The sequence below is a fragment of the Aegilops tauschii genome, chromosome 7 (assembly GCF_002575655.3).
Source record: "Aegilops tauschii subsp. strangulata cultivar AL8/78 chromosome 7, Aet v6.0, whole genome shotgun sequence".
Lineage (NCBI taxonomy): Eukaryota > Viridiplantae > Streptophyta > Magnoliopsida > Poales > Poaceae > Aegilops > Aegilops tauschii.
In genome coordinates, this window is record NC_053041.3 from 11,780,967 (window position 1) to 11,852,435 (window position 71,469).

At 44.2% G+C, this 71,469-nt stretch overlaps 3 protein-coding genes across 3 annotated transcripts in view; 1 reads left to right on the forward strand and 2 right to left on the reverse strand.

Moving 5' to 3' along the window:
• The first annotated feature begins 5,559 nt into the window (after positions 1-5,559).
• On the forward strand, positions 5,560-28,166 carry LOC109764664 (callose synthase 10). Its single transcript, XM_020323459.3, has 51 exons — positions 5,560-5,982; positions 6,760-6,857; positions 6,976-7,130; positions 7,659-7,782; positions 7,873-7,983; positions 8,083-8,202; positions 8,665-8,754; positions 9,604-9,701; positions 9,789-9,906; positions 10,659-10,787; positions 11,225-11,301; positions 11,391-11,469; positions 12,808-12,900; positions 12,999-13,101; positions 13,242-13,365; positions 13,482-13,671; positions 13,762-13,814; positions 14,313-14,373; positions 14,480-14,561; positions 14,727-14,776; positions 14,868-14,954; positions 15,030-15,106; positions 15,207-15,231; positions 15,703-15,800; positions 15,877-15,958; positions 16,055-16,215; positions 16,320-16,440; positions 16,599-16,696; positions 16,791-16,881; positions 17,118-17,278; positions 17,357-17,466; positions 18,520-18,651; positions 18,817-18,885; positions 18,984-19,161; positions 20,248-20,365; positions 21,042-21,161; positions 21,786-21,901; positions 21,992-22,072; positions 22,202-22,314; positions 22,685-22,737; positions 23,067-23,243; positions 23,861-23,908; positions 24,002-24,160; positions 24,247-24,360; positions 24,432-24,520; positions 25,970-26,128; positions 26,427-26,529; positions 26,637-26,756; positions 27,229-27,279; positions 27,377-27,559; positions 27,661-28,166. Exons 1-51 carry the CDS (start codon positions 5,718-5,720, stop codon positions 27,895-27,897), a joined length of 5,751 nt encoding a protein of 1,916 aa, XP_020179048.1. The 5' UTR covers positions 5,560-5,717; the 3' UTR covers positions 27,898-28,166.
• A 4,819-nt stretch (positions 28,167-32,985) lies between these two features.
• Positions 32,986-35,831, reverse strand: LOC109764667 (transcription factor MYB53). The gene is made up of 3 exons (XM_020323460.4): positions 35,473-35,831; positions 34,647-35,402; positions 32,986-34,402 (listed from the first exon to the last, which is right to left on the reverse strand). The coding sequence occupies exons 1-3, from the start codon at positions 35,736-35,738 to the stop codon at positions 34,369-34,371; spliced, it is 1,056 nt and encodes a 351-aa protein (XP_020179049.1). The 5' UTR covers positions 35,739-35,831; the 3' UTR covers positions 32,986-34,368.
• A 34,028-nt stretch (positions 35,832-69,859) lies between these two features.
• Positions 69,860-71,469, reverse strand: part of LOC109764671 (transcription factor MYB92) — a 3,081-nt gene continuing 1,471 nt past the window's right edge. The window contains exon 3 of the mRNA XM_020323465.4: positions 69,860-71,248. Coding sequence (XP_020179054.1) covers positions 71,215-71,248 — 34 coding nt within the window. The 3' untranslated portion in view covers positions 69,860-71,214. The remainder of the gene's footprint in view (positions 71,249-71,469) is intronic.

Below are 71,469 nucleotides of genomic sequence, written 5' to 3' on the forward strand. Positions count from 1 at the left end.
CTTCTTCTCAACTTATCTAGCCTTCTTTTCTGCTTTGTCATGCCTTCTTCTAGCAGCCTCTTCTGCTTTCTTCAACTCTGGTTCTATCCTTGCCCCTAGTATAGCTTGCTTCCTGTCTTCAAGTTCCTTCTCTCTTTGCTACTTCATGGCCAACATCTTCTTAGCTAGCTCTCCCTGCCTAATTGTGTTAGTGCTTGTTTGGGCCTGGTTCAACATTGCCTATGCATTTGTTAAGAATGTTGATTCTAGGATTGGTGTCTGCTGAAGCACTCTAGGCAATGGCCTCTGTACATACACATGTCAAGTGTCAACAAATGGAAAGTAACCATGTCACTAAAGCATGACTGAAACAGAGCAAGTAATGCAACAAGTACAATATGTTTAAAGAGTACTCATGTTTAAATTACCTGCTAAAGCTTCTGATCCACCATAAGATCTTCAACTACTGTACTAGTCTCCGCACTTGTTTTGGCCTGCTGCTCATCAAACAAAAAACTTGTTAGAGTCTACTGCTCCATAAGATCTTCTAGAGGTTGTGTAGAACAAAAGACAGTTACCTGGGCTTGTTCTGGAGGTGGCTGTTGCTCCATAGTAGCTTGTGAAGCTTCCAAATTGTCATCAGATTGGGGTGGAGGAGCTTGTGCATTGGGAGGTGGTAGACCAACTTTCATATATTTGCATCCCTTGATGTTGTGGTCAGGCTCACCACAGTAACTGCAGTGCATGATGACACCATGCCTTAACATCCTCCTGCCTCCATTACTACAAATAATCTCTTCTGGTCCCTTCCTTCTGCTTTTGCAAGGCCTTCCAACATGCTTCTGGTAGTCTGGTGGATTAATTTTAGGCCCATTCATCTTCTCCCACTCAGTGATGTCCTTGCAAGGGTAGATGATGTTGCTATAAGCCTTCTTGAACATGGACACTGAATAGCATTGATCCACTAAGGTTAGTGGATCTACTCTCTCATTCCTACAACATGCTATAACATGTATGCAAGTCACTCCACTTTTTTGCCATCTCATACAGCTACAGGACTTGGTGTGCCAGTCTACTATGTAATTTGTTCCTCTATCCCCCACTTGAAACACTCCATCTCCTGATTCATACACATAACACCTGTTGGCCAACTCTGTTAGCTTGTCAACAAGTTTCTTAATCTTAGGGCACATTACTCCTTGCATCTTATCACCCTCACAATGCTTAGTGTAGTGCCTTGCAGTCCACTATTGCTTGATCCTCTCAAACATTGAAAGAATTGGCAATTCTCTTGCCTCCAAGATATATCTGCACAAGCATTGCATGTTATGTTAACAACAGTGATAGGAAAGCATTGCATCTTATGTTAAAAAGAGTGAGAGGAAAGCATTGGAACTTACTTGTTGAACACCGCACACAAATTGTTGAGCAGAATGTCACACTTAGGTATGTCAATGGTTAGCTTACGACCAAGACATCCTACAGCGCATATGAGTGCATTCAGGATTTCTAAAACCGAGGAATGCTTAATAGTGAAAGACTGGACCAAAATTGTGAATGATCGCAGAGAAGTACTAGGGGGCAGCAAAAAGAAGCGCAGCCCACGATTAGGATACATGTTCATCTGCATGCTCCAATATGATGAATCGGGAATTCTACACATGTTCTATGCTATTTTACCTGAGAGAGAGCAGCAGGAGTGATTAGCTAGTTCATGCTCTTAATTAGTACTTGTCCTCTCATGTCTTCGTCCTGAACTCTTTCAACCAGTTGTATGCACCCTCATTTAGCACCTTCATCTCAACCATGTACTGCTCATACTTAATAACTGTTGTGCTCCTACCTATCTTCCACAATTGGTTCTTCAAAGCATCACCTTTGTACAGCTGTTGGAAATTCTTCCACATATGCCTGACACAGAACCTATGTTCTGACTCAGGGAATACTTCAGTGACAACATTTATCAGGCCCTACAAAACAATATAGACCAATACAGAAAGTGTTTAGCAAATGTACTCAAGTACACAAATTTAATTAGACCATCAGGCAATGTGGTTGCATATACCTTCTGCTTGTCAGACATTACTGTCCATGCGGATGTGTTGATATACCAAGATCCCTCTTCAGCCTCTCAAGAAACCAAACCCAGTTAGGCTTTTCCTCCACTTCCACAACACCTATTGCTATGGGGAATATGCAATTATTTGGATCTATTCCTATTGCAACTCTCAAGGTACTTCCTGGCTAGAAAAGGTGCTGTGAAAGCCTTGATTTACCATTTTTTGCAGCAACTATGTTCTTCAACATATTTCTTCACCATGAAACATTTTGTCCTGCTGTCATAAGAAGCCCACAAATACCAGGTACAATCATCATCGCAGACTGCTTTGACTCTCTTTCTGTCATTCACTGGTAACTTGACATCAACTCTGTTCTTGCAGCTCTATTCCTTAATTGCTTTCCTAAGCAAATCAACATTTTCAAACACTTGTCCAACATGAAATTTTGGACAAGTCAAATCCTCCTTTCTAAAAGCTCTAAATTTGGTTTGTATTTCATCATCTGAATTAGGTGCCCAAAGATCTTCACCTTCAGATTCATAATCTGACATGTTTTCTTCCTTTCCTTCCCCTACAACTCCTTTACCTTTTGCAATAGCTGCTATTTTCTGCTTCACCTTCTCCTTCCTCTGAACTGGTTCATCGTCATCCACATTGTCAGCATAAAGGTCATCATCTCCATCACTGATTTCAAAGTCACTATCTACCATGTCACCAGGATCAAAGTCACTGTCATCTGAGTCACTATCTGTTCCTACATTGCCTTCAAAACATCTCTTCTTTGCTCTGGTGCTCCTCAATTGATGTGCTTCTGCATCTTCCTCTACTGCATGTTGCTCTGATTCTCTTGTTGCTTTACTTGCTCTGCATCTTCATGTGGCTCTGCTTCTCCTTCTTGCCCTACATGCTTTGCATCTTCATGTTGCTCTATATCTTCATATTGCCCTGCTTGTCCTTGTTGCTCTGCATTCTCCTCTGCTCCTTCACCAAATGTGCACTACCTTCTTACAAACATGAATGGATTGCCATCTTCTTCCCTGTCTAGCACATTATTTGGATAGACAACTTGAATTGGTATAGGGCAGTCTTCTTCTGAATTTCCAGGCTTGCCACTCTGAGGATTAGTACCATCTTTTGAAGGGCTAAACACTGGTGGAAGTTGAGCCCTTGGAAATTGGACCACATCATCAACAACCTTCTTAGTAATCAAGGTGTCATCATGATCAAGATAAATACTGAAGAAATGATGCCCAATAGACAGAAATTTCATCATTTGACCAATATCTTCCTCAGAACTGATAAGTCTCAAAGAATTCCTAGTAATGTCAAGTATTGGGATTTGATAATATGCCTTCAACGTGTCTACCATCTCCCAGTCAATCTCTTCTTCTAGATGTTCCACCATTATGGGAGACCAGGTGAGCTTATCCAAACTGTCATACCAAACTTGATGTCCATCAACATAAGCCCTATTGCTTCCTTCACCCATGAAAAAACCACCATGATGAAACTGCACTGAGAACTTCTCACTTCTTGCTCCTGCAACAACAAAGCATAATTCATCAAATCAAAATTGATCAAAGAATGACCTTTTTGAACAGGACAACACAAAGCACTAGAAACCCCCAATTTTCTCCATAAACCAGAGCTCCAAACCTAAGCCTATTCCAACAAAGGTGCACATACAGGTACATAAAAACATCATTTCATGTGGAATCGATGAAAATTTGACCCGCTCGACAAGAACCTAAAACCCTATCAGAAACCCCTAAGGCTTTGTTCGGTTACACCCCCCACAGGAGGATTGGAGGGGGTTTTGACTTGTAGGGGATTAAATCCCCTTCAATCCCTACCAAACCCCCTTCAAATCCCTCTCAACCGAACACAGCCTAATTGGGTTCGAAAAACCCTAAACCTAAATCGCCATACACGTGACAAATACTACCACATATCATAGGCAACCACAATGCCAGCCCTATCGAACAAGAATGGAAGAGAAAGAAGAAGATTTACGACAGGAATCAGAACTTACGGTAAACGGGGGCAGGGGCACCGTCGGGGCGACGAACATGAGACATGGCGGCGGCGCCTCCTCTTCACCACCGCGAGAAGAAACTCCTCCGCGCCCGGTGCTCCGACCACGGCGCTGAAACACGGCGCACCACGCCACCGATCGCCTCCGTCCCCTTCTCCGCCGGTTTGATCGGCTCGAATAGGGGAGGTGGAGAGGTGGAGAGGGGGAGAGACGTGGGAGGGCTTCGGGTATCTTTCCGACAGGGGAGGTTGTTGCAAATATGCCATCGGGTCGCTCCTCCTTGCGACACCTGGCGCGCGGACTGGGAGCCGAACGGTCAACAGGTGGCGTACGAGCGGTCTACGACCGTATTTTTACTGTTCACCGTACACAGTGACCGTATTGCGTGAGTTCTTGTGTACAGTGACCAAAGTGACCGCGCGACGCAAGTTGAGGTACCGCTGATGAATTTTACTCTATTTAGAATTAAAATCCTATTCCCGTTATCTCCATATACATATACACGGATGGAGGCTGTTTTGTGAACGCGTCGAGAATTTGTTGAAATTGGCACGAACTGTACTCTTCCCCGACCCGACGCGGTAGCCCGGTCGAGAAAGGCAGCGACACGTGAGAGCCAAAAGCCCAGACCGCGCCGCACCGGTCGGTCGGGTCGCACGTTACCGCGTCCCCGAGACCCCCCGACTGGCCAAGGCCGAACCCTTCTCCCCGGATCTACCACTTCCACCTCCACCCCCACCCCCACCCCCCACCTCGCTCTCTTTTGAAACCCGTCTCGTCTCCCCCAACCCCCAGAAACCAAAACCACCACCACCACCAAAGTAGGCAGCCAGCTCAGATCGCCCGCCGACTGCAGTAGCCGGTGGGGCGTCGGGGCGCGCGGAGATGGCGTCGTCCATGAGTTCAAATCGGAGTTACGGTTTAAAAGATATGAATGATTTTAAAAAGCATTTGTTTGACTTAAATATGATCCGCGGATGAATTATCTAAAATATGGGGGGGTTTGAAAAATGTAAAATAACGGTTCGGGTGTGACTTAAATCCGAACGGCGGGTTGAATTCTCTGAAACAGATGGACTTTTCTGAAAAATGCCATGACGGACGAAAGAAACCTAATTTGCTTTATTATTATATTAGGAAAGAAAAAGAAAAAGATATATAAGACGGGACGAAAGCCTGCTGCTTGGTTCGGTCGCCACGTGCGTGTGGTTTGTGAACGCGTCGCAGGCCCGTTGATAATTCGCGCTGAATAGCCAGCCCTCGGGTCCGACGCGGTCGCCCGGTCGAGAAAGGAAGCGAAGGACAGCGCCGGGCAGCGACACGTGAGAGGGACCGCCCGGAACCGGAACGGAACCTCCCTCCTAAGCCAAAGCCCACCGCGCCGCACCGGTCGGTCGGGTCGCCCCCGCGTCGCACGTTACCGCGTCCCTCCCCGACTGGCCAAAGCCCCGAACCCTTCTCCCCTCCCCGGATCTACCACCACCGCTTCCACCCCCACCTCGCTCGCTTTTGAAACCCGTCTCCTCTCCCCCAACCCCCCCGAAACCAAAACCACCACCACCACAGTAGGCAGCCAGCTCAGATCGCCCGCCGCGGCCGCCGATTTCTCGCCGCGGACTGGTGGGGCGGCGGGGGCCGCGGAGATGGCGTCGTCCATGAGGCGGCGGCCGAGCCGGGGGGGCGGGGGCCCGGGGGCAGCGGCGGAGAACTGGGAGCGGCTGGTGCGGGCGGCGCTCAAGCGGGACCGGGCGGGCGGCGCGGGGGCCTCGGCCGCCGCCGCGCACGCGGGCGCGGGGGCCGGGCTCGCCTCCGCCGTGCCGCCCTCGCTCGGCCGCACCACCAACATCGAGCAGATCCTGCAGGCCGCCGACGACATCGAGGACGACGACCCCAACGTCGCGCGGATCCGTAAGCGCCCCCTCCCCTTCCCCTCCCCTCCCGCTAGCCTGCTTCGCTTGCTGCTTGTCACCGCGAGTGAGCCCGTTACCCTGTGGTTGCTTGCGGGGTTTACTGAGTAGCGTGTGGCCCGCGGATGTGGGGGAAATGCCAGTCGGTAATTGGGCGCCCACGCAGCGGGGCTCAGGGTTTCGTGTGCGCTCCTCTGCTGCTGCTCTAGGCCGCTTTGGATGCTTGCCGCCTCACCTCGACCTGAGACAGGAATAGGATTGCCTGTTTGGGCTGAATTGGGGGCGAATTTTGCTGTATAGCTCAGGTGCTGCTGGCTTCAGATTGTCCGACTCTGTGGCCAAATCATGGTCCCGTTGGAGGTTCCAAAGGGTTCTAATCTAATAGCGTGAATTGGCGCATAATGTTCCATCTAGGATTTCGTAGTGACTTGAAGAAAGCTCTGACAACTTTATTTACTCTGAATGCAACTCCAACCCTTGGTCTGGCTGAAATGCTCGTGCACAGCTTGCGGGCCTGAAAAATCTCTGGGTAATTCATTGTCCACGCCGTGGGGTTTAGGGTTCTGTGTGCTCTCAGTCTCTTATGCTTGCCACTGACCTGGGGTTAGGTCCAGAAGACACAGTTGAACATGTAACTTGTTAGCCCCCATTTCTACGCCCTTACTCCGTTGAATGATCACAAGGAGAAGAACATGGGTGTGGCGGCGTACTTATGCACCCTTGCATTAGTTTATAATCTGAATGTCTTCTCTAATCTTCCATTATTGTCGCCCTACAGTTTGTGAACAAGCATACAGCATGGCTCAAAATCTGGATCCAAGCAGCGATGGGAGAGGCGTTCTACAGTTCAAAACCGGTTTAGCATCCGTGATCAAGGTATGCTAGTGCTCACTGTGTTGCACGACCAATCACCCCTATTGTGGTTCAATCTTTCCTCCAGTTAAGATTCTACTTTGGTGCCTAACTTCTTATTGTGTGCCGTGGTATTCTGCAGCAAAAGCTTGCTAAGAAGGACGGGGGTTCAATTGACCGTCAGAATGACATCGAGGTGCTGTGGAATTTCTATTTGGAGTACAAGAAGCGTCGTCGAGTTGATGACATGCAACGGGAGCAGGAGATAATGAGGGAATCAGGAACTTTTAGCACCGAGTATGTCTTTCTCTCTGGTTATAATTGTGGTATTATTTGCTTCATAAAACACCAGGGTCGTCTCATTTCCTGTGACTTGAGTTTTGGCCAGCATATCCTGCATGTTGTGTCACCTTGAGATACTCGCTGAAACACTCTGCTCAAAACAACCAGCAAGTAAAGCTTGTGTATCTTGGTTAACTAATGTTAAATCTTGTATTTAGTTTTACATTTGCTCATTGCTTTGCTGCTCCTGTGCTGCATGTTTTTAGCTATCAATTAGTTGATATTGATACGCCGGAGTTGGATTTTGTTGTATTTATATGCCCTACTCATGTTTGTCCATGCATCTTTGATCTCTGGTCTGGAAGTGTCTGTTATACACTAAGTGCTAAGTTGACCTTCTTTCTTAAGGTCTCTGAGCACAATTGTTTGCTGAAGTACTACATTATCAAATCCCTGTTGCACTTGATGATGCTATGGTGGCAACTCATCTTATGTACTATACGACATTGCTCATGAGTTTTCCATTTTTTACGCTATGACCAGGATGGGAGCTAGGGCTATGGAAATGAAAAAGATCTATGCTACTTTGAGGGCTCTGCTTGATGTTTTAGAAATTCTTGTTGGACAAGCACCGAGTGATAGGCTTGGTAGACAGATTCTAGAGGAGGTAATTGCTAAATGTACTAATCCATTATTTTAAAGCATGGTTTGCTTGACATTTATGCTTTATTGAACTGGTACTCATTGGCCCTTTCAGATAAAGAAAATAAAAAGATCCGATGCAGCTCTGAGAGGCGAACTTATGCCTTACAATATTATACCCCTTGATGCATCATCAGTGGGAAATGTTGTTGGTTTTTTCCCTGAGGTATCCATGTTTTCTGTTTTTGTTACAATATTATCTTCTCATACCTTGCCAGATATTAGTCTCTTTGGTTGTCTTGACTATCTCTTACAACCCTATTAGGTCAGGGCTGCAATAGCCGCAATTCAAAACTGTGAGGATCTGCCACGCTTTCCTTATGACACACCACAGCTGAGACAGAAAGATATTTTTGACCTTCTGCAGTACGTATTTGGCTTCCAGGTAACCTTTCTCTGCCATATTTTCATGGTTTGGGTCATATTATATTAGATCCTCCTCTATTAAGTGAAAAAGTAGATACGTGTATAGTTTTTTTGGTGTGCTTAGTTCGATGATCTTATGTTCTTTGGCTTAGTTATCCATCAAGCAACAATGTGGCAAGTTATTTCTTTATTTTTTGCTCCCGCTCCAGTCTTATCTACTTAGGATTCATGCTATTCTGTATTGTAGAACTGAGCACTAGCCCAGTTGGTGGGAGCACAGTGGTGTCTCCTTGCCGACCTGGGTTTTTGACCCCTGTGGGGCGGATTAGTTCTTGTTCATTTATTTTGCGGGACTAATAAACTAGTATCTCTTTATCTTCTTTATAATGTATGGGGGTTGCTAGTACCCTTGGTTTCATTACTATTATCTATTCTACCTGCGTCGTGTATCTAATGCGGTCAAATTTTGTTCATGTTTCAGGATGATAATGTTCGGAATCAGCGTGAAAATGTTGCACTTACCTTAGCCAATGCCCAGTCCCGTCTGAGCTTGCCTAATGATACAGAACCGGTTAGTTCTCCCCCTCTTATCTGGATACGTCTGAACAAAAGAACATTTAGGCATATGGGTGTGGAGTTAAGTTAGATCCTTATTCCTACTGATTATAATACTTCATTTGTTACTAATTATATGTTGTCTTGGGCATTCACACGGTCTTCAATGTAGGATAGAACATTTGAGCGCACAGTAATAAAGTTTTTAAACCACACATTTCAGGAACTGACTGTATCTTGGTTGGTTGGTCTTGCAAGAGTGCAAGCCTCCAGCCACCTTGGTTTAAAACCCTTAGCTTGACTGTCCAGATAGCCTATGCTGATCTATTTCACTTCATTCGCCTTGTTTTCTACTTGTACGTTTATGCAAAAGTAATGTGTTTACAGCAAGATCACTCTTGAGATTGTCGCCACCCTTAGCTTTACTGTCCAAATAGTCTATGCTCGTCTATGTCATTTCACTCGCCTTGTTGTGGACTTACAAGCAAGATTTCTTTATAGAATATACATCGGATTTTGTGTGTGTGTGTGTGGATGCTAATCTATCTATGCCAAATTAGAAGCCTATTCGCCTATTTACCTTGGTCGTCTTCTACGATTGCCCCAGGGAATGATGGTTTTGTCTAAATAAACTGAAACTTTTAAGGATTGAAAGAAGTATAACTAGCTGTTTATTAGCAATGCCTAGGCTTGCTGCTGTTGTTCCATCTATTATCAATAAATTTGAGGCACCTGGCAAATATGAAATACCTGACCTCTTTTATTATTCTTTCTGGTGGCCATTTGTCAGTAAGTTTTAGCTGTGCATATTAATAATTTCTTAGCTAAACTCACTATAAAATAAACATGGACACAACTCTTGTAGAAAATCGATGAGAAGGCTGTTACAGAAGTTTTCTGCAAAGTTCTGGACAACTACATAAAATGGTGTAGGTTCTTGGGCAAGCGTGTTGCATGGACCAGGTATGTTAACTGCTTTTGAACAGCTTTCTTTTTGCATGCTATTAGCTCATCGACGCTTACCTGTTATATCACTTACTTTTTTGGTAGCCTTGAAGCAGTAAACAAGAACAGAAAAATCATATTGGTTGCTCTCTACTTTCTAATTTGGGGCGAAGCTGCAAATGTTCGCTTTCTTCCAGAATGCCTATGCTACATTTTCCACAACGTGAGTCTTTTCGTGTCACCCGTTAATTTGTTTTCAAGGGATGCCATGTGAAACACTAGAAGTCGCTAAATCAGTCGAGGATAGGCTCTTCCGTTTTGTAGATAGTCTAGTCAGTTTGTGGCAATGACCAAAATCGTTAATTGCAGCAGCCATTTGACAGCTAGTTATCTTAGCTTCTTGACAACCTCGTAATTTGGGTCTAACTTTGACCACCAATTTGACCAACAAAATATATGTTATATGCCACAATAAATATAGCATTGAAAACTTCTTTCACAAACGAATCCAATGTCATACTTTTTGTGCCATATAACATATTTTATGGGTCAAGCCGATGGTCAAAGTTAGACCCAAATTACGAGGTGGCCTTGTATAGATGAAAGGGAGTAGTAGTAAACAGAATGATCTGTGCATCTGTCCCTGATGGTGTATCTACCTTTTTGCTGCACTGACTTGTTTCAAGGAACTCTAATGTATCATGAAAACAATTGTTATGCTATGACACTCACAGCAGTTTGCTTTATGCCAAAAAAGATCGCGAAGTAGCTTTTTTTTGTAGATCTTCACTTTGTACTAGAAAAGTAGACCCTGTATTTGATGATTCAATGGAACAAAATACTATGTCCTTGAGAAATCAAATTCTGATTGATGGCAAACTTAAGATTGGTTCCTTGTCGTGTTTGAATATGTTCTTAGTTCCTCTGTAGTTCTTTTGTACAATGTGTTACTGATCCTTTTTGGCATGTCTTCAGATGGCAAAGGAACTTGATGGGATTCTTGATTCATCTGAAGCTGAGCCTGCAAAGAGCTGTGTCACCAATGATGGTTCAACCTCATATCTAGAGAAAATAATTACTCCTATATATCTAACAATGTCTGCGGTAGGTTCATCATGGAAGTTCTAGCTTGGTTTACAATTTTGTCCAACTGTTACATCAATTAGATCAGAATCGTTATTGCTTTCCTACTTGTGGATCTGGCTTTCTTTGGATTGATATGGATCTTTTTTTTTTTTGCGACTGAATATGGATCTTTCTTGAATTCAAAATAAAGTCCTATATTCTGCCGCTACAGTGTTGCGCTTCAATATTTTAGCATTACTTCCTTGATTTTGTTGAAAACTTGAAATTGTTCGCTCCATCTCTTAGTTGGCTATGTGTGAGAGACCATGTAGGTTTCGTTGTTCTGATTTATTTTTACTTAGAATCGTAAATTCTTTTTCCAGTGTAAGCTTTTAGCTATTTACATAGGAATTGACTTGCTGTCTTTTTATCCTTTCTGCTGTATTTAGGTTTAATGCATTTTATATCTTCCACAGGAGGCTAACAATAACAATGATGGGAAAGCAGCACATTCTGCATGGCGGAATTATGATGATTTCAATGAATATTTCTGGTCCATTCTCTAAATCATTGCCTTTGTGCTGTTTCCCTTTTACCCTTCGTTTACTGTCTCTCTTACTCTGTTTTGTTTCATATGTGTAGGTCACGCTCATGCTTTGAGCTGAGTTGGCCACCTGCCGAGAATTCCAAATTTTTGCGCAAACCTGCTAAGAGGAAGCGTGTAAGTTGATCATGAATATATTTTTTAAAGACAGTAGTAGTTTGATGGTACGTGTGGTGCAAACAGCTAAACACTGTTGAGAAACCTAGTCCGCAGAATAAAATTGTTTAGTTTCTCCTTTTCTTGTACCTAGCCCTTATCTGTTGTCCTCACTGTATGTTATGGGCAGGGGCTCCAGTACGGTAGTAAATTGGATTGCTTGTTGTCTACTAGTTTGTTTCAGTTTTGATCTGTTTGTTTGATTAGGAAGTTATCCTCAAGAGTTTGAGTTCAAATCAGCGAAGTAGGACTAGGTTTGTTTTTATTGGGCGTTAAACATAAGAGTTTGGACTTCTAGGTAACAAGGAGAGCCTGCCTTATAAAACCCTACAACTGTTGTAACTTCTGACATCAAGCAAGGAGAATAGTTCTCATCAAAAGTCATCTTCCTCATTATTACCCCATTTGTACGGACTCCCTATTCTAAGTCGCACTGTCCATCCACCTTCGTATTCGTAGGATTTTGGGAGTCTTCCACATTATTTAACTACCTGCAATCTCCTTTAAGTTACATGAGGTTTACCATCCTATCATTTTTAGTTTCTAGTCAGCATTCTTGTTGCATTATTTCAATGTTGGTTGCAGACCTTGGTCTCATTTCAGTTCACAGTGTAAACAACTTGGTTCACACTCGATTTTTGACTATGAAATACAATTCTTACTTCTCCCTCCATCTGGAAATACTTGTCAGAGAAATGGATGTATCTTAGACATATTTTAGTTCTAGATACATCCATTTTTATCCACTTCTGCGACAAGTAATTCCGGATGGAAGGAGTATTAAGAGCGATATTTAAGAAACTATATCGAGCTGCATGATTTTTTTTGTAAGTAGTTGCTGTTTTACTCCACCTTAGAACTTGGCAATAGATTGTAAAATAAATAAATTACATTTAATACTAAAGCCAGCTACCTCTGGATACTATTGTGAATTTGTGATTATCCTTTTTATTGGTGTTTTAGAGTATCTGCAAAGAGGAATGAAAACAGAGACAGAATTTATGATGTTATGCTTACATTTCTTATGCAGAACTACCATTATCTTTGAATCATTAAATTTTGTAAAAATGTATTACAAAAGTGTGGAGTCTTTTAAGCAAACATTGGCTGTTCGTCATCACTTTATTTATTTTTGATATGAAATATTTGGCAGTACTAGTGATTAAGGGGGCTAAGGGGTGTTCTTTGACTTGAATGAAATAAATCCATTTTCTATGAAATATTCATGCGTACCCTGTTTTACATAATAATTATTTTTTCTTTACCTATGCGCCTTCTTATTAAAAAGTTCCATTGCAGACGGGAAAGACCAACTTTGTTGAGCATCGAACTTTTCTGCACCTGTACCGCAGTTTTCATCGGTTGTGGATTTTCCTCATATTAATGTTTCAGGTCAGCTGTTTGATACTATTGTAATTAATTATGTGAATGAATATATCAATAATTTATGTGCTAAAGATGCCTTCTCTCTTCTCTCAATGGTGCTGCAGTGCTTAACTATTATAGCCTTTCACCATGGGAAGATAAACATTAGTACTATTAAAGTAGTACTTAGCGCTGGGCCAGCCTTTTTCATACTGAACTTCATTGAGTGTACGCTCTCTAATTTGTTCTTCTTGATCTCACTTTTCCTATAATGGTTTTGCACATGTTACTTATACATTTTAAGAAAGTGTTACCTGGACCAGGATCTTTAACATTCTCCATTTGCATGTGCCTCTTATCTTTTGTAGGCTGCTTGGATGTGCTACTCATGTTTGGTGCATATAAAACTGCCAGAGGTTTTGCCATCTCACGATTAGTAATCCGATTCCTTTGGTTGGCTGCAATTTCAACATTTGTGACCTATCTTTATGTGTGAGTATTTGATTATATGTTGTTCTTAGATTTTACCTCTCTCAGTGTGCATTAAGTTGCCTATTCACTTTGAGCACTAAGTTACCTATTCACTTTGAATGTTGAATATTGAACAGGAAAGTCTTGGATGAGAAAAATGCAAGAAACAATGATTCAACTTATTTCCGGATTTATGTTCTTGTTCTGGGTGGTTATGCTGCGGTTAGGCTTGTGTTCGCATCGTTGGCCAAGATCCCAGCTTGCCACAGGCTGTCCAATTACTCTGACCGTTCACAGTTTTTCCAGTTTTTCAAGTGGATATACCAAGTATGCATGTTTTCACTCTACGTCGTGTTTTGGGAACATATCTTCATTATGAAATTACGTATTCATCTTCTTTCCCTTTTTCGTACCTAGGAACGATACTATATTGGACGGGGACTCTATGAGAGTATAGGCAACTATGCCAGGTTCTTTTCTTCTCATATTTAGGAGTTTTGAACATTGTAATCTGAGGCACCCTTAGTTTTTGTACTTCTTTATTGACATATCACCAAGATACTAATGTTCAGTTGTGTTAAAATTTTGTGGGATGTTATTTGCGAGACATGCTACCTATTCTTCTGGTCAGGCCAATCACGTTTCCTGCCGAACTTTAGTTATGATATCTGTAGTGCTGCTTGCGGTATTTTACTGTCAGATATGTGTATGCACTTAATATAAAGTGCAGGGAGCCAGTTATTAGGAAATAGCAAAAGACAGACATATGTGATGATGTAATCACTACCTGACATTAGGAGTTGTTAGCATCAGTCTGAGACATTTCTCTAGTTTCTTTACTAGTACTTGCCAGTTGGTCATGTTTAGTTATTAATTCACCAGCATTCTAACTGGTCTTCAGCCTTCACTACTTGAGTGCTTGTATGGTCGTGGTGTGTTATTTACCTTTGACAAATTTTCTGATGCAGATACGTGATCTTTTGGTTGGTCATATTTGCATGCAAATTTCCTTTTGCTTATTATCTCCAGGTGGGTATAACTATTTCTTTCAGAACTCAGATGCTTACTGATATTTTCTGTGTGGCCAGAACTTCAAAAGTTACTCTGCTTTTCATCATGTCATTCCCTTTTGCAGATTCGCCCTTTAGTTGTACCAACCAATATAATCGTCCAACTCCATGATTTGCAGTATTCTTGGCATGATTTTGTATCAAAGGGTTAGTAAATTTGTACATATCGCACTAGTAGCGTTGTTTCATTTACTCCACATTTTTTTTGAGGTAATAATTTGCTCAACATCTTTATTAAGGAGAAAACGATTATCTTCTTTTTTACTTAAGTACACTAACAATGACACTACCATGCTGATGACGCTTTTATAGGAAATAGAAATGCTTTGACCATTCTCAGCCTATGGGCGCCCGTCGTAGCTGTAAGTTTCATGTGTTGACCTTCAAATTCTTGGAGAGAAAAGAAGTGAACTTTCAAAATGATGCACTGCTTCACTATATTTGTATATTCAGATATACCTGATGGACATACACATTTGGTACACTCTTCTATCTGCTCTTGTTGGTGGCGTTATGGGTGCTAGAGGTCGCCTTGGGGAGGTACTATCGACCACATATGCATTTGTTGTGATCTGTAAACTGGATATCACTCTTACATGTGCCAATTTAATGCAGATTCGTTCAATTGAAATGCTTCATAAACGTTTTGAGAGCTTTCCAGAAGCTTTTGCAAAAACCCTTTCCCCGCAAAGGTCCTTAATCCTATTCTTTAAAATTGTGTCATTTGAGCAGCTATCTAGTTTAATTTGATTTATTTTCCAATTTTCATAATGTTTTCATTTGATGTTGTAGGATATCTAGCAGGCCAGTTCCTCAGGTAAACAAATGCCTGTTTATCACATCCTGTGTTTGTAACTTCCTTTAGATGCTTGTGCCACAGTACATCTCAAGATCTCAAGATGTCTACCGCCGCACCCCCTGGCACACACACATCTAGTTTCTTAAACTAAGTGTTCGCGATTAGTTTTATGCAAACAAGTTATGTTCAACTCAATTTAGCCAAGCATGTCACTCTATTTAAACTTGTTGTTTCTCAAACTACCAAGTCCACTTTCAACTTGTAAAACTGGCTTTCCTGTATTCTTATTTCATCCTTGTTATATTGCCTCTCTATCTGGCCAATATCCTAGACCCTGATGAAGTGATGTTGGCTGGACATATTATTATTTTTAATGGCTTCTTTTTATTTATCTTAAAAAATCAAGTTAGCTGATTCCAGTTTCATTTTTCAAAATCTCGACAAGTTAAATACCTGAAAGTACTGACCTTTAATCACGCTCAACACTAGGATTCAGAAGCAGCTACTAAGATGTATGCCTCGATATTCTCCCCGTTTTGGAATGAGATTATCAAGAGCTTGCGTGAAGAGGACTACATCAGTAACAGGTACATTGAACACTATATATGTTTACCATTCTATAAAAACCATTTGCTTCAATACCATCAATAAATTTTGTTTCAGGGAGATGGATCTGCTTATGATGCCAAGTAACTGTGGAACTTTAAGACTCGTACAATGGCCATTGTTTCTTCTTACTAGTAAGGTATCCTAATTGAAACCAACTATATCCAACTTCTGTTGCAAGAATTGATCTTTATCTGTGAATTGGGGTGTCATGACTCTGTTGCTTTATTTGTAGATCATGTTGGCGAATGACTATGCATCTGACTGCAAAGACTCCCAGAAGGAATTATGGCACAGAATATCAAAAGATGAATACATGGCCTATGCGGTCAAGGAATGCTACTATAGTGCAGAAAGAATTCTTAAGTCTATAGTTGATGGTGAAGGGAAGCTCTGGTATGATTCCGTACTAAAAGATGAAGTACCTTACTCACCATCATTAGATGGTTTTCCTAAATTATCTCTTCACTTTTCTCTGCTTTGTCCTGATACATGTACAGGGTTGATCGCCTTTTCCAATATCTCAATGAAAGCATAGGACGAGATTCACTTTTGGTTACTATAAATCTGAAGAAGTTGCAGTTGGTCCAGTCACGTCTTACTGGTTTGACAGGACTTCTGGTGAGATTGTGCTTTCGTTGATGCCTCGCATAGTTTTCTTTGATGAACATTTAATGGAGCAGTATACGTGTTAGTAATTTTTTAACTGTTTCCTATTTCATGTATGTTTCTTAAATATATCATGAAGGCGTTTTAAATGACAATACAATATGTATTAGATACGCGACGAGACTGCTGATCGTAAAGCTGGTGTTACAAAAGCTCTCCGTGAGCTCTATGAGGTTGTTACCCACGAGTTTCTTGCACCAAATCTGAGGTATGCTATGAGAACAATCACTGTTTTGATTGGTGAAAGATATCAGTTACACAGTTCTACTTTATTTCCTACAAATGTTTTTTTCTTGCTGCAGGGAAGAATTTGACACCTGGCAATTACTGTTAAGAGCTAGGAATGATGGGCGTCTATTCTCTAACATTTTGTGGCCAAATGATCTGGAAATGGTACTTCTACTTCATCTGCACAACTATTTGAAAATTTCTTACTGGAAAGAGTTCTTGTCGTACCATCTCTTGTGGTGCTACCAATGTATGCTATTGCCACTCAAAATGTTAAGAAAAAATCCATTTTTTTTTGGGTTTTTCGTGACTTTCTGTGTTGCTTCGCTGGTACCATAGCAGCATCCCTATAGGGCATGGCATTCTCTCATTGCTTACACCGGGTCTATTTGTGCTTGTAGAAAGAACAAGTTAAGCGTTTACACTTACTTCTGACTGTCAAAGACTCTGCTGCAAACATTCCAAAAAATTTAGAAGCTCAGAGAAGACTACAATTTTTCACCAACTCTTTGTTCATGGACATGCCGGAAGCAAAGCCCGTCTCTGAGATGATCCCATTCTGGTACTATGAATGCTTATGAACTTCATGCTTATCTAAAGGAATATGATCCTTTTGACACATACTTTTCTTGTGCAACAGTGTATTTACCCCATACTACAGTGAGACTGTACTTTATAGCATGTCTGAGCTGTGTGTTGACAATGAAGATGGCATTTCTATACTTTTCTATCTTCAAAAAATCTTTCCAGGTAATATTACGATGCTTTCTCTTGCAAATTATTACTTCTTGATGATATTTTATTTCTCAAGGCTTGGTTTATGTAGATGTTGTTCTGGCTGTTTTGCCAGGGAAAATATGTATAGATAGGGAGGTGCACTCACCCCTTTGAGTGGGATTGCTGCAATTTGTATATTCCATGAAGCCTCTGGAAACAAAAATTCTGATTTTGCCAAAATCGACACAACACAATGCGACTATTATGAGTTATAAAATTTCAAATCCAAACGCGATTGACAATCGAGAAACAGGACAAATGGTAGATGCATCTTGTGTCAATGCTGCCATTTTTTATCGAATGTTTCGTTTACTGTTTGGACGTACTCCAAGCCTGGTTCATCTGTTCCACCTAAATGACAGAGTGCATACAAGTCGTTGCCGCACTGATATCATATTTTGAACTCTTTCGTAGTTACCAAAACTGGTGCCGAAGTTGTGTTTGTAGACATCAAAATTTTAAACCAATACTCTTTCCTCCCATCCTGAGTTTTTTCTTTTCGTCCATAGTTTATTAAACAACTTCACAGGTTGAGGTTTTTCATTTCTCGTGGTAGCATTCCCCTTTTTATGTTGTACTTTGGGCTATAAAGTATTTGGAGTTTTTACACATGTTGTATGGCAGAGGAAAGTGTTCTGCAGAATAAGTCATGTAGAGTAGAACATTGTAAATGCAACTTCAATTAATTATCACAAAATTCCTACATGTCAGCATGTGTTGCAGAGGAAAGTGTTCGGCAGAATAACTCATGTAGAGTTGAGCATTGTAAATACAGCTTCAATTAATTATCACAAAATTCCTACATGTCAACATGTGTTGCTTATTAGCGAAACATTTCTGTTGGATCACAGTTCACCACAAAGGAAGAAGATGTTCCTTGTACCAGAATACTGATTAAGTTGTTTGTTTTATACCAGAAATGTAATTAGTATCTCATTTGTTTTTTTGCAATCAGAATGTCGTTTTATACAAAACATGCCTTAATTTTCTTTAAGTGTGTGGCCTGGATTTTTATTTGGTTTGTAGATGAGTGGGCCAACTTCTTAGAACGAATTGGTCGTGGAGAATCATCAGAAGAGGATTTTAAGGAAAGTCCAAGTGACACCTTAGAACTGCGGTTTTGGGTGTCATACCGTGGCCAAACTTTGGCAAGGACAGGTGAATTTTCTTTTATCTCTGTTTACTAAATGCTCATGTATAGCGGAATGTATGCAACTAATACATGTTCCATACTCAAATGGTCCATAAGCTTCAATCTGATGCCAAGTACATATTTTTTCCTTTTATTTGATATATTCCTTGACTTTGTATTTGCTGGAGCAGTGAGGGGTATGATGTACTACAGACGAGCGTTGATGTTGCAGAGTTACCTGGAGAAGCGATATCTTGGAGGTGTGTTTATAGTTCTCTGTTGTAGAAAATGAAATAACATAGTTTATTTTTCTCATTTGTTTTCTGAGAGATTTTCATCATTTTGTTTGTTCCACCAGGCATTGAAGATGGGTATTCTGCACTTGAATATATTGACACTCAAGGGTATCAGTTATCTCCTGATGCACGGGCCCAGGCAGATCTAAAATTTACATACGTTGTTTCATGTCAAATATATGGACAGCAGAAGCAAAGGAAGGCTCCAGAGGCTGCGGATATTGCTCTTTTATTGCAGAGGTTAATTTGCTTGACTTTTATTTCCTTTGTAAGATCTATTCTAGATTACTAGGACAATGGCATGCTTTGCAACTCACTTCATTGTAAATAGTCCACCTTATTTCCGTCAAAAATTATAATTATACCCAAACTAATTTAGTAAAGAGTAAACCCCACTTCGAACCACATATTTCTCACACTGACATTTTGAACAGATTTAATGTTAAGCATTTTTACAGTACATAGGCACTTCTGCCAGAGTGGTGGGAGCACTGGTTAATTCTGGCCTTTTTTCCTTTTCTTTGGGCTTGTTGAGCTGTGCCCTCAGCAGAACCTGTTGTACTTCTCGTCTGTGTGCGTGTGGTGTGTTTTTTGTTGGACTTGCTTTTTGTGTTGGATACTGTTGTCTGGTTGTGGTGCTTTATCTTTAAAGCGGGGCGAAAGCCTTTTTCGGTAATTCTGGCCTTCCATTAATAATAGAATAAATTAGTCATTTTCTAGCTAAGAAGGGGTAATAGACTTTTGTTCCTAATCTATTTTTTCCAAGGCAACACTAGACATGTCTTTAGAAAGCTGCATCATTCTTGATGTCCATGTCAACCAGTGAAAAATAATAGTGTGCTATAGAGTTCTCAGAAATGTCTCGCTAATAGCACGCTAATAGCGTATTTTAAGGGTCATGCTATTTTTTCATTGAATTGTCAACAGATGCATGCCAACTCACTGTCTAGTCAGCTGACAGGTAGGCCAAACCAACCAGGATCAGAAGTGGATGTTAAGTCTGGTACAAATATGGATTTCGGTGCTTAAAATCTGGTTCAATACAAAAATAGCAATCTTCTAATTGTCATGATGCAACACTTGTGTGATTCAAAGTGGGATGCACTCTATAATTATCTAAAAAATATAGAGGATATGAAAAGATTAAAAGAAGTCCTTAATTTCTTGTCTTTTGGCTCATCAGTTGATTTTTTGTCTGTTAGATGAGGTCATTCTTGCTGTAGTTTTCATTATCTTAAGTTAATATGTTTCTGATTTTGGTTTCTGCTATATAATTTTTAAACCTTACATTGCATAATCCTGATTAACTTTTGTTATAACTTGTAGAAATGAGGCCCTTCGGGTTGCTTTCATACATGAAGAGGATGGTGTATCGAGTGATGGGCAAGCTATAAAAGAGTATCATTCCAAGCTCGTGAAGGCTGATATTCACGGAAAAGATCAAGTAAGCACAGTACTGCAGTTCTGTATAATTTTGATTAATGATTTGCTCCATTTTTCTTGCGTCCTTGAAATCAACAATAATCCTGTAACACTCCACTTTTCACATTATAAGATCTGTAGTACGTGGAAAATAGTTTGTTCTGTATTAGCAGCAATTGAGCTATCTCAGTTATTATTAACTGTTTTCTGACTCCAAAAGCAACAATAGGTGAAGAAACTGATGGTCATGTTCCATCCTTTTCCTTCTCCGTGTAACCGACAAACCATGTGTAGTACCTGAGAGCCTTATTCCCCGCTTTCCTTTAGTTCACATGTTTTTGTTAGTCTCGTAATATCACCTTCTCGAATAAAACTGATAATACTGTTCTCTCATGTTACATATTGAGTAAGAGAATATGAAATTATTGCTCTTATCATCATTTCTCAGTTTTCTGCTACGGCACCACCTCTTCTATTGATGCCCCCTTATCATTTGCTGATCTACCAAACTAACTCCACTTCTGGAAGATATCACAAATGCTGTTGTAGCCTTAGCTCTGGTAGTATGGAATTTTATTAACCAAAAAACAGAAGAAAGTTTTGGTTCTTGCCAGCCATAATGTATCTTGGAATTTTACCAACATTAATATTAACTGACCTCTTATGCTTCATCTTTTTTCATACTGTTGTATAAATAGGAAATATACTCCATTAAACTGCCTGGGAACCCCAAGCTTGGTGAGGGGAAACCTGAAAACCAAAATCATGCTATAATTTTTACTCGTGGAGATGCAATACAGACGATCGATATGAATCAGGTATACTTTTCTTCTTCAATAGTAACAACAGCCCTTAAATATTTAATCATTAACCTTATCATTTGTCAATTCCTCATGAAGTATCACTAGTTTAGATTCTTGCGTGTATTTTGTTGGATTGAATTTAGATCCCAGTAAAAATCTACTCATAGAACATATTGTCTGTTTCTAGTTTGTCCATTCCATTTTTAAGAATATTTTAAATCCTGGATGCTAATCTATGCATGATTCTGATAGTGTCGCATCCTGCACCGTTCTTGGTAGAATTTGCCATACAGATGGATGTTCCATTGCTTTCAATTTGCTTGCATTTTTCTTGAATAGAAAGGAGTTCATTATGTACAAGGGCGTAAGGGGAATTTATACAACAAAATACGAAGTCGCGCTAGATACTTCCCTTAGAAAACGAGATGAGGAGGGACTAGGTGTTCATTCAAAAAGAAATAGGCACCCAAATTCAAGTAGATGACTTGAGCTTGGGTGGTGGGGGTGTATAACTCCCACAAACTGTGCTAGGCTTAGTTTCAGATGCTTCTCTTTTCTCATATGCATGGTATACATTAGATGTGTTATGATGCCCCCGTGTACCCCAAATAGCCCTGATGGATACAAGTTCTCACGTAGGATAACTACTTGGAGGAGGCAATGAAAGTGAGGAATTTACTTGAAGAATTTCGTGGTAACCATGGAATACGTTATCCCACAATTCTTGGTGTGCGGGAGCATGTGTTTACGGGAAGGTTATTCTTCGACTACTCAGTTATTTTACCAACTATTGACATGTTTTGTATCTTTTCTGTATCAACCTGTTCTATTTTATTTTGCTACAGTGTGTCTTCGCTGGCATCATTTATGTCTAAACAGGAAACCAGTTTCGTTACTTTGGGGCAACGTGTTCTTGCTTACCTCAAGTGAGTAAATGTACCGTGGCCTGTAGGGAATATCCGTGCACATTCTTACTAATTTTCTCTTTCTACCAATGAACCTGACAATAGTTTCATTTCGGCACAACTTAATTGCATTCTGTTGTCCTTGTGTAGGGTTCGAATGCACTACGGGCATCCTGATGTCTTTGATCGGATATTTCATATAACCAGGGGTGGTATTAGCAAGGCATCCCGGGTGATCAATATAAGTGAAGATATATACGCTGGTTGGTACTTTACGTTATCTACAGTTATGTTACATCATGAATGTGACATGGTGGGCTGCAGTGCTTGCCAGCTCATGGCTATTTAGGTTGCACCGGGACCTTTTCCTTGTTGGACCTCCCCACACCCCACCCAGTATTTTTCGAGGTTTCAAGTCTTGAGATAACTAGTCATTCTGAAGTTATTTACCATGTTATATTTTTTAAGAAGCTAAAATGCCTGATGTCACCATCTCTGTTAATTGTCTCACAATAGATAGGTTGGTAGGTGACGTGTCGATAACTAAATATTAGTTTAAGATCACAAGCGTTGTGCATACCTAGATATTACTTTATTCTTGAAAGCTTGACTTTAAGTGTTAACAATTTGCAGGATTCAATTCAACTCTGCGCCAGGGTAATATCACACACCATGAATATATCCAGGTTATCTATTCTGTTCACTTGTATACATAGTCTGCAGCATGGATACATTTAGGTGTACATGGTATGACATGTGTGGAAAGTTCTGTTGACAGATGTAATTATGTGCATTAAGCGAAACATGAGTGAGTAAATGACACTGCAGCACACACATCAGTTTCTATTCTTTCTGTGCACACAAGCTAACATGTAACATGCTTTACAATTCAGTGCTGATATGTCTACATTTTGCTTACTGAGTGCACATGCCATTATTTGTATATTGCCCATAAAATGTAATAATGATATGCTTCTTTTCCCCAAAATGCAATAAAATCTTTGCTTCTTTCTAGGTTGGAAAAGGACGTGATGTTGGTTTAAACCAGATTGCCCTGTTTGAGGGGAAAGTTGCTGGAGGTAACGGCGAGCAAGTTCTGAGTCGAGACGTGTACCGCTTGGGGCAGCTGTTTGACTTCTTTAGGATGCTAACCTTCTTTTACACCACTGTTGGTTATTATGTCTGCACAATGGTATCCCTCTCTCCCCCCTTCATAATAAGTTTACTGTATTGTTGTTGATTGGTTGTGCCTGGATAATAATCTCAACCAACTCATTTGAATAGATGCATCCAAGTAAGTTATTTATTGTGTGTTGTTGCTACGTGAGCTTTGATATGCATAGTGCCATTAGTTGATCATATATCATGAATTGGTTTTGGTTGCATTACATTATCCTGAAACCGCCCATATCTGCTTGAGGCTATAAAGATGGTTATAGATACCAGAATGTCATAAAAATAAATGCATCCTTGTCGGCTATTCCCAACTTAGGGTTTATACAAACTTCTAATTCAACTTCTTTAAGATTGATATGCTAAGTCCTTCACCAAAAACCTAGATCGTGTTGATTGACTTATGGGTATGGTTTATTGGTTGCTACTTAAACATCGTGTCTTGCTGCTACTAGGTTCTCAATTTCAATCATTTGATAGCTTAAGGCATGCCTATAGAAAAGACTGCAACGGTGAACCTGATATAAGCATTTTCTTGAGAATTGGATAATTTGTATATGTTTCTTGACTGGCTGCATATATGATTTCGGTCACATGCATATATGTAATAGTTTCTTTGTTTACGTGTGTTTGCAGATGACTGTTCTAACTGTGTATATCTTCTTGTATGGGAGGGTGTATCTGGTAAGTATTATGATCCCTATTTTGTTATGCTTCTTTTTGCTGAATGTTGCTTCTGTGCTGTATTAAACCCTAAATTACATTTGAAACTTTTAGGCACTCTCTGGACTCGACCATTCGATATCTCGTCAAGCTAGGTTTCTGGGGAACACTGCCCTTGATGCTGCTCTGAACGCTCAATTTTTGGTTCAGATTGGAGTTTTTACAGCCGTACCAATGATAATGGGTTTCATTTTGGAATTAGGGCTAATGAAGGTGGCGCCCTTTGTTTCTTTAGAAACCTACTTTTACAGGGTCACCCGTGATCATGTATTCATGTTATAATTCTTAATCCTGTGCAGGCTATTTTCAGTTTTATCACAATGCAACTGCAGTTCTGCTCAGTATTTTTCACCTTTTCACTTGGAACTAGAACACATTATTTTGGGAGAACTATCCTTCATGGTGGTGCAAAGGTAGATATGATGTGTTCCTTTTTACCAATATTATTTGTTTGAACTCTGCTGATCCATGATCCTCTATGCAGTATCGTGCTACTGGAAGAGGTTTTGTTGTTCGCCACATAAAGTTTGCTGACAATTATAGGCTCTATTCTCGAAGCCACTTTGTGAAAGCGTAAGTTGCTACTTTCAAGCAATAAAGTGAATCGTCACAACAAGTTCATCTGCATGAGTAATGGACACAAATCCATCTATACCAAACAGAAGAGCACACAGCTGTAGTGTTGCCATATTCCTTTTGTACTCCCTCCGTCCGAAAATACTTGTCATCAAAATGGATAAAAATGAATGTATCTAGAACTAATATACATCTAGATACATCCCCTTTTATTCATTTTGATGACAAGTATTTCCGGACGGAGGGAGTAGTATTCAAGGTTTTCGAGTCGTTCTGAGGTTGAGACCCATAGACTAAGCGTGAGTGCGTGACTAATCGACACTAGTCGACACTGAAGTTGCGACTCATAGACTAGTCGACACTGAAGTGTAGTTCGGCCTTGGAGTTGAAACTCATAGACTAGTCTATAGACTAGCCTGAACTAGTCCTTGGACTCATAATCCATGGTAGTATTGTGATAATACGGTTTCCCCATCCAATTGCAATTATCAGACATAATTTTTGCATTGTATAACCTGATTGTTGACATTGGTCATTGGCGATCAATCTGTAACTCCTCTTGAAGGCAAAATTGGTTAGCATTTGCTGCAAAACGCCTTAAAATAAGTAATCTGTTGACGGGCTCTGCAAAATTGTGCTGGAAATTACTGGAGTAGTTAAATTTTCTTGTTTAGAAAATTAGGAGTTAAAAGCGAAGAAATCCTATTTGCCTTTGGAAATTAACCGAGCCCAACTGTTATTGCTCAATCCTATGTTCTCTTGTTCCTCTCCAAGTACAAATAAAACTGCTCACAACCCCTCCCTTCTAAATTTCGAAATATTAACAATAATTGTTCTAGTATGCTGCACCAAGTGGCACCAATTGTGCAGTTTTCATTGGCAAATACTGTTGTTTCATGATTTGCTTCAGCAAACGCCAACCAATTGTAATAATGTCTTAAAGAGTCAGTTCTGCCCCAGAAATCTAATTCGCCTCTTGGGAGTATATGCTCCTCTGTTAAAAATGTTCTTTACAAATGCCAATTTTTTTGGAAAAAATTAGATGTGTTCATTGTCACACCCAAATGCTACCTACAAAATTTTAGGGGCATAGCTTAAGCATTTTGACCTGTGCAAAATAAAATAAAATAACAAGACGAACGCCACATGTTACACCTACTCTTGTTTTTTCACCGACGACGCACTGCTATCCCGTTTCGCATAAAATTTGTCAAGCACGCTTGTTACACTAACATGAATATCTATAAAAAGAAAATCAGATTTTTTTTAAAATTATTTACTATTTTTTAATTCACTGTTCATCCAGGAGCATATGCTCCCCAGAGCCAAAACACCATCCCCCCATGCAGGGATCTGACTCAACACAACACATTGAATCTTCAATTCCAGCTATAGTGTTCTTGCTAGCATTACTTGGTGATCAATCTGATGGCTGTATTATTGCAGGCTTGAGGTTGCTCTCCTGCTTATTGTCTACATTGCGTATGGCTACACGAAGGGCGGGTCATCGTCATTTATTCTGTTGACTATCAGTAGTTGGATCATGGTTATATCCTGGCTTTTTGCTCCATACATTTTCAACCCTTCTGGTTTCGAGTGGCAAAAGTATGTTCACCAATCCTACCTTTTCCCTTTAGATTTGTTGTCATTCAAGCAGGATGACCACTGATAGGGAAACTGAGCTTGTTTACTTTTTTTTCCCTTTGTAGAAAATAGAATAGTCACTACTGTGATCAAGCATATAGAAGTATAGGATAATTGTATATGTACGCTTTTATACTACCTGCTCACTTGTCATTCTAGTCCTAGAAATATAAATATAAGATGCATTTGGCTATTGCACGTTGCATTGATATAATTGGTTTTTGGATGCACCTTTACTGATTTGCATTTTGAATGTCAGAACTGTTGAGGACTTTGATGACTGGACAAATTGGTTATTTTATAAAGGTGGAGTTGGTGTAAAGGGCGAAAATAGTTGGGAATCTTGGTGGGAGGAGGAGCAGGTCAGTAACAATGACGTTGTGTGTGAAAATCTATTTGTTTAAGCCCTGTGCTTCTTGCTCTTTTGACTTATACATGTTCTTGTTACTTCTGTAATCTGTTCATACAGGCTCATATCCAGACCTTTAGGGGACGAATCCTTGAGACTATCCTGAGCCTCAGATTTCTCCTGTTCCAGTATGGCATTGTGTACAAGCTTAAAATTACTGCACATAATACATCTCTGGCAGTAAGTGAAGAGCTCTCTCCTTTAGTAGTTCTGTCCAGTACAAATTTTCACTTGCTTCGTTAGCTGACTCTTTGGATGCTTCTTTACACCAAATATAATATTTTCATATAGTTCAATTACCTCGTATGTATTCCTTTTTCATCTCTTCATGTTGGCCACTTATCCATTCTTATGTTTACATTGGTTGCATAACCGTAACCGAGCAGTAGTGTGTTAGGTCTGCCTTCTGCCATGAGCATAAAAATGTGGTTGGGTACAAACTGGTTTTAAAATTTACCAGTTTACTTCATAGTTTTTACTCTATAGTTTTGTTTTCATGTGCAAGTTGAATAAAAAAAATCTTGAAGTTGAGTACATGTATTTTCATCTTCAAATAAAGCAAGAGATAATAGTATAACAGGTTCATGATGTTCCTACCAAGTCTGCCAGTTCTATTCTGTGATAAATCTAAATGCCTTCTGTTACTGGTCAGATGTATGGCTTCTCGTGGATTGTACTTCTTGTTATGGTCCTCCTGTTCAAGGTTTGTTATATTATTCATGATTTTTCATCTATTTTGTATTCTGCATTATAACATTATTCATGAGTTATGACAAATCTATTTTGTTATTGTGCTTCAGCTTTTCACCGCAACTCCAAGGAAGTCAACTGCCTTGCCGATATTTATTCGGTTTCTACAGGGCCTCCTTGCAATTGGCATCATTGCAGCAATTGCATGCCTTATTGGATTTACAGACTTTACAATTGCTGATTTATTTGCAAGTGCACTAGCTTTCTTAGCAACTGGATGGTGTATCTTATGTGTAAGTACACTGGTCTTCCTTTTTCAATTTCTACATTTCCTGTAGTTTCTGCCTTTGTGCATTTTGCCACATGCCTCATAACCTGTTGCTTCTCGTGGCAGCTGGCCATCACATGGAAGCGTGTGGTGAAGACTCTGGGGCTGTGGGACTCCGTCCGCGAGATCTCCCGGATGTACGACGCTGGGATGGGCGCCGTTATCTTTGCGCCCATCGTGTTCTTCTCGTGGTTCCCCTTTGTGTCCACATTCCAGTCGCGCATCCTGTTCAACCAGGCCTTCAGCCGTGGTCTGGAGATCTCCCTCATCCTGGCGGGGAACAAGGCGAACCAGGAGTCATGAGAAGCCTCATCCATCCGCTGGGTGTTTTTGTTGTACATTTCTGGACTTGATTAGGGACATGCTAGGTTGAAACAACATATGTACATAACGCCCCTGAGTATTTGGATGCTAATCGCTCGCTTGTGGACAATGAGCTAATGCTGGCTTAGACGTGTGAATATTCATTTGACTCGCGCTTGTAGTTTTGAGTTGCTGGATGTAATTTGGATCCTCTGGTGATTTGTGTCGCCTGGTAGCAGTAATCACAGTTTGAGTAAACTAGTGGCTAACTCTTGAGTTTGACACTGTTTCTGTTAGATTTCATTCTGTTACATTTTTACATTGCCCATCTCTCTTATTTCTGTTAGATTCTGCTGACATGCAGTTGAACATGGGGTGACCTGTCTGGATACCATCTTGTGTCAATATGGCCTGGCTTCCTTGGGGAATGAGTGCTGACAACATTCCCTGTATATCCTTGGTGCTTGAATTACATACAACCCATATGCCTCCTGTTGCGTTGGCCACTTGATCAGTTGCGTGGTCCACTACTGTGGCTCACAGTTCAGGACCACCTGGTGCTTGGCTAGCTTGTTGCTTTCACAAGGTCAGTGGCTGCTATCCATGGTTATTTAGCTTGCTCTAGTCTTAATTAACGTATAATTCTCTTACACCTGTATAAATATGCAGTACTCATGAATGAGAACGTATGCCAGAAGAACTATTACCTCTTGTCTTAGATTTATCTAGATATATGGATGTATTTAGACACATTTTACATCCGTATTTAGACAAATCTAAAACAAGCTTTTTTGGGACGGAGGGAGTATTAAATAATTGCTGTCTCCGTGTATATCTACAGTTCTACACCAGGTGTTGATGGTATGCCGACCACAAGATACATACATGTGTATCTGCCTAATCAGAAACGTGGCTTGACCATGACGAGCTACTGCGTGTGTTGATCGACATTGACAAGGCATTCTTGTGTCATCGTCATGCCTTATGGTTCACCACCCAAAAGGTGAACATCCTAGCACAACTTGTCCTTAATTCAGCACTACATATGTATGTAGTACTCACTACACTGGCAGGCTTGCAAAGTTAACATGAACCAACTGGTCCTACTCCCCACTCCTAAGCATGCTGTTAAGAGTAGCTGAATATATCATTGTAAGACAGGAACTGCATAACCAAACAGAAGCTACTAACATTTATAGACAGGCTGATGCATATTTTATTTCTATTTTTCTTTCTGGTGTCCAGTTTCATACATTGTACATCCATGTCATACCACAGAGTTCACCTCCACATCACCCAAAGAAAAAATATGTAAACAGTTGCTGCAAAGTTTTGCATACTGATGGTTCTCTGCAAGCAAACGCTTGCCGGCAAGATAAGCAACGCAGAGTTTTATCAAGTCAACATGCACACCAAGCATGCACGACTTGACAATCCTGGACACATCATTCAACTGTTTCGACCGATCAGATCGACCGCGTTTGTTTGTCCCTGTATGCAGCCGGTCGATCCTACTCTCTGTTTGGTAAAATTTCTGCTGAATCATGTCACCTTTTGATCGGAGGCGTAAAAAGAAAAGGTTTGGCAAATGTGCATGCATGGTCTAACTAACAAACTAGGGGTCGTAACTTAGAACTGACTGGCCGTTTTACCACGTGAAGGACTAGAACACCTTTTTGATCGATCAAGATGATGATGATGATGATCTGTGCTGAGTGGTCGATGATGATGACTGTTTGATCGTTATCTGTTGTTACTGTTCAATTACCGGAACCGTGCTTTCTATCACATGAGGAACTATAGCACTTTCCCTTTTCTTTGCATAAGACCTTTCCTTTTACTACAATGAGTGCTAATTTAGTTTACGGCGACGCTGTTATGGCTGTATTTGTAATGCCTGATGATTTTTCCCATTATTCGTCGACAAAAGATTATGTGATGAAGTTGTATTTGCTTTGGTGGTTCTTCTGTAAGAACAGGCACTGTAGTAAGGAGAGCTAGGTGCCTGCATGGTTCTGTGCTTTCCATAGATGATGAGTTGGTTAATTAAGTTGGTGCTTAAAGTTTTATGTGTTCTTTTCATGCCCCTAGTGCAAGTTTTTCTTGTTACAAAGCAGATCAACTATATGTCTTTTCCACAAAAACTGTCTGTCAAGCATATAAAATTATGAATTTGATGTGTCGACCAATAGATGGCATTTTCAAAGAGTGACATTTGCCCCCCTTTAATTTTTTCTCGACGGATGATGCAAGGAGATTGAGAGTGAGATCTAGCCAGAGGGCTTTAGGTTGGAACAGAGCATTATTCCCGCATCCATCGCAAGGTAGGTATGTGGTTGTTCCTTTATAGGTCCATGGTTTACCTACTAAGTATCTTGCCATCCCTTGTGGGGCAAGGCTTTGTTTCCGCTTTGTTATCCCCCCGAGCACTCATTCATGGGTATTATTATACTACATTTAACTGCTCAACAATTTAAGATGCAATATTTTATGATGTATGCAGTAAAATTAATATTTTTTTCCTAGTTTAACCTGTGGGAAAGAAAATGGTGTGACCATCGAGAGGTGAGTTTCCTGGAAGACGACGAGTGACCATTTTTCTTGCTAGATTTGCATACAAGTACATGTTTATTCTGACAGAGAGACAAACCGGAGACAACTTCATAGAACTTGGGGCTTTGTAATTGTGATATATTCCTCGGTGAAATGATTGGTCTGCCACTTGGTAAGCAGACCGTACGCTCAATTAGCTGGTCTTCGAAGTACTTGAGATTGTGATGATTATCAAACAGGACAAACCGATTATCTACTTACCCACGTTTTCTTACTGATGATCTGACTGACAGCAGCACCAAAAAGTGACTCTAGACAAGGCACTGACCTGATCATAGCAGCGAGCAGGTCAAAGCAGTACATCCACATGGGTAATCACCTTCATTGGTTACTGCCACCACTGCTGATTAACTTACACAGCTGACCAAACGGGCAAATGCTGCTTAATTACTACTCCCTCCCTAACATAATATAAAACAATTTTTGACACAGCCATGGACACTAAAAAACGTCTTATAAAAAGTTACAGAGGGAGTACGTACTAGATAGTCCATCAGGAAATACAATTTTCATAATTGCCTATATTGACGGCCAATGTGTCGCTATCTAAGACGACATATGTACCTTTGGGGAACAAGTAAACTTTGCCTCTTCCTCTGAATTACTGCCATCCATATGCTTGTCAGTTTGTCCGAGACAAGAAGTTAACCACAGAATCCGCAATGACCAATGCAATCCATATATTACATTTGGGAACTTTGAGACCATAGAGCAACTAGTCTCACTTAGACAGTTTTATTTTTTTATTTTTGAGCAACTAGTCTCACTTAGATAGTTTTTGTTTTTGAGCAACTAGTCTCACTTAGATAGTTAACTGGTCAAAATCAAAACCTTGTCTGGTTGGTCAGCCCATGTCAAGGAACAGTGCTTTCCTGATGAGTAGGAATTGATTAGGTCCCTCCTTTCCACACCTCTCAAAAGCTGCACAGTTTCAGGGGTCTTATGCGTTTTAAACTGATTATTTAATGTTTCATTAGTTTTGTTCAGCAAAAAGTCTCAGTTTGACATGCATTGGTGCCTGGTCAGACTCAAAATGCCAAGTTGACCACCATGCGCTGCAGCCATCATACGGGTTCTGTATGGTTCTTTTTTCATGGGTTAGGTAAATCTTTGTGCATGTCACCGTACACTTGTGGACAGCATTGCATAGGTGGCCAACTGGCCATGCTAGGGCTGTTGCCAAGAGTTCTTGGGATTCAGGTCTCCTGGCACACATCAATCTTTTCAGGTGGAAGCAGATTTAGCTTAATTCTAGTTAATTTAGTTTGTGGTGAAGCATAAACTATTTGATTCTGACTTTGCTCTCTGCCTACATTCTGGTTTAGCTGAGGCATAAAGTTTAGGAGAATCTGGAAATAATGAGCATTTATATAGTATTAAGCAGTGATTGATATGCAATGCCGCCCAAATCTGATCATGCCTAATAAATCTTGACAGCAAATTAATTTTTTCTTGTATAATGAAGGTCTTTCTAGAGCCAAGCTGAGGTGTTCCATCTCTTCTCTCTCCTTCCTCTCATGCAATTAGTTCGTTGGCTAGTTCAATTAATTAGTGGGTAAGGGGTAGATACATACATACGTATGAAATGGAAGAAATGAAAGCCACCGTGGACTTGGTGTTGAACGAATTATCCGTAGTCCATTTGTCATCTGCCATGAACGCATGCATGGTCATGTCGAAATCTCACCCGACCAGAAAGCGAGATTTAGGTCACGTATGCATGCACATACATAATTCTTACACTTGGAAGTTTCTCGGAAGGTCATTAATTCTGAGGATGGTATGCATACATGTGCTTGGAAACTAATTTTTTTAAGCAACTTGGAAACAATCTGACAGTGAGGAGATAAACTGCCCATCAACTTATTATCATATATAAGCTAACGATAATATTGGTTTTACGTTTATCGGCGTGGCCCCGGCCTTCACTTTCCTTGAAAGAGAAATTAAAACTTCCCAAACTGTTCATGGGAAAAAGGGATAGACATTGCAAGAAAACGGGTTTAAGTACTCTAACAGCTCTAACCACTGTGTCAAATCGGAAAAGCCCGCGAGCTTTTCGAGGATAAAGCGAGCTTAGCTGCTAATCAAAAGGGATGCCATATGCTAATTAAGCTAGGTTGTGAGCATAGAGGACGGACCAGTCAGAGCAGTGCATATACGCAGGTGCAAGCAGAGGCGGGTCAATGGCTTGTGGCGCCCGGAAATGAGCCCTCTACCTACTGTCTAACCAATTCTGTGACTTATATGGTCCATGACCAAGAGAAAAAAGTATTCATATATACACATAGAAAATCATATTGTGAGGCTGCAGGCATCCATCAGGGTCACACCAAGTAGCTGCGGTTTTAACTAAAAGTGCACTCAAGCAGCTAGCTGCCGATGATGGATATTTTTTGCATCCACTGCCCCATCACAAAAGGAATCTAACTAAGCTAGCTAATTAGACAGGAACGTCCACACATGAACAAGACATGTCAGAAACTGCCCCGAGGACACGCACCGGTGATCGACATGGATGTTTAGTTAGTTCTTCCTTTGCTTTAATTGATTGATTTGTGCGTCGAAACTACTGCCTTGCAAATCGAAATGAATTGATTGCTTAGCGTTGATATATATTGGTAATGGATTAGTTAAGCTCGATCAGTTAGAATACCATAAGTCCTAGCTAGTATCAAGTTGAATCTGGTTAACCATGGATTATCTAGATAGATTGATGAAGATAGTGTTTTCTTTTGCCTTGATTTTCGTGCTGGGTCGTCAGTGATAGTGTGGAGAAATTCTAGAAGATTAATAAGGTAACTTTCTCCACATTGACAAGCTAAAGCTTGAGCGCTACCCGTCCTTGTCCAACCCCAACTAACTCATTTGATACTATTATACCGTTTGCATGCTATCATATATATGCATGCATGTCCCCTGCTGGTTAATTTCAGTAGTACAAGTGATGTGTGTCTGCTAGTCAATTCTCCTCCAACAAGTAACCTCGTTGTGACTGAGAAGACCCCACACACAGAGGAATTGATCAAAGGTAGCTATATATATTTTTTGAGAAAACATTCTAAATTTTCTTGAAGTTATATATTATGCATGCAGTTGTCTTTCTTAGTTAGAACGTATATATGGTTTAATTAAAACGTGAAAGCAAACTTATCTTCTACTATATATGTACCGTACCCTAATGCGAAATGGAAGGCCCACAGTGTAGACTATGTCTTCTCTAATTAGATAATTAAAATACAGTAGTCCATATGATGCAAATTTGACTATCAACCATATGTAGCCATACAATTATTGTCGCAAAGTACATATGGGAGATTGATCACAGTGAAGACTAATGTTGGACTCACAAGACCAACATCGTGGGATTAAAATATAATCACAATCCAATCAAATGACGACCTGAGTTTAGCTTCTTCACGCAAGAGAAAGTTCAAACAAATCAACTAAACCCTCCGTCATTATGCAATACTCAAGAAATAATGACGATGAGTATATAGTCACACTTACACACACATACTTTGCTGTCTGGAAAAACGAAGGTGCTTTCCATTTATGTCACAATCTAGTTATTACATATATTCCCCACCTCATAAAAAAAAGGAAAAACAAAGAAACTAATTAAACAAAAATGAACATTAATTGCTGTGAGTGTGTACATATATATGTATGTCCTTCTGTTCTTTTTTGTACATGACTAAAAGTGTGGACTAAACCACCTTGTTCCCCTATCAACAAACAAACTTGACATCTTCGGTATTGATCAACCGAAAAGTGCGTCAAATCCAACAATTAATAGTCTCAATCTTCTTCCTTATTATTTTTGGCATTCTTGATCATATCTCTTCTATCTACCCATCACAACTCACTTGAGTTCAGCCATGACATTTGCCTGCATAAAAATAAATAAGAGAATAATCATGTCAGCTATAAGTATTGTGTCAATTAATCTCCTGGTAAAATGACCTAGCTAGTTGAACTATATAAATTAAATTAGGATTAAGGAAAAAGCACAGAGAATATTTAAGAAATGTATGAGTCAGAATTATTTGGGTGGATGGAAAAGAGACATGCATGCATGGGTGTTTTTTCTTTCTTTTTGATAGAAAGTTGATGGAACGGGAGCAGGTACTCACTCTAGCAAATCCTTCCAGCTACCGTCCGTGTTGAGGTCATCCATCAGGTTCAGGCTCTCCAGCCCGTCGAACGGGCTCGACGCCGGCGTCTGCTCGCACGACACACCGCCGCCGCCATTGTTGTTGCACTCCTGGTCGTTGGCCACCATTGGGCGCGGTGGCGCCACCGCGTCCACGGTCACGTTGCTCCCGCTCGCCCCGCCGTGGCCCCCAAGCTCCGTCGAGCTCAGCCCGTCGCCGGCGCCGAAGCTGTCGAACATGCCGCTGATGTTGTGCATGCCGCTCGCCGGCGCGGAGTTGGTCAGCGCCGGTAGGTTATTCATGCCGTCCCACTGGCACTGTTGTAGCAGCATGCTCTGGTCAACGCCGTGCTGCCCACCGTTATTCATGCCGCTCTGCCCACCGTTGCTGGCGGCGAGGAGTGCCATGAGGTTGTCCATGCCAGGTGCTGGCGCGGGCACCGCGGCGGTGGTGAGCGCACGCACGAGCCCCTGAAGCAGCTGGAACTTGGCGGCGTCGGCCTGCAGCCTGAGCGCGTTCATGTCCCAGGCGCCGGTGGCCGAGCCGGCGCCGCCGAAGCTACCGGCTGCCGCGAGGAGGCCCGGGAGCCCGGCGAGCAGGCTGAGGTCGGTGCGCGGGCGGTGCGTGACGGGGTCGATGCCCATGCCGAGCAGCTTCTTGCGCAGGTGCGTGTTCCAGTAGTTCTTGATCTCGTTGTCCGTCCTCCCCGGCAGCTTCGTAGCAATCGACGACCACCTGAACCAATCCATCAGTCACCGGCGCCGGAGTCGGAGAAGAAGACACAAACAATAGACACGTGGCTTACTTGTTGCCGAGGAGGGAGTGGAGGTGGATGATGAGCTTCTCCTCGTCGTCGGTGAAGCGTCCGCGCTTGATGTCGGGGCGGAGGTAGTTGGTCCAGCGGAGGCGGCAGCTCTTGCCGCAGCGGTTGAGGCCGGCGAGCTTGGGCAGGCGGCGCCAGCTGCCGTGCCCCTTCTCCTGGATGTAGTCCACCAGCAGCTTGTCCTCCTCGGGCGTCCACGGGCCCTTCTTCACGCCGGCCTCCCCGTCGCAGCACGGCGACCGCCCCATCGCGACTAGATAGTAGCTAGCTAGCTTCTTCTCTTTCTTTGACTGTGAGGCTAGTAGCTTGCCGGAGAGAGGTGTAGCTAGCAATGGCCGGCGGAGGAGTTGGGTTTTTGAGGTTTCGTTGGGGTGGATAGGAGGGGGTTTTATAGGGAAGGGTTTAGAGGGAGAGGGAGAGGGGCCCGGAGGGAGGTGGAGGATGATGCGTGCATGGCGGCATGGAATGCTAAAAGGTAGTGTTTGTGTGCGGGAGACGCAGCCTCCTCTCTCTCACCTCTCTCTACCCTCTCTGTTTCTCACTCTCGTTCTCTCTCTAGCGACCTCTCAGTTTCTCTCTCTAGGCACCTCTGTGTTTCTCTCTCTAAATCTCTCTCTCTCTCTCCGTCTGTCCCTCTCTGACTTTTTTGGCTATGGACAGAATCAGTTTGCTTAAGCAGGTACGTTGTTTAGTTAGATAGATGCTGGCGTACGTGTGTGCTGTCTTGTTGCCTTTTGTAGTTTTCCCTACGTGCGTATACTTATTACTGCATGAGCAAGTGGATGGATCAAGTATACGTATTGCGTATATGTATGCATGCATGCGTGATATGCATGCGTGCGTGGAAATTCAAGAGACACTATACGTTATGCTCTAAATGAATATCTTGATGTCGAATATTCCGTATCAATCAAATCTAAGCAAGCTACATCCGTTTTTTTTAACATGTTCACATGCCAAGGAGTTGAGTGGCGGGACGAATACAAGCGGAGGAAGAAGGAGCGAGGAAGAAAGTAGAAGGAAAACATATGGAGGAACAAGGAGGGGGTGGGCGGGCGGGCGGGGTAGAGGATTATCGCGAGATGTAGAGCGTCGAGGCAAAAGGGCATTGACGACAACAATGGGGCAGGTATAAGTGCAGGAAGAAGATTGACGATGACCATGGCTCTAGGCCCATAGTGCAGCTAGCCGACGCGCGCGATATAGTGGCATTCACGGATCTATAGAGCCCTGTGTTTGTTTGTGTGCGTGCGCGAGCATGTACGGGGCGAAGTTTAATTCTTCCTCGCATGATTTAGAGAAAAGTCCGGTTACAAGAGATCACGGTACAGGTGACAGCCTCCCTCCGTGGTGTTTTGATGTAACCTTTTCTTTTACGAAAGATCTTTATAGTCCGTGCGTGTGTTTGAGTTTCTTCGCTCTAGTGTAAGTTTTCTCATTAACGAATTAAAGCCGGGTCGTTTCAAAAGAAAAAAACAACATGTACTAACATGCATGTTAATTTCTTGTGTAAGAAAGCAAAACATATCGGTTTTTGCAAGTACGATATTGATATGAAACGACAGATGATCACCATCATCATGAATATATCCACTGTACACACCATAGACACATAGAAGTACCGAATATATTTGAAACGACAGGTGCACTGTTTAAAAAAAGGAGGCCTTGTGTGTGGGCGGCACGTGTGCAGGAGGCAGAGGGGAGTTAGGTCCGGATGACCTGACACGTGTGGACTTTGGGCTCCAAACAAGGAGCAACCAAGAAGGAACTACCTGCCTGTTCCCCTCCCTTGGTTTCCCCTCGTGTCACGTAAACCAATTTGGTGCAGCACCTCATCAGCCGCCGCCTCATCATAGGCCTCTTAGGGTGGCCTGGTGGGCCCGTCTTAGCTACCTCTACAAGCAGTGGGACCCACCTTGCAGCCACCTAGCTTGCTGGATGGATGCATGCTGTCTGATGACTGTCAATGGCCCAGCTGGCCTAAGCTTGCCCGGTGATCGATGAGCAGCTAATTAGGTAGTTTACTGGGATTAATTAATTAGAAGAACATTCTAGTGGTATGTACATGTGTATGTGAATGGTTGACTTGGGAAATGGATTTGGTGATTTGGTTCATTAGTTTAGCTTCGCATGGATGATGGTGTGTTGAGTGGACAGTCTAGTGAGCGGTCACATATGTGTCCACAAGGCCAACACATAGAAGAAAGGCTTTTCTGTTAAAATTAGCTCAGATGTTGTTGATCCATTCTTTAATGATAAAACTCAATTTCTACATATAATTGATTTGGCTATAAGAAAGTAGGAAGCCAAATGCATACGTGAATTGTTTTTAATATGAAAGAATAATGGCTCATGTTGCCATTTGGCATGCAATGCCGAAGAAAAGTGAGCATTCACCAACATATTCCAGTCCTTACTTGGAGTGTGTGGATTTTATGAGACAACATGTTTGTGCCTAATTTGTGCTTCTTAGACCTAATTTTCCCCGCTTTTGTTTTAATTTCTGATTATAAAAGAAGCATGTCACAACACAGCTTCAATGACTCCAAACTAAGCCTAAATTTGCATGGGTAAGAGCATCTCCAGCACATCCCCATAACTTAATTCCCCATATTTGAGATATTAAACTTTTGTCGATCTAGCCCATCCTTCAAAACTTAACCCCCCACTCCCCAAATTTTCTTTTGCTGATTCTTTTTCAAATGCTTGCTTACAAACTTCATCTAAACATACATTTCATAACATATTAGTTCGAAACTTGATCCAAGATACATATCAATTTCAATGTTGGACAATAAGAATTGTTGTTACTGATCTAGGGTACATACTACGAATAACATATTAGTGCAGGGCTAAGCTATCACTTCTAATTGTTGAGACCGTCGTGGCTAGTTAGGGCTAGGCATGTTGAACATTTGAAGATGCGTGAAGAGTTGATTGCGCGGTAAATATTTTCTACGGAGGTTGGCTATCTCCTTCGACGAGAAAAGGCCGAGGTGGTTTGCAGCACTTCGGAGGCAGCCAGGCAGCCGAAGGCCAGCTGCATGATGGCACTGCTTGGGAAGCTTCATTGGAATATAGTTTCAACCTTGGTGACCGAAAACGAAGTGCAGCTTGGACATGACCGAGGTGCAACCAAGCTTGAAGACCGGTTTAGGGGCTACTGATGGTGTCTTTGCCAGGGGTCTCTCACCATGTCGTTTCCCGGCCTTGTGGGCCGGCTGCGGACCCCTACGTTGGTTGCGTCCTGTGCCAGCTGGGCAGCCCATGAAGATTATATGGAAGACCCCGTAGGATTTGTTGTAGAAGGCAACGATACTGGGATGTGGAGGACTCCTCCACCGACGTAACCGAATAGTATATGTAACCCAGGACCCCTGTATGCAATATAAGACGGGGCCAGGGTCGTCGATAACATACACACAATCCCTTGGTATTCACCCGTACTTTGTTACGCACCCCTATCGTAATATACGAGCAGGAGTAGGGTAATACCTCAATCGTGAGGGCCCAAACCTGGGTAAATCCTTGCATCGTGTTACCATCCAACCTAATCGCCTAGCTGGGATACCGTATCGATGGATCCGGAATCGTATCCGACATTCCGTGCAAAGGCGTTCCCTCATTTCCCAAGGCGTCGCGATTTAGTTCCTGTTTGGTACTCTTGGTCGCTTCGTATTAGGTGTGTCGATTCCTGTTATGTTGCTCGACTTTGAGTTGGTGGCGCGCACCGGGGAGGGGGGGGGGGGGGGGGGGGGGCAGGGGAGTCTGTTTTGAAAGTCGCCGCTTGCACACATTCACAAACATATTTCGGAGCCTTCCTCTTTACGCACCAATTTTCTGAGAACATTGTAGTTTACATTCTATACACAGTAAGAAAAAAAAAAGCAATCTATGGATGCTCAATGGCTTACAATATTCGACTTAGAGATTTCAATTTTTCAAGTAGTAGTGTGTTGTCATGAGTAGAAGTTGCTTCGATGTGTCGATCTTGGAGTTGATATGCCTTGATCCCACCATGCGTGCGTGCATCTTTTTGGCCCACACGTTCACCCACCCATGCATGCATGACACAACTGAACTTTTTAGACATAATTGCCTAGCTAATCCCACTCACTTATTAAATTACTCAGTATGGATCCCTGTCAAAGGTTGATTAGACAGTACCTGGACACAACACATTTTACAATTGTCAAGTGCATGTCGCTGAATTATCAAAACCATACGTGCATGCCAATGTACAGTGGGGTCCATTATAACTTGCTGAAACTCTTAGTTAATCTCCTGTGTTGAGCCAAGGTGTACTACTTGTGGGCACTAATCAAAGCCATTTGATGAAAGCAATTGTGCAACTAATTGCAATTAATGATCTTGTGGTCCTATGATTGTAGAAAAGGTGTATCTATGTTGTGGGCACTGGCAAAAATACAGAAGCAGAAAAGGAATCTATGTTGACATGTAGGTCATGTGCACATCAGAACACTGTGGATCACTGTGTAATGCAAGACACCCTTATGTGCAAGCAATGAAGAGAGTATGAAGGGCAGGGCATTGATTGCATGAAAGTGTGGTTTCTGCAATCAAGTGGCCCCCTCTTTGACAGGTATATATGCTTAATTATGGTTAGTTAATTGATTAACCAGATGTAACTAAATGGTTAATTCTGTCTACAGGAGAATTACAGAATTACATTGAGTGTCTTCTGCTGGTTTAGTTGCAGTGCATGAAGGATGCTTAATTTATCCAAGTCGTCTACTGAAGAAGCTAGTAGAATAAATTATATAATAATGAGGGTGCAATGCAATTCAAGCAGTTGGTTAAACTTTTACCAAACATGCAACCACCTTGATCTCTCACATCACACGGAGCAGAGACGTTCCTGTAAAATTGGGCTCTTTGATGTTTGAACTGTGATATAATAGCTATCACACCTTGCTCATTGGAAGCTTCCTGTCAACCCTTGATTGCTACTGTCATCACTGACAAATGTTGGCACACAAATCCAATATGTATATGTTTCCCCCAAAAAGTTGAGTAGTTAGTTCCATGGGTTGTCCATTCAGACATATATAGTTGAACACTCTTGTCGTGTCTGTCAGGTCATTTATTCTCTTTTTCTTTCTTAATGCAGTAGTGCACAGATATTTAATTTGCAGGTTCAATAAATAGTTAATATTTAATTTGCAGGTTCAATAAATAGTTAATATTTAATTTGTAGGTTTATTAAATAAGGAAAGTCAAAGATAAAAAGCAAAAAAAATAAAACACTCTGATAAGGCACGACATGTGTTTTTATAACCCTAAACTGCAAGAAAGACAGGAGAACAGAATTAACAAGATACATCTCTGTCTATTTTTCTCGAGCAGGCACCTAAATGTGCACCATTTTACAGCTTAATTTCACTCCTACAAATTAGTAGCATGTTTAGAGTCTAATTAACACTAACACTGACATAGATAGATACATAGATGCCTTCGCCATCACCAGCCACCCAATATGGTTAACCAAATCGGTTATGGTGGGTGGATCAACAGCCACACGCACGCTCTTATGTAGAAGCTTCAGGTTGATCTTATTGCAGCCTGCAGGTTTCAGTCAGTATGAATCAGCCATGCATATTTAAATCACAATGCGCTCTACATTCGATGCCCTCATGACACAACCAGTATCAGAGGGCTTGCTAAACTAGTTTCTATTCAGCAAACTAGCTTATTGGTCAATTCCCTTCAGCAAACCCGGTTTCAAGAATTGCTTTCTCTGGTTTAAACGAACCCAGTAATTAATACTCCCTCAGTCTGGAATTACTTGTCGCGGAAATGGATGTATCTAGACGTAATTTAGTTCTAGATAAATTCATTTTTATCCATTCGTGCGACAAGTAATTTGAGACGGAGGGTGTATGATCCAGTCTATTCCTAAAAAAAAATCTGGTCCGGTGCAATCACTGAACTGAACTTGTGGAACTGGTAAGAATTTCGCACTCTGGTGTCCGATGAAGAGGAAAACCACTATGTCCCTATTGGTTATTGGCATTATATGCTCATGTGAGCAACTGAATATTACACAACATATGTCAGTGTGTTCAATAATGTGAGTAGATGTGACAGGAAGAAAGAACTTTATTCTCATTCTGATAACTTCTGCAAGTACTCTATCTAGTGGATGAATTGGCAAGCATCCCACAGTAGAATTCGGATATGTTAGTACCTGCCTAGGTATCTAGCTACTAGGACAAAGGACAATTATGGTTGTTTTGTGCTTGTTAGTAGCATTGAGACGCCAATACACTGTTATATGCATCTTTGATTTAGAGTATACGAGGGTGACATGATGAATTTGAATGCTATTGGGCAGTTAAAACAATCCATCAGATTGTTGGATGTAGTATATGTCAGCGTACACTCTAGAAAATATCACTGAACATTTCTGATTGGCAATGCCATGTCCTCCTACAGAATGGTGCACAGCTAATACAAATTATGTGTATTTGCACTAATCAGATTTCTGACGCGTGTGACAGACACAAACGAAGATTAACTTATTGTGATAAGAAATCTGATATGGACATCTTATATAAGGATGTGCTTATTTTAGGAGGCAATCCTTTTCAGCCCATCATTATTGTGTATCACTGGAAGCAACAGCGCTGCAAATATGACAGAACGGCTTCCAATTATGTATGTCACACGCTGAGTTAATAATTCCTGTCATTATCTGAAGAATGTAATTCCCATCTTCTGGCTGTTTTCTTCTGTTCTATATTTGGGAAATTTATTTATTTTATGGTTTGTTCCAAATCATAACCAAATGTACACATGCATAATAGAGAAAGATATATAAGTTCTCAATTTTTTTTGCTATCATCCTGAAGAAGATATGTAACATACTCCCTCCGTCCCATAATATAAGAGCGACTAGTGTAAAAAACGCTCTTATATTATGGGACGGAGTGAGTATTTACTAAGGAGTATTTGATCACATATGGAGCTTGAATATGGCAGGCAAAGAATTTTATTCTTACCTTTAATATATTTTCTTTAGTTGCAGTAATATAAGCAACTCAAACTTCACATGCTGTTCAGTTGATGAATGAAGTAATGATCCGGACGGATAAGTCAAGCTTAAATGTTTACACAGTCAGACAGCCTTGTGGGTCTTTAGGTTAATTAGGGTCTCAACTTAGTCTAATGCAACCTTAACATGCATGAAGCTACTTGTTCTCGCGTCTTTTATATCATCATATGATACTGCATTGCTTAAGTATTTTCTAAATCAACAAGGATTAACAACATAATCTGCCGTGACATGCCCTGGACTGCATCTGTTAAAGAGAATAGTTAGTAAACAGAATCTGATAAAGAAATAGAACCAAATCTTTGCCTGATCCATTTGCTCATCGCATGTCACTGTTAAGCCTGTAGTTGTTACAGTTTGGTGAGGATTGTGTCCACGTTTGTACTACTTCACTTGTATCTTCGCACTTATACTAGACACTATATTAACAACCTATACTAGGACTGATCGCAATTTGGGCATCGATCTAGGTAAGATGAATTAAATGTGTCATTTTACTTGCAAGACAAGGCATTATTTATCAATGCTAAGCTAGGCTTATTGGCCTAGGCAGTCTCAAGTCAATAGGTTCACTGTCCTAATCGCAGACGTGCAGAAAGGCTCCATTAGTATGATATGGTGATAATTTCAGTGAGTTGACAAAGACTATATCAAGGTTGAAATTGATGCTCCGGGCCTCAACCGATTTGCTCTTCTTGTTGATGTCATCAGTTACATAAACAGAAAGTTTTGGTACTCTGATCTGAGGAAAAACCATATCTGTAATTGTATTTGCTCAAAAAAAATATAATACAATTACCATGGGTTTGAGATAATATATGCCAGGTTAATAAATAAAAATAAATAAATCCATTTGTGTAAATAAGGACATATTTCAATGCATACGTGGTGTCTGCGGTGTCATGCCGTGGCAATAAACCCGACAAGAGCCGCGTCTCGTAAACTTTTGCAATCTTAGTTTGTTGCATTAATCTAATCCAGTTAGTTAGGAGAAAGCGGACCATGTTGCATTATAGCATCTGTTTGTCTTTGCCGCCGAGATTGGCCCCTTCTTGTTAACCAATTTGTCTCAGAGCATGTCTGTGCTATTGGCAGCAGGAGTTGTTTATAAATACTCCTAGCATGGAAGGAATTCAACCCTGAACCTGTGTGTCTGTGTCTGCACCTGGAAAACAGGCACACGCTATGACCTGCTGTCTAAAGCAAACCAACAAGCAACAGTGTATGAAACTGAATCTGTCCTTAGATCTTCAGTTATTTCATCTGTCTTCTAATTATCTATCGTTAAAAATTACTACTAACTACTTGCTTAATCATGAGTACAGGGGATTACGGAGTTGAAACTTCAACTGATAGTAGCTTCCGCACGGTTAATTGTTTGCTAGACTCATATCGCTGGAATCTAGTGTAGTGCTCCTACTGTCGATAGAATTTTATCAACTGAATGTGCTGCACTAGACCTCAGCAATACTAGCGTGTGCGCATGACACGGATCTGACACAAAATGTAGTACAGAACAAATCCTGTTCTTTGCCCTAATTTATATTTAAAGACAATAGGCATGTAGCCACAATTGTTTGTAAACATGTAGCCAATTTAGCAGGCATCAACTTGGCACAATTGTTTGTGGATTGGGGGCCAAAGGCATGGTTGAGAAGCATGGGAAAGCCAGAAAATAGTGGCATGACAGTGATGCATATCCATGGCTGACTAGCAACAGTAGTGCTTGCAGGTTCCTGTCTGAACCTCTGAAAAAAAAAGTTCTTGTCTGAAGTGACTCATGGTATAGGATGATGGTGATTAGTTTATTTAAGAGCTAACTAGGTAGCTAGGCAGGGCTGTGGTTTGCAAGGGAAGCTTAAGTTTGGATGTAGGCTGAAGTGACTCATGGTAGAGATTGACAAGTTACTCTTCTTCCTTCTCTTATGTGTCACTGACTAATACAGTCTCTGATGAATGTGTAGAATAATAATAATAATAGTAATTCCAATGATTAGTTTGTTCTTCCTCCAGGAGTGTACAAAAACAACATGAGAAAATGGAAAGGGGAGATTTACTTTGCTGAGGATGGAAACATATGGTAAAATGCATATAATTTTGTAAAAAAAGGGTACATTTTTATCCTAGAAAATTAAATGCGCCTTTGTCGGGGTGAAACCAAGGTCACCGGGGTGACAGGCGGGAACACATACCACTATATTACAGTGACTTCTTCAATGCATCTAGCTACGTTATGCTAAGGTCCCACAGGACCAGGCACAAGAACATCAACTCTCCTCGATGAAGTGAATCATAAATTGGAATTATCCAACCTATAGACACCCAAATGAAGACCAGATCCAAATTGATCCACTGAGGACAAAGACAGACTGAACCCTGCAAGATCCGTTAGAGACAAACCTCCACACACCCTTCCGCGATGCTAGATGCATGACCAAGATGGGGGCTAGACGGGGAGAACTTTATTCCATGTCCTGGGAGCCGGCGTTGCCTCACACTCCTGAGTAGGACACAAACCTTAACCAAACTAGAAAACACCTAAAAGCGAAGCCCTCTCGCCGGTAGAGGCCGTGATCCACAGCGCCTCCATGGCCATAGGGCCACAGAAGACGAGGAATATCAGTGGTGGCGCCCACGGGAGTAGGAAGCCCTATCTCCTATGCGTGTCGCGAGTCATGAGCGAAGGGGTACGATTGCAAGATGTCTCTCTGACAACGTTCTCTTCTCTAAGTGAAGGGGTAGACTTCTTTTTGGGGCCCCAAAGTACCCAATCAACGGTTTCTTTTCTAAGATCTCTTAAGAAAATTATGAATTGATCTCATTTCAAGTAATAACTGTACCTCCTACAAATTGGATTTTCCCTACCTATTTGTGTTACTAACAAGCTCATTTCTCATTGAGTACATGTCGCGGGGTGATACGTCACAAACGTATCTATAATATTTGATTGTTTCATGCTATTATAATATCACTTTTATTTACTTTTTATAGCAATTTATATTATTTTTCTGACCTAACCTACTAATTTAGTGCCCATTGCGACTTGCTGTTTTCTACATGTTTTTTATTTTTGAGAAATCAATATCTATGAGCGTCAAAATGGCACAACGATTTAATACATTTTTTTTCTCCATAGGAAGAGTCCAGAAAGTATTGGCGGCGGACGAGAGGAGCCACAGGGGCTCCACGCGGCCACCTGGCACGGCCAGGGCCTGGCCCGCGCCCCTAGGCCACATGGAAGATGCACAATTTCAGGGATCTAACATGTTTTAAGTTAATTAATGTTTCATTAGTTTTGTGGTGCAAAAGTCTCAGTTTGACATGCATTAATTGGTGCCTAGTCAGACTCAAAATGCCAAGTTGACCATGCACTGCAGCCATCATATGTGTTCTCTATGCTTTTCTCATGAGGTAGGTCAATCTACGTGCATGTCACCGTACACTTGTTCACAATATTGCATAGGTGTCCACTGGCCATGTTGCTGCTGTTGCTGAGTTTTCTTGGGATTTAGGTTTCCTCCCACACATCAATCTATTTTTGGGGGAGGAATAGAGCTACTCGCTCCGTCCAGGTGCATATGTCATCTTAGATTCTGCACCGGGACCAAGGCGTGAAAGGAAAAACGAGAGAACTTAATGTTTATTTACTAATTAATAACATTACATGCAATGAACTAACCACCGCATGTCGTGTTTGGTAGTCTCAAGTCATTGAAAGCATACATGCCCCACATCTCTTATTGGTTGATTCCTTCGGTTATGTCCAGAATCAAGAAATGAGGTGAGAGTTAATGCACCGCCTACGTGTTTTGGGATTATTTGGTTTTCGTAATGTGACTTATACACCTAGACAGAGGGAGTAGCTGTTTGTTTTTCTTCGAAAAGTAGGCTCAAACCCATGCCTCTGCATCATCATGATGCACACAACAATTTCTTATTAATTATTACCTCCATCCCAAATTACTTGTCTTAAGCACTGATGTGATGCGACCTGTATCTGATCATTCTTAACTGCAGCACTATACACATATCTAATAAATCTTAATAATAAATTCATTTTCTTGAATATATAACTAATTAAGAGCCCTAGAGCCAATTTGAAGTGTCCCATCTCTTCCTTCTCCTCAATTAATTAGTGGGTAAAGGGTAGATATATACATACGTATGAAAGGACCTAGTGTTGAACAAATTATCCGTAGTCCATTTGTCATCTGACATCATCCCAAAAGTCAAGGGCGGTAATAATATCCCCCATTTTCGCCCTATAGCTTTGATTAATAACTTTGCTAAGTTTCTTTCCAAAGGGTTTGCAACTAGGTTCTCTCCGGTGGTACATCGTACCATTAGTCCCACCCAGACTGCTTTCATCAAGGATAGGTTCATCCTTGATGGAAATCTCTGCCTTCATGAAATTGTGCATGACCTTTGAAGGAGAGATTCCCGTGCCCTGATTCTCAAACTTGATTTCGAAAAGGCCTATGACTCTGTTAGTTCGGACTTCCTTCGCCAGGTCTTATTGGCAGAAGGGTTTGATGCGGGTGTGGTTCATAGACTAATGCAATTGGTCTCTGGGGGCCACACGGATGTGGCTGGGAATGGCATGACCACCAAATATTTCGCCAACGGTCGTGGCCTGCGGCAAGGAGATCCAGCCTCTCCTATTCTTTTGAATTTTGTGGACGATGCCTTGTCTTGTATGTTGGATCGTGCGGCTTCGGCTGGTCATATTACCCCTGTTGTATCCCACCTTCTCCCTCGAGGAATCTCGCATCTCCAGTATGCTGATGATACGATCATCTTGGTGGAGATGAATGAGGCTTGTCCTGCTAACCTTAAGTTCATCCTGTTATGTTTTGAAGCCTTGTCGGGGCTGAAGATCAATTTCTCCAAAAGTGAGGTTATCGTGACCGGAGTTGACGAGGTGGAGGCTCGAAGGGTTGCCCAATTACTTAATTGTTCGCTCGGCTCCTTTCCCTTCAAATACCTGGGCATGCCTATTTCCCCTTACCATCTGCACGCTAAAGAATTCAAACCTCTGGTGGCTAAAGTGGGCAACAAAGTCATGCCATGGTGCGGCAGATATAATACTCAGGCAGGGAAAGTGTGCCTCATCAATGCGTGCCTGTCTTCCTTGCCTATGTTCACGATGGGCTTTTTTATGCTTTCCCTGGGCATTCACGCAGCCTTTGATAAACACAGGGGGGCTTTCTACTGGAACTCTTCGGATAATAAGCGTAAATACATGTTTGTCAAATGGAAGGCCATTTGCAGGCCTAAAAGCCTTGGGGGGCTGGGAATCCTTAATACGACGGTGATGAATAAGTGCCTTATCATTAAGTGGTGGTGGTGGATCATGAATGCTTCCCCTGGGACCCTTTGGTTCGATATCTTGAAAGCTAAATATTTCTCTTCCGGCAACCCCATGTTCGCCTCGGCGTCATATGGGTCTCAGTTTTGGAGGGATCTGATTAGGGCCAGGGATGTTTTTCACGATCACGTTAAGTTTGTTTTCAAGAATGGTGCCTCGACTCGCTTCTGGTTGGATTGGTGGACTGGGGATGCACCATTAGCATCCTCTTTCCCGGTTCTGTTCTCGTATTGTCCGGAGCCTGGGATCTCGATCTCTGAGCTCTCACGCAAGGGTTGGGACTTGGGTCTCCGGAGAACCCTCTCTCCTGCAGAGTTGGAGGACTGGCATCGGCTTGGTGCCCTGTTCCCTAGTCTCTCGGAGGAGGAGGACTCGGTGACCTGGCCCCATACCGCCTTGGGTATTTTTCGGTCAATTCTCTCTACGCTAGGCTCATAGATGGCTCTCCCACGTCTAAGTTTAAATAGGTATGGGCGGCTAGAATCCCCCCTAAGATTAAGATGTTCCTTTGGCAGGCCATTAGAGGATGTTTGCCTTCGGCCGACCAGATTCGTAAGAGGAACGGGCCTGGTTCTACCTTTTGTGCTTTATACTATTCTAAGAGAATACCAATCATATCTTTGTTGAGTGCCCTCTGGCTAAGTTGGCCTGGGGAGGGGTCAGATTGTGGATGAATGTCTCTTGGGATCCTGGCTCTTTCTCGGATCTGCGGACCTTAACTGATAGCATTCATGGCCGAACGAAGAGGCTTTTCTGGATCGGGTTGGGGGCCCTATGCTGGTCTCTATGGAATATTAGGAACAGATTCATCATTGAGGGTGTCTTCCCTAACAAGCCAGCTGATGTTTTGTTTAAAATGTCTATATTCTTGCAGCAGTGAAAATTATGGACTAAGCCAACAGATGTTGACGGTTTGGAGGAGCTGATCAACAAGGTTCGGGCGTCGGCAAGCTTGATGTCTTCTACTACCTCCGTCTGATCGTCATGTTTTGGATCCCTTCTTTAGCAGTAGGTTGTTGGCCTGCGTGCCATTTATGTTTGATTTCAGCCTGCGCGCCTCTGGACTTGTGTTTGTGCTCGGTGAACTCGTGGTTGTTTTATGTGGTACTCTGTCGTGTGGCTTTATTTATAAAGTTAGGCTCTCGCCTTTTCTTAAAAAAAAAGAATGCATGCTCATGTCAAAATCTCACCTGACAAGAAAGCGAGATCCAGGTCCTGCATACACGTTTGCATGCACAGATAACTACGCTTGGAAGTTTCTTTGAAGGTCATTCTGATGATGGTATGAATATGTGCACATGGAAAGTAATTGGCACTGATGACCTAAATTGCCTATCAACGTATTACTCATGGTAACAAATTTTCATGGTAACATATTATCATCTTAACAAAAACATTTTATCGTTTATCTACAGGGCCCGGCTGTTTGCTTAGCTTGAAAGAGAGAAGAAAACTGTTCAAACTGTCCACGACAAAAGGAAGGACATTGCCAGAAAACAGGTTTAAGTACTCTAACCACTGTGTCAAATCGAAAAAGCCCGCGAGCTTTTCGAGGTTAAAGCGAGCTTAATTAACTGCTAATCAAAAGTAGATCTATGTCCTAATTGAGCTTAGGTTGTTAGCATACGTAGCTAGCTGCGGCGGTCAATGGCTTGTGCTGCCCGGAAATGAGCCCTTTACCTACTGTCTAACCAATTCTGTAACTTACATGGTCCAGGACCAAGAGAAAAACATATATATTGTCAAATTGAATTAGATACTACCATAAGTCATAGTTATGAATCTGTGTGTTAAGTTAATACTAGTATTGGTTAACCAGGTACGTACTGCTAGGTAGATTGATTAAGATAGTGTTTTTTTTGCCTTGATTTTCGTGCTGGGTCGTCAGTATAGTGGAGAAATTCTAGAAGATTAATAGATGTAACTTTCTCCACTTTGACAAGCTAAAGCTTGAGCGCTACCCGTCCTTGTCCAACTCCAGCTAACTCATTTTATACTATTGTACCGTTTGCATGCTGGATATCATATACTCCCCTGCTAGTAATCTTGCTTGAATAATAGGTAGCTATATCTATTATTCAAGCAAACGATGTCAAATAATTTGAAGCTATATTATGCATGCATGCAACTGTTTTTAATTAGCTTTTGTATATGTGCGAACTTAAAAATCGCATTCGCATGAAACATTCTCTTAGATATGCACACCCTAATGCGAAATGGAAGACCCACGGTGTAGATTATAACTTCTCTAGTTAGATAATTAAAACACATTAGCCTATATGATGCAATAATTAGACTACCGACCATGCATATGTATGTAGCCATACTATTATTGTCGCAAAGTAATATCACATTGAAGACTAATGCGGACTCACGAGACCAACATCGTGGGAATAAGTCATTTGTATATAGCATGTAAGGATCTTACCCGATGGAAATGAAAATATAAAGAATTAGTACGACTAATCTGTTGCCTTTGCGAGAAAGAACGGTGCTGGCGATGAGAGGGGCGATCTGAGAGTGAGCGGGCATGGTGGCGGCGCTGCCGCCGGCCGAGGGCCGGGGGCTGGAGGGGAGCGTTCGCGCATGGGAGTTGGGTGGCCTCTTCTCCGTGGAGTGGAGCACCTTCAGGCGGAGGGGGAGGGAGATTCTCCTTCGCTCCTCAGATCGCCAACGGTGTTTGCGGCTGATGCAAGAAAGAGCAGAGAAAATTTTCAAGGCCCGTCCAAATCAAGTGGAGATCAAGAAAGTATTGGAGGGGATTCATCCCGCGGAATCAGTGGATGGGAGTATTGGCTTTCAATCCTCCAGTACAGCTGCTAATCCGGGGAACCAATTTGTGAATCGGCCGGCAGTTTCTAAGGAACTTAAGGCAGATTTGAAGAACAAAGGTAATGGGCTTCAGGTATGCAGTAATTTGGCTGTTAATTTCGGAGATTCAGAGGCAGAGTCAGAGGAGAAGCCTGTGTATTTCAAGGAAGGGGGCGGTGGGTTTCAGTTCGCACTTGCTCCTCGTGTCTGCTCGCCTCTGTCTGTTCTTTCTGTCTTAGTTGCTCAGGTGGCCATGGGAGACCAGGACAAGGCAAAGGCGCTGGTGGATGCTGATGGGGCGGGGGTGGACACCCTCCCAGTCGCTGCGGTCAGGGATGCTGGCAGCGCGGCTGAGGTGGGCACGGGCCTTGACAGGCCTGCAGTTCAGGGCGTTCAGCTCGCTGCCCTGGTTCAGGCTGGAGGGGTGGCCGTCTCGCCGCTGTCTCAGATGGCTTCTGAACCTTCTGGGAGCCTGCCGGGGGCTGCAGTGGGAGGGCCGTCTGGCATGGCCCTCTCTGTTACGCCGTCGGCCTCCTTTGGCTTTGCGGCGGGGGCGGTGGTTCCGCCTCCTCTCCGAAGGGCGGGCAAGAGCAAGGTGTTCGTCGGTTCTAGAGCCGACATGAAACCCCTCGTCATCGACTTGGAAGCCGCCTTGCGTGCGGTCGCCGGGAAGCTTGCGGTGGCTAGAGTACTCTTACCGTACTCGATCGACCCAAGGGCGGTTGTCAGCGATCTTCGCGGCCCTTGGAAGTTGCGAGGCAATGCGGTGGCTCAGCGGGTCGAGAGCAAGGACGGACGCTTCGTCATCAAATTCTCGGAGGAGGGTGATCTCAAGCACGTGCTTCGGGCTGGCCCGTGGCACTTCAGGAACAACGCCGTGCTGATCGCGGTGCTCGACGGGAAGACCAACCCCGTGGATGTGTGCCTGGACTCGTTTTTGGTCTGGGTTCAAATCCATGGGTTGCCGGTGCCACTCAAGACTGAGGCCTTCGGCTGGGCTCTTGGTGATCAGCTGGGTGAAGTGAAGGCGGTGGCGCACCAAAACCACCAGATTGTCGGTGAGCATCTTCGGGTTCGGATCATTCACAAGGTGGATGAGCAGCTAAGGATGTCCGTTGCCTTCACTCCCGTTGGCAGCAAGGAGGAATTCAGCTTCAATGTAAAATATGAAAAACTGCCTAACTTTTGTTTGTCCTGTGGTATCGTGGGACACATGACGGCCAAGCACTGCAGTATTCCGGCCGAGCAACGCAAGGCGATCTACTCCTCCGACCTCAAGGTGCCGGCCTGGAGTGGGTCGGTTCGGCATCACTTCGACTTCTGGGGCCTGGCGGGGGCCTCGGAAGATGAGGTGTTCGCGCAGAACGCGAGGCTCCCGGACAAGGTGATCTCGGTGGTTGCCACGGCTGTCCAACAACTTTCTATGGCTGCTGCTCCAGTTCTGGTTGAGGCGTGCCTTGGGGAGAAGGCTGGCTCGGTGGCTGCGTCGGATCCTGGGATGCGTGTTCTGGGCTATTCCCTGGAGGGGAGACCGGTGCTTGCGGGATCCGGCTCCAAGGATGGGGCCATGGACAAGCTTCATCAGGAGGTGTCCGTGCAGGCGGCCGGGGGCATCGTCGACTCCAACATTGATGCCTCTGGTTTAGCTGTGGGAGCTGCTCAGCAGGGCCAGGAGGGCCTTAGCGGTGAGGGCAAGGGGGCGGCCCTGGTGCAGCCGCTTCCTGCTGGTGGGGACCGCGACCAAGGGGTGGTTGCTCCCAGGCCGCAACTGATGGAGTCGCTGGGCGCGGCTTCCCTGGAGGGCCAGGGCATGATGGAGCCTGCCATTTCGGCGGGTGGTGGAGCTGCGGGACTCCAGACTGTATCTGGGGTGGTGCAGCAGGCTGGTGGTGGCCACGGCGGTGTTGCTGCACTTCCTGGGGATGGTCTGGAGGCGGACTCGGAGGCGAAAGCTACTGGTGGGATGCGGCCAAGTCTCGATGCCAAGGGCAGGGAGACCATTTGGGGACGCTGGAAGCGTGTCCATAGGGAGGAGCGCGAGGAGCGTGCTATGGTGCAGCACGCCGGTGTCAAGCATGCCATGTTCGGGGTGCCCACTCCGCCTAACAGTGGGAGTGAATTGTCCAACCGAAAAACTGCCTTCGTCGACATCCTCCAAAACACAATGATGCCCAAGAAACGCGGTTCCGACGGCAGCCAGGAATTCATCATCAACATGAACAGTGCTAGTTCTGAGAGTGTGGACTTTTCTGCTTGTAAAAGAGTGTGTGTTGAGAGAGTTGAGGCTGTAGTTGGGATAGATGGTATAGTCACTCATGTTACTAAGGAAGTAGATGGGGGAGAGGAAGTGAATCAAGGAAAAAAAAGAGAATCTGTAGGGGAGGGGAGAGCTGTAGGTGAGATCACTAAGGAAGCTACCGACCATGGGGCTGTCGGTCAACTGACGGGCGCGGATGTGAGCGCCCGTCAGGAGCCATGAAAATACTTAGTTGGAACTGTCGGGGTTTGGGCAACCTCGCACAGTTCAGGAGCTTGTGTGTCTTTCTAAGACGCACCAACCCAATGTTATCTTTCTCTCCGAGACAAGGAAAAATAAAGATTATGTTGAGCGTTTGCGTTATCGTTTGGGTATGAGTAATGTTTTTACCTATTCTTCTCCAGGGAAAGGTGGTGGTCTTGCGTGTTCTGGGATGATTCTTATACTATACAGCTGAACAAATATGGGGAGCATTTCATTGATATGTTTATCTGTACTGCTAATGGAGCAAAGTGGAGAAGCACCTTTATCTATGGAGAGCCTAAGGCTAGTCAAAGGTACGTCATGTGGGAACTTTTGCGGAGAATTAAGCCTATGGGTTCTGGTCCTTGGTTCATGGTTGGAGATTTCAATGAAGCGATGTGGCAAAATGAACATTTTTCTCGGAATAAAAGGTCCAATTCTTTGATGGCTGATTTTAGGAGTGTGCTCTCTGATTGTAATCTTTTTGACTTGGGGTTTCATGGTACGCCGTGGACTTATGACAACAAGCAACAGGGTTCCAAAAATGTTAAGAGTTAGATTGGACAGAGCTGTTGCGTGTCCTCAATGGTCGGCACTATTTCCGGAGTGCAGGGTGTCTCATATTATTAGCTCAAGATCTGATCATTGCCCTCTGCTCATTCAACTGTCAGGATTGCCTCGGCAAGGTAATATTGTTAAACAACTTAAATACGAGGCATACTGGGAGAGGGAAGGGGTGGTGTTAGAAGAGCATATTAAATCTTGCTGGAACGAAGGTATGTATATTGATGATTTGAAGGATGTGGCTTCTAAGCTGTGACGCCCCCGATTTGACCGTACACTAATCATGCACGCAAATATGTACGATCAAGATCAGGGACTGACGGGAAGATATCACAACACAACTCTAAAACATAAATAAGTCATACAAGCATCATAATACAAGCCAGGGGCCTCGAGGGCTCGAATACAAGTGCTCGATCATAGACGAGTCAGCGGAAGCAACAATATCTGAGTACAGACATAAATTAAACAAGTTTGCCTTAAGAAGGCTAGCACAAACTGGGATACAGATCGAACGAGGCGCAGGCCTCCTGCCTGGGATCCTCCTAACTACTCCTGGTCGTCGTCAGCGGGCTGCACGTAGTAGTAGGCACCTCCAGTGTCGTAGGTGTCTTCGTCGACGGTGGCGTCTGGCTCCTGGACTCCAACATCTGGTTGCGGCAACCAGATAGAAAGGAAAAGGGGGAAAAGAGGGAGAGAAGCAACCGTGAGTACTCATCCAAAGTACTCGCAAGCAAGGAGCTATACTACATATGCATGGGTATATGTGTAAAGGGGCATATCAGTGGACTGAACTGCAGAATGCCAGAATAAAAGGGGGATAGCTAGTCCTGTCGAAGACTACGCTTCTGGCCATCTCCATCTTACAGCATGTAGAAGAGAGCAGATTGAAGTCCTCCAAGTAGCATCGCATAGCATAATCCTACCCGGCGATCCCCTCCTCGTCGCCCTGTTAGAGAGCGATCACCGGGTTGTATCTGGCACTTGGAAGGGTGTATTTTATTCAGTATCCAGTTCTAGTTGTCATAAGGTCAAGGTACAACTCCGGGTCGTCCTTTTACCGAGGGACACGGCTATTCGAATAGATAAACTTCCCTGCAGGGGTGCACCACATAACCCAACACGCTCGATCCCATTTGGCCGGACACACTTTTCTGGGTCATGCCCGGCCTCGTAAGATCAACGCGTCGCAGCCCCACTTAAGCACAACAGAGCGGTCAGCACGCCGGTCTAATCCTAAGCGCGCAGGGGTCTGGGCCCATCGCCCTATGCACACCTGCACGTTGCGAACGCGGCCGTGAGCAGACCTAGCAACCCACACGATCACGGCGGTTACGTCAAAGCGGTCCAACACGGCGCGCGCCACTCAGTCGCTGACGTCACGAAGGCTTCGGCTGATACCACGACGCCGGGATACCCATAACTACTCCCGCGTAGATGGCTAGTGCGTATAGACCAAATGGCCAGACTCAGATCAAATACCAAGATCTCGTTAAGCGTGTTAAGTATCCGCGAACGCCGACCAGGGCCAGGCCCACCTCTCACCTAGGCGGTCTCAACCTGCCCTGTCGCTCCGCCACAAAGATCCACTTGCGGGTACTCCTACGAGCCGACCCGACTTTAGTCACCACATGTGTCATGTATATAGTATATAAGTATATACCCGTGATCACCGCCCAGGTGATCACGGCCCGATAGTATAGCACAGCAGACGGACAAGAATGTAGGGCCACTGATGGAAAACTAGCATCCTATACTAAGCATGTAGGATTGCAGGTAAAGGTAACAACAGTAGTAGCAAGGATAGGCTATGCATCAGGATAGGATATCGAAAAGCAGTAACATGCTACACTACTCTAATGCAAGCAGTATAGAGAAGATTAGGCGATATCTGGTGATCAAGGGGGGGGGGCTTGCCTGGTTGCTCTGGCAAGTAGGAGGGGTCGTCGACTCCGTAGTCGAACTGGGCGGCAGCAGGGTCGATCTCGTAGTCTACCGGAGAGAAGAGGGGGGAAGAAACAGTAAATACAATGCAAACATAAGCATGACGATGCGTGACATGACAATGAGCGGTGCTAGGTGTGTCCTGACGCGACAGTAGGTGGAACCGGCGAAGGGGGGGAACATCCGGGAAGTATTCCCGATGTTTCGCGTTTTCGGACAGACGGACCGGAGGGGGAAAGTTGCTAGATCGATAGGTTAGGGAGGTGTGGTGGACGAACGGACTGCGTATTCGGATTCGTCTCGTCGTTCTGAGCAACTTTCATGTAGAAAACATTTTCATCCGAGTTACGGTTTAAAAGATATGAATTTTCAAAGATTATTTGAATTTCTGGAATTATTTGAATTTAGCAAAAAATGAATTATGACGTCAGCATGAGGTAATGCTGACGTCAGCAGGTCAACATGTTGGCTGACCAGTCAAACCAGACAGGTGGGTTCAGTGGGACCCACATGTCATTGACAGGGCACTAACAGAGTTTTATAATTAACTTAAACAAGGTTATTAGTAGGTAGGCCCCACCTGTCAGTGCCTAATTAGATTAATTAATTAGTTTTATTTATAAAAACATTTTTTTGTTAATTATGCGGCGGGGCCCGCATGTTAGTGGCTGGGCCTGCCCAGTCAGCAGTTGACTGGGGTCAACCCAGTCAACGGGGCCCACGGGGCCCACTGGCAGTGGCTCTGGGGTGGCCCCAGGCCAGCCACGTCGGCGGCCGGCGCCGGAGCGACTCCGGCGACCAAAACAGAGGCGGCCCCTCGCCGGAGTTCGCCGGAATCGCGCTACGGGGCTCGGGGAGGAGCGGGGCTAGGCTCATTCGAAGGAGCTCGCAGCGCCGCATCCAGTGGTGGCCGTAGCTTCGCCGGACTTGGCCGGAATCGGCGCCGGCGAGCGGCGGAGGCGGCGGCGTGCACGGGTGACCGACGGAAACGGGGCTACGGCGTGCTATCGAGCAAGCGGAGGGGCTAGGGAGCAGCTACGCGCTGTGGGGAGTGCAACGGGCTTGAGCCCGTGACCAAAAGGTCACCGGAGACCCACCGGCGACGAGCTCCGCGGCGCTGCGTTCGGGCGCGCGTGGGGAAAGCAGCTAGGGGGCGCGCGAGAGCGAAAGGACAGGGGAGGAGGGGGAGAAGCTCACCGCGCGGCACACGGAGGCCGGTGAGGGGCTTAGTAGCAGCAGCAGTCGCCGGAGTCGAAGAAGACGGCGGCGACCCGAGGAAGAAGGCGACGGCGTTGGGGGGTGATGTAGGGGGTCCCGGCTCGAGCAGGTGGTCGGGGAGGACGGGCTCGACGCGGCGGAGCTCGTGGACACGTCGGGGAGGAGAACGGGGCTCGGTGGCCGCAAAAACGACGGTGGCACGTCGGCGACCGCGCTCGGGCGGTGGGGAAGGAGGGAGCGGCGTGGATCTGGGGGGATAGGGAGAAGCGCAGAGGCCGAGAGGTGAGCGGGGGGCGAGTGGGAGAGGGGCCCGAGGGGGCGGGGGCGCTGGCGGCCTTATCCTCCCCCGTCGCCGGCGAGGGGGTGCGGCGGGGACCTGCCCCTGTTCCGACCCCGGTCGGGGGAACAGGGAAGGGGAGGGCGACCCGAGGAGGTGGGCTAGGCCGGCTGGGCCTGGGGTCGGCCCAGTTGGGCCAGGGGTCCAGTGGGGGGGGGGGCTTCTCCTTCTCCTTTTTTTCTTTCTTTGTTCTGTTTTCTTTTGTATTTTCTTTTTATTTATTTATTTTCTTTTCTGTTTTATTTCATTTAAAAGTATTTAGGCATTTCATAAAAATGTGTTTTCTCCACAATAATTATCAGTGCAATATCTGGCATGGCCCGAACATTTTTGTTTAAATTTTTGAAAACTTTTATTTTCCACTTTAAATTTAATTGAAGTTTGAATTAGGAGTTTGAAAAGAAATGTGATTCAAATGTGATCAAGCCCTGTTTAGCAACATGATTAGCTTAATCACAGAGAGTTACTGTAGCATGATTCTCGGGGTGTTACAAATCTCCTCCACTACAAGAAATCTCGTCCCGAGATTTAGGAGGTAGAAGGAAGCAGTGCGGGGTATTCTTCGCGCAGACGATCCTCTCGTTCCCAAGTGGCCTCATCTTCAGAATGGTGCGACCACTGGACTTTGAGAAACTTGATCGCCTTCTGACGTGTGCGGCGTTCAGCTTGGTCGAGAATGCGGACCGGATGCTCCTTATAGGAGAGGTCTGCTGCAATTCGAGCACTTCATGATCCACAGCTCGGATTGGGTCCTTGAAGCAACGGCGGAGCTGTGACACAGGGAACACATCGTGAACCTGAGAAAGGTTCGGCGGTAGCTCCAGTTGGTATGCCACTTTTCCACGCCTTTCGAGAATAAGGAATGGGCCAATATATCGAGGAGCTAGTTTGCCCTTGATTCCGAAGCGGTGAGCACCCTTCATAGGTGTGACTCGAAGATAAGCCTTTTCGCCAGGTTGATAGACCATGTCTTTATGATGACGGTCATACTGACTCTTCTGACGTGACTGAGCAGTCTTGAGATTCTCACGAATAATGCGGACTTGTTCTTCGGCATCTTGGATAATATCCGGACCGAAGAGTGGACGTTCCCCAGTTTCTGACCAGTTCAGAGGGGTTCGGCACTTTCGTCCATATAACACTTCGAAGGGGGCCATCTTCAGACTAGCTTGATAGCTATTATTATAAGAGAACTCAGCATACGGGAGAGATTCCTCCCATTTCTTGCCGAAGGAAATAACACAAGCTCGAAGCATGTCTTCGAGAACTTGGTTGACGCATTCAACTTGTCCTTGCGATTGAGGATGAAACGCAGTACTGAATGACAGATGAGTTCCCATGGCTTCTTGGAAACTTGCCCAGAATCTTGAAGTGAATAAGCTGCCACGGTCTGAGCTGATAACCAATGGAATACCGTGGAGTGAAACAATCCTGGACATATAGAGCGTTGCCAACTGGCTAGCAGTGATCGTTTCTTTGACTGCTAGAAAATGTGCAACTTTGGAAAGCCGGTCAATGACGACAAGAATAGCATCATTACCTTTCTGTGATTTGGGAAATCCAGTGACGAAGTCCATCTCAACGTGGTCCCATTTCCATTCAGGAATAGAGATAGGTTGCAGAGTTCCAGCAGGCCTTGGTGTTCTGCTTTGATACGACGGCAAACGTCACACTCAGCAACATAACGAGCAATGTCTTGCTTCATATTAGACCACCAGAATCTCTGACGGATGTCTTGGTACATCTTTGTACTACCAGGATGAATACATAGAGGCGTATCATGAGCTTCTTTCATAACTTCCTGTGTCATATCCAGGTTTTTCTCTGCACATGGCACCACTAGGCGGCCCTTGAAGTATAAGGTGCCATCTTCAGCAATGGTGAAGAATGAGGGCTTTCCTTCTGCGAGGTAGCGCTTAATCTTGTGGGCTTCAGAGTCATACTTCTGTAGCCTTTTGATGCTGTCCTCGAGATCTGGTTTAGCAACTAGGGTATTGAGGGAACCCTGGGTAACAACGTGGAGGTTCACCTTGCCAAACTTCTTAGGAGGGGGAGCGAGTGCACCCGGAGGAACAATATGGAGGTTCAGCTTCCTGAATTCTTCAACAAGCGAGGGCTGAACTTTGTGAACCTGGAGGTGGTTGCAGTAAGACTTGCGGCTCAAGGCATCAGCCATTACATTAGCCTTGCCTGGCGTATAGGAAATACCCAAGTCAAAGTCTGCAACAAGCTCCATCCATCTCTGCTGACGGAGGTTCAGGTCTGGCTGAGTAAACAGATACTTCAGACTTTGGTGGTCGGTGAAGATCTCGCAACGATTACCGAGAAGGTAATGTCGCCACTGCTTCAGCGCATGAATGACAGCAGCAAGTTCGAGGTCGTGAACTGGGTAGTTCTCTTCGTGAGGGCGCAATTGCCGAGAGGCATAAGCAATCACTTTGCGGTCTTGCATTAGGACACAGCCTAATCCTTGACGGGAAGCGTCGCAGTAAATGACAAAGTCCTTCTTAGTATCAGGTGGAGCTAGAACTGGAGCAGAAGTCAACTTGTCTTTGAGTGCCTGGAAACTTTCCTGACATTTGTCTGTCCATTGGAACTTGACGCCCTTATGCAACAGGTTAGTCAGAGGCCTGGCGATCTTGGAGAAGTTCTCGACGAATCGACGGCAATAGCTGGCGAGACCGAGAAAACTTCTGACTTGCTTAACGTTCTTGGGAGGAGTCCAATCAAGAATAGCCTGAACTCGTTCGGGGTTGACGGCAATACCATCCTTAGAGATGACATGCCCAAGATAGGTTACTTCCGGTAGCCAGAATTCACATTTGGAGAACTTGGCATATAGTTGATGCTCTCGTAGCTTTTCCAGCACAAGTCGAAGATGTTCAGCATGTTCTTCTTCATTCTTGGAAAATACCAGGATATCATCCAGATAAACCACGACGAACTTGTCGAGGTAATCCATGAATATATAGTTCATCAGACGAGAGAAGGTGGCTGGAGCATTGGTTAAACCGAAAGACATGACGGTGTACTCGTATGAACCATAGCGAGTCACGAAGGCGGTCTTTGGGATATCCTCTTCGCGAACACGGATCTGGTGGTAGCTCAACCTCAAGTCGAGCTTAGCGAACACTGACGAACCCGCCAGTTGATCATATAGATCATTGATTCGAGGAAGAGGGTATTTATTCTGAATGGTAGCTTGGTTTATAGGACGGTAGTCTTGAACTAACCGGTTTGTCCCATCCTTCTTCTTGACAAAGAGAGAAGGTGCTCCCCAAGGAGAGCAACTTGGGCGAATGAATCCTTTGCGAAGAGATTTGTCGATTTCCTCCTTAAGCTCAAGGAGTTCATGCGGCGGCATCTTGTAGGGTCGCTTGGCTATAGGAGTGGTGCCTGGTTTCAAGTCGATGATGAATTCGACAGCTCTAGCAGGGGGAATCCCTGGAAGTTCTTCAGGGAAGACGTCGAGGAATTCACGCACGACGGGAATGTTTTCAATGCCCTCGAGTGGTGCAGCGTTCAATGCATTCAATGCATAGAGCCTTGCCTCGGCATTTTGCACCAGATAGGCTTGGTAAGTAACTATCTAATCTGAAGGGTGTAGCAGATGGACGGTCTTAGTGGTGCAAACGATTGAAGCAGTATGCGCTTTTAACCAATTCATTCCCAGAATGAGATCAATGCTACAGGACTTCAGTACGATGGGAGAGACAAGAAATTCCAGTCCTTCAATTTCAACAGTAACGTCGTGACTAACCATAGAGGTTTGACATTGGCCCGCAGGGGTGTGTACCACTAGCGGAGTGTTTATCTCTTCGTAATTAATGCCATGCAGGAATGCAAATTCTGCTGATATGAATGAATGGGATGCTGCTGTATCAAATAAAACGGATGCTGGTACTGAATTTACGAGGAGTGTACCCATCACAGTAGCAGGCTGGTCTTGAGCTTCGCTGAGATCAACGTGGTTGGCATGAGCACGACCATAAGACTTAGCATTGTTGTTGCGGGGCTGGTTGTTACCACGGCCAGCTGCTGGAAGGGCCAGTTGATTCTGGTTCTGATAGCAGTTCCTGGCAAAGTGACCCGGTTGGCCACACTTGAAGCACAGACCATTATCGGGAGTGGGAACAGGAGCCCCAGGTGGGGGAGCTGGTAGCTTTGACTGCCTAGATGGTGGAGGAGGCAGACGCGGTGCAGCATAAGATTTCCTTGGAGCAGGTGCATTTGGACGATACATGCTATTCGGGATCCATATCTTACGCTTCTGTGAGGGCGAGCCCGAAGATGAGCCCGTGTCACGGTTGCGCCTCTGAGAGCTCTGGTATTCCTGCAGACCAGTCTTGACATTGATGGCCTTGTTCACCAAGGTGGCGAAATCAGCAAAGTCATGCACTAGAAGTGCGAGCTTGATGTCATCTTGAAGGCCATCACGGAACTTCTCCTGTCTGCGTGCATCAGTTGCAATGTCCTCTTCAGCATAACGAGACAAGTCCAGAAATTCCCGCTGATAAGCTTCGACAGTTTTGTTGCCTTGGGTGAGGTTGCGGAACTCACGCTTCTTCCGGTCCATGACTCCCTGAGGAATGAAGCGGGCACGGAAAGCAGCTTGGAAGTCTGGCCAGGTGATGATTGTTCCAGCTGGCAGAGTACGCCTGTGGCTGTCCCACCATTGAGCTGCGGGTCCCTTCAGAAAGAAGGAAGCAAAGTTGACATAGCTGGCAGGGGCTACATCGGCAGACTCCATCTCATAGGTGATGTCACGGAGCCAGTCATCAACATCCAGAGGCTGAGTTGAGCTGCGGTAGATGGTTGGGTTGAGGCATATGAAATCTTGAAGAGTCACTTGGGCTGGCTGCTGGTTCATATTGGGGCGAGGAAACTGAGCCATCATATTTTCCATGAATTGGCGATTCAGTTCAAACTGTTGGATCATACCAGCCATGTACTCAGGTGGTGGTGGGGCATCGCCACCACGACCACGACCACCTGGTCTAACCATCCTGCTAATATATAACAGGGGTAGTTCAGCATTGAGAAATATTTGCAAAGACAAGAATCATTCATGATGAAACATGCATAACGAGAGGAGCACGATAGCTACTTCATAGTAGTCGGCATAACTTACAAAAGGGGTCATGCATAGAGTTCAGTACATAGACTAAAACATCATAGGCGGCACACAGGCTCGCGGCGAATGCATCTAACACTACAAGCAAGCCTACATCAGTCCCAAGAGGTATTGTGGAGGTAATCGTAGCCCGACAGCTGGTAGTGAGGCAACGGATAGCCCTCCACGTCAGCAGACTGGGGGCCACGGATACTCAGGTGTAGAGCCCGACGCTCAGGTGGCAGAAGAGGACCAAGTGCGGGAGAGTAGCCTCCCACCTCTGGCCAACCGACACCGTGGGGCATCACGGTCCTGGCTGGGTAGATCGCAGTACGCGGTACCTGTCCAGATCGGACAAAGGGGTGCAGCAGCGTCAGGGCACGGTAAAGGTGCTGACGGGTGGTGTACATCTCGTGGCGAAGAGCTCGGTTAGCTCGATCCAGCCCATCAGCATGCAGAACCAGGTTCTGATGGTAGAAGGGCTCTCGGGTGACAGTGGAGTAGGCAGCAGTATAGTAACCCTCCGCACCAACATCGGATGCGATAGCAATGTGCCTGAAAGGGGAGGTGTCCAACTCCCGATACTCTCCACGAAGACGTGTCAGAGCAGCATAGGCAGCATCATGGACAGCCATATCGATGGTCACACCAACACCATGTGCGGTGTGCAGCACAGTAGTGGAGTCATACTCCCGAGAGTAGAGGTGGACGATGGCACGGTACTGCTCCTGGTTAAAGTCCTGGTACTCCTCGTAGACGGTGTACTCAGGGTGCCAGCGATAACCCAGATAGGTCATCATCTCAGCTAGCACCACAGGTGATCCCGAGGCACCAATGGTCGTCGTGTGGCGAACGACCTGCCTCGTGGGTTCCATATGAAAGCAAAGACGTTTTAAAGGAGTCAAATGACAGTGTGTGAATTGTTCAACATACTGTTCTAAGAAACAACTATGGCTTATCCAACTTTGGGGTGAATGCGGTCACGGGATCCTAGTGTTAGAGTTAGTATTCGTTTAACCCGAGTAGAAGAGAGTTCAGAGTCCCAGAGTAAAGGTCGAGGAGTAAAAGATCCTAGTACCACCCAATGGCGACGTGGGCCCGTAAGACACACAGCCATGTTAGTAAAAGTTTTGTAATGTCTAGACTCGACTTCGGCCAAGGAGTGTGGAAAGGGGGATTCCTACAGGCAGTCGGCTCTGATACCAACTTGTGACGCCCCCGATTTGACCGTACACTAATCATGCACGCAAATGTGTACGATCAAGATCAGGGACTGACGGGAAGATATCACAACACAACTCTAAAACATAAATAAGTCATACAAGCATCATAATACAAGCCAGGGGCCTCGAGGCCTCGAATACAAGTGCTCGATCATAGACGAGTCAGTGGAAGCAACAATATCTGAGTACAGACATAAGTTAAACAAGTTTGCCTTAAGAAGGCTAGCACAAACTGGGATACAGATCGAACGAGGCGCAGGCCTCCTGCCTGGGATCCTCCTAACTACTCCTGGTCGTCGTCAGCGGGCTGCACGTAGTAGTAGGCACCTCCAGTGTCGTAGGTGTCTTCGTCGACGGTGGCGTCTGGCTCCTGGACTCCAACATCTGGTTGCGGCAACCAGATAGAAAGGAAAAGGGGGAAAAGAGGGAGAGAAGCAACCGTGAGTACTCATCCAAAGTACTCGCAAGCAAGGAGCTATACTACATATGCATGGGTATATGTGTAAAGGGGCATATCAGTGGACTGAACTGCAGAATGCCAGAATAAAAGGGGGATAGCTAGTCCTGTCGAAGACTACGCTTCTGGCCATCTCCATCTTACAGCATGTAGAAGAGAGCAGATTGAAGTCCTCCAAGTAGCATCGCATAGCATAATCCTACCCGGCGATCCCCTCCTCGTCGCCCTGTTAGAGAGCGATCACCGGGTTGTATCTGGCACTTGGAAGGGTGTATTTTATTCAGTATCCAGTTCTAGTTGTCATAAGGTCAAGGTACAACTCCGGGTCGTCCTTTTACCGAGGGACACGGCTATTCGAATAGATAAACTTCCCTGCAGGGGTGCACCACATAACCCAACACGCTCGATCCCATTTGGCCGGACACACTTTTCTGGGTCATGCCCGGCCTCGTAAGATCAACGCGTCGCAGCCCCACTTAAGCACAACAGAGCGGTCAGCACGCCGGTCTAATCCTAAGCGCGCAGGGGTCTGGGCCCATCGCCCTATGCACACCTGCACGTTGCGAACGCGGCCGTGAGCAGACCTAGCAACCCACACGATCACGGCGGTTACGTCAAAGCGGTCCAACACGGCGCGCGCCACTCAGTCGCTGACGTCACGAAGGCTTCGGCTGATACCATGACGCCGGGATACCCATAACTACTCCCGCGTAGATGGCTAGTGCGTATAGACCAAATGGCCAGACTCAGATCAAATACCAAGATCTCGTTAAGCGTGTTAAGTATCCGCGAACGCCGACCAGGGCCAGGCCCACCTCTCACCTAGGCGGTCTCAACCTGCCCTGTCGCTCCGCCACAAAGATCCACTTGCGGGTACTCCTACGAGCCGACCCGACTTTAGTCACCACATGTGTCATGTATATAGTATATAAGTATATACCCGTGATCACCGCCCAGGTGATCACGGCCCGATAGTATAGCACAGCAGACGGACAAGAATGTAGGGCCACTGATGGAAAACTAGCATCCTATACTAAGCATGTAGGATTGCAGGTAAAGGTAACAACAGTAGTAGCAAGGATAGGCTATGCATCAGGATAGGATATCGAAAAGCAGTAACATGCTACACTACTCTAATGCAAGCAGTATAGAGAAGATTAGGCGATATCTGGTGATCAAGGGGGGGGGGGGGGGCTTGCCTGGTTGCTCTGGCAAGTAGGAGGGGTCGTCGACTCCGTAGTCGAAATGGGCGGCAGCAGGGTCGATCTCGTAGTCTACCGGAGAGAAGAGGGGGGAAGAAACAGTAAATACAATGCAAACATAAGCATGACGATGCGTGACATGAAAATGAGCGGTGCTAGGTGTGTCCTAACGCGACAGTAGGTGGAACCGGCGAAGGGGGGGGGGGAACATCCGGGAAGTATTCCCGATGTTTCGCGTTTTCGGACAGACGGACCGGAGGGGGAAAGTTGCTAGATCGATAGGTTAGGGAGGTGTGGTGGACGAACGGACTGCGTATTCGGATTCGTCTCGTCGTTCTGAGCAACTTTCATGTAGAAAACATTTTCATCCGAGTTACGGTTTAAAAGATATGAATTTTCAAAGATTATTTGAATTTCTGGAATTATTTGAATTTAGCAAAAAAATGAATTATGACGTCAACATGAGGTAATGCTGACGTCAGCAGGCCAACAGGTCGGCTGACCAGTCAAACCAGACAGGTGGGTCCAGTGGGACCCACATGTCATTGACAGGGCACTAACAGAGTTTTATAATTAACTTAAACAAGGTTATTAGTAGGTAGGCCCCACCTGTCAGTGCCTAATTAGATTAATTAATTAGTTTTATTTATAAAAACATTTTTTTTTGTTAATTATTCGGCAGGGCCCGCATGTCAGTGGCTGGGCCTGCCCAGTCAGCAGTTGACTGGGGTCAACCCAGTCAACGGGGCCCACGGGGCCCACTGGCAGTGGCTCTGGGGTGGCCCCAGGCCAGCCACGTCGGTGGCCGGCGCCGGAGCGACTCCGGCGACCAAAACAGAGGCGGCCCCTCGCCGGAGTTGGCCGGAATCGCGCTACGGGGCTCGGGGAGGAGCGGGGCTAGGCTCATTCGAAGGAGCTCGCAGCGCCGCATCCAGTGGTGGCCGTAGCTTCGCCGGACTTGGCCGGAATCGGCGCCGGCGAGCGGCGGAGGCGGCGGCGTGCACGGGTGCCCGACGGAAACGGGGCTACGGCGTGCTATCGAGCAAGCGGAGGGGCTGGGGAGCAGCTACGCGTTGTGGGGAGTGCAACGGGCTTGAGCCCGTGACCAAAAGGTCACCGGAGACCCGCCGGCGACGAGCTCCGCGGCGCTGCGTTCGGGCGCGCGTGGGGAAAGCAGCTAGGGGGCGCGAGAGCGAAAGGACAGGGGAGAAGGGGGAGAAGCTCACCGCGCGGCACACGAAGGCCGGTGAGGGGCTTAGTAGCAGCAGCAGTCGCCGGAGTCGAAGAAGACGGCGGCGACCCGAGGAAGAAGGCGACGGCGTTGGGGGGTGATGTAGGGGGTCCCGGCTCGAGCAGGTGGTCGGGGAGGACGGGCTCGACGCGGCGGAGCTCGTGGACACGTCGGGGAGGAGAACGGGGCTCGGTGGCCGCGAAAACGAAGGCGGCACGTCGGCGACCGCGCTCGGGCGGTGGGGAAGGAGGGAGCGGCGTGGATCTGGGGGGATAGGGAGAAGCGCAGAGGCCGAGAGGTGAGCGGGGGGCGAGTGGGAGAGGGGCCCGAGGGGGCGGGGGCGCTGGCGGCCTTATCCTCCCCCGTCGCCGGCGAGGGGGTGCGGCGGGGACCTGCCCCTGTTCCGACCCCGGTCGGGGGAACAGGGAAGGGGAGGGCGACCCGGGGAGGTGGGCTAGGCCGGCTGGGCCTCGGGTCGGCCCAGTTGGGCCAGGGGTCCAGTGGGGGGGGGGCTTCTCCTTCTCCTTTTTTTCTTTGTTTGTTCTGTTTTCTTTTGTATTTTCTTTTTATTTATTTATTTTCTTTTCTGTTTTATTTCATTTAAAAGTATTTAGGCATTTCATAAAAATGTGTTTTCTCCACAATAATTATCAGTGCAATATCTGGCATGGCCCGAACATTTTTATTTAAATTTTTGAAAACTTTTATTTTCCACTTTAAATTTAATTGAAGTTTGAATTAGGAGTTTGAAAAGAAATGTGATTCAAATGTGATCAAGCCCTGTTTAGCAACATGATTAGCTTAATCACAGAGAGTTACTGTAGCATGATTCTCGGGGTGTTACATAAGCTCAAGAGATTGCTAGGAAAATTGCATGATTGGAGTCGAAAATATATTGGTTATCTTCCTAGAAAGCTTGAGTTGGCTAGGAGCAGACTCAAGGTGCTTTATAATAGGAATGATCATGCCGCTGTGATGGAGAAAAAAGCTCTTCTCAAGGAAATGGATGAGTTGCTCTATAAAGAGGAAATGTTATGGAAACAGAGGTCGCGGATTGATAAAATTAGATGGGGAGATCGGAATACAAAATTCTTTAGAGCTAAGGCTACTTGGAGAGCAAAGAAATTTTTTATATCTAGCCTGAAAAGGAATGATGGCACGGTTACTAAGGATGTGGCAGAAATTCATAGCATCACTAATTCGTTTTTTAAAAAGTTGTATACTGGCGATGGTATGGTTGATCCTTCTCTTATTATTCCATTGGTAAAGCCTCTTGTCAGTGAGGACATGAATAGTGAATTATGCAAACCGTTTACGGACCAGGAAATTAGTGATGCTCTCTTTCAAATTGGGCCGCTTAAAGCTCCAGGTCCTGATGGCTTTCCGGCAAGATTTTTTCAGCGCAATTGGGGAATGTTGAAGGAGGACATTATTCGTGCAGTTAAAAGGTTCTTTGATACAGGTATGATGCTGGAAGGTGTTAATGATACGGTAATTGTCCTTATACCAAAGGTAAAGAACCCCCAATCGATCAAAGAATTTCGGCCTATCAGCCTCTGCAATGTTATTTATAAAATTATCTCAAAGTGCCTAGTGAACAGATTGAGGCCGCTCCTTGATGGTATGATTTCTCCAACACAAAGTGCTTTTATTCCTGGGAGATTGATATCTGATAATGCGCTTATGGCGTTTGAATGTATGCACTCTTTAAACACTCTCAAGGATGGGCGGGGTGAGTTTTGTGCGTATAAACTTGGTCTAGCTAAGGCTTATGATAGAGTGGATTGGAATTTTCTGAAGTGTATGTTGAGTGCGCTCGGGTTTGCGAGTGGATGGATAAAGTGGATTATGGCTTGTGTTACCTCGGTGAAATTCTCTGTTCGCTTCAACGGACAACTCTTGGAGTCATTTACGCCTTCATGTGGTATCAGGCAAGGAGACCCTCTATCTCCTTATTTATTCTTGTTCATGGCCGAGGCCCTCTCTGTGTTGTTACAAGATGCGTGTAATAGAGGAGCGCTACTAGAATTCAAGGTGAACAGGCATGCGCCGGGTATTTCACATCTATTGTTTGCATATGACTGTCTTTTATTTTTCAAGGGAGCCATTGATCAAGCGTTGACAATTAAAAATATTATTTCAACCTATGAGAAAGGGACTGGCCAATTGTTGAGCTCAGATAAATGCTCTATCATGTTTGGTAAAAAATGTAGTATGGAAGTTCAAGTGGCTGTTATGGTAATTTTGTGCATTACCGCCGAAGGATTTGAAGACAAATATCTTGGTTTACCGGTGCCTCAAGGTCGAATGAAGGCGGGCAAATTTCAATCCACTAAGGACAAAGCTCTCAAAATACTATCGGACTGGATAGAGAAATATGCTTCTTGTGGGGCGAAAGAAACGTTGATTAAATCTGTTCTGCAAGCTCTTCCGGTGTATGCTATGGGTATTTTTAAATTCCCGGCGTCTCTGTGCGAGGAATTATCTCAGATTATAAGGAATTTCTGGTGGGGGGATGAGGAAAACAGAAGGAAGACTCATTGGTTGGTTTGGGATAAGATGACAAAGCCTAAAGCGGAGGGTGGTATGGGTTTTCGGGATCTCAGATTATTTAACCAGGCTCTTTTAGCGAAGCAGGCATGGAGGCTGGTGGTGAATCCGGAATCTTTGTGTGCCAGAGTGATCAAGGAAAAATATTATCCACAGGGGCATATTTTAGACACAAATTTCCCGCAGTCGGCCTCTCTCACATGGCAAGGTATTTTGCATGGGTTGGAGCTGCTTAAATCCGGAGTTATTTGGAGAGTGTGTGATGGGGCTAATATTCATATTTGGAGAGATAATTGGCTTCCTAGAGCTTCTGGACTTAAAATCTCTGCAAAGAAGAATAGAACTAGAGTTAAATGGGTTGAGGAATTGTTCATGAGTGGAGAAAGGAGATGGGATGAGGAGCTGGTTAGGCATTTATTTTATCCTTATGACGCGGATGAGATTTTGAGGATGCGGATCCAATCAAATGGGGAGGCAGATTTTGTTGCTTGGCATTATGAAAAGTCAGGGTTGTTCTCACTTAGGAGTGCGTACAAGTTAGCGCTCACCCTTAAGGATAAAAAAGAGGATGAGGGGCAATCCAGTGAGGCGGTAGGGATGGAGAGGAAAATTTGGAATATTATTTGGAAGGCAAACATTCCTCAGAAGATTCGTATTTTTGCATGGAGGGTTGCTTCTAATAGCTTGGCCGTACAGGTTAATAGAGTGGCGCATCATCAAGCCTCTGTTAGTACGTGTTCTATTTGTGGCATGGAGGATGAAAATACCTTCCATGCGCTTGTCTTGTGCCCGAAGGCGCGTGCGTTTCGCATGGCCATGAGGAACATTTGGGCTCTACCTGATGAGGAGGTTTTCAGATATACGGGGTATGATTGGTTTATTGTTCTCCTGAGTCAATTAAACCCCGTAATGCGAGACCAAATTATATTCTTATTCTGGAGGACCTGGCATTTGAGAAATGATTTGATCTTTGGTAAAGGAAAGGAATCAGTTTCAGCTTCTGCTTGCTTTGTGGAGAGTTATTGGGCGTCCTTTGGTGCATATCATTCTCCGAGGCCGGTGGATGTTCAAAATAAAGGAAAAGGGCCGTTGGTCCGGATTAGCGGAGTTCCTAATTCTCTAGATGCGAGTAGTGGCTGGTCCCCGCCTCCTGCAGGTTGGTTCAAGATTAATGTCGATGCTAGCTTCGTGGAGTCCATTAGAGAAGCCAGTGTGGGGGTGGTGGTCAGGGACGAGGAAGGGGAAGTTATTGTTTCGTCGTGGGATTTCATTGGTGCCTGTCAAAGCATGGAGGAAGCGGAGCTTAGAGCTTGCATTGCCGGTCTCTACATAGGTATTTCTCTTCATAATCCTATAATTTTAGAGACTGACTGCACTTTTGTGGTAGCGGCTCTTGCATCGGGGGACTATGACAGGTCTGCTATGCGTGACCTGAAGATGGAAGCGTTGAGTATCTCAAAGTTGATCAACAATCTTCAATTATCAAAGATTAGTCGCACGGCCAATATGGTGGCTCATTTAATCGCTAAGTATAGCTTTGACAATAGAGTAGATGGTATTCTTGTAAATGATGTACCGCCCTATGTGGTGAATATTGTATCGAATGAGTGTACTGGTGTGGTTGGTTAATTAATATAAGTTGGTGTTAAAAAAAAACATCGTGGGAATAAAATATAATCACAATCCAAACAAATGACGACCTGAGTTTAGCTTCTTCACGCAAGAGAAAGTTCAACAAATTAACTAAACCCTGCGTCATTATGCAAGACTCAAGAAATAAAGACGATGGTTATATAGTCACAATGACACTGTCACACACAATGACACAGGCTAGTTATTACATACACTCCCCACCTCATAAAAAAGGAAAACAACAAAGAAACTGATTAAACAAAAATAAACATTAATTTCTGTGACTGTATACATACGTATATGTTCTTCTGTTCTTTTTTTTTTGTACATGTCTAAAAGTGTGGACTCGACCACCTTTTCCCCATATCAACAAACAAACATCACATCTTTGGTACTGATCGACAACCAAAATGTGCATCCAATCCAACAATTAGTAGTCTCCATCTCCTTCTTGATTATTTTTGGCATTCTTGATCTTATCTCTTCTATCTACCCATCACAGCTCACTTGAATTCAGCCATGAAATTTGCCTGCATAAAAATAAACATGCTAATTAATCATGTCAGCTAATCATTGTGTTAATTAATTTCCTGAAAAAAATGACCTAGTTGAACTATATATAAGTTAGGATTAAGGAAAAATCATGGAGAATAATTAAGAATAAAGGACCTACCCAAACTATTTGGGTGGATGGAAAAGAGACATGCATGCATGCATGTGTGTTTTTCTTTTCTTTTTTAGATAGAAAGTT

Excerpts from the sequence above, each read along its gene's own strand:
- LOC109764667 (XM_020323460.4), bottom strand. The coding sequence starts at position 35,738 with ATGGGGCGGTCGCCGTGCTGCGACGGGGAGGCCGGCGTGAAGAAGGGC. Across the intron at positions 35,403-35,472 it reads CACTCCCTCCTCGGCAACAA|GTGGTCGTCGATTGCTACGA; the intron begins GTAAGCCACGTG and ends GGATTGGTTCAG. Across the intron at positions 34,403-34,646 it reads AGCTGGAAGGATTTGCTAGA|GCAAATGTCATGGCTGAACT; the intron begins GTGAGTACCTGC and ends ATTTTTATGCAG.
- LOC109764664 (XM_020323459.3), top strand. The coding sequence starts at position 5,718 with ATGGCGTCGTCCATGAGGCGGCGGCCGAGCCGGGGGGGCGGGGGCCCG. Across the intron at positions 5,983-6,759 it reads CCCCAACGTCGCGCGGATCC|TTTGTGAACAAGCATACAGC; the intron begins GTAAGCGCCCCC and ends GTCGCCCTACAG. Across the intron at positions 26,757-27,228 it reads CACATAATACATCTCTGGCA|ATGTATGGCTTCTCGTGGAT; the intron begins GTAAGTGAAGAG and ends GTTACTGGTCAG.